Source organism: Zea mays, chromosome 9, assembly GCF_902167145.1.
Source record: "Zea mays cultivar B73 chromosome 9, Zm-B73-REFERENCE-NAM-5.0, whole genome shotgun sequence".
NCBI lineage: Eukaryota > Viridiplantae > Streptophyta > Magnoliopsida > Poales > Poaceae > Zea > Zea mays.
In genome coordinates this window covers 149,046,546-149,116,922 of record NC_050104.1, presented here as the reverse complement: position 1 = coordinate 149,116,922, position 70,377 = coordinate 149,046,546, and the positions used below count along the sequence as shown (strand labels likewise).

The 70,377-nt window shown below is 47.2% G+C and overlaps 5 protein-coding genes and 1 long non-coding RNA gene across 6 annotated transcripts; 2 read left to right on the top strand and 4 right to left on the bottom strand.

The window, feature by feature from the left end:
• The first annotated feature begins 6,476 nt into the window (after nucleotides 1-6,476).
• On the top strand, nucleotides 6,477-7,734 carry LOC103639370 (uncharacterized). Its single transcript, XR_559396.4, has 3 exons — nucleotides 6,477-6,597; nucleotides 7,050-7,590; nucleotides 7,665-7,734. It is a non-coding gene; the product is annotated as an uncharacterized lncRNA (long non-coding RNA).
• Nucleotides 7,735-11,237: 3,503 nt separating this feature from the next.
• LOC100272879 (4-hydroxy-tetrahydrodipicolinate reductase 2 chloroplastic) lies at nucleotides 11,238-21,187 on the top strand. The gene is made up of 8 exons (NM_001147332.2): nucleotides 11,238-11,492; nucleotides 13,224-13,461; nucleotides 13,978-14,111; nucleotides 14,230-14,304; nucleotides 14,571-14,672; nucleotides 20,424-20,533; nucleotides 20,681-20,768; nucleotides 20,853-21,187. The coding sequence occupies exons 1-8, from the start codon at nucleotides 11,328-11,330 to the stop codon at nucleotides 20,928-20,930; spliced, it is 990 nt and encodes a 329-aa protein (NP_001140804.2). The 5' UTR covers nucleotides 11,238-11,327; the 3' UTR covers nucleotides 20,931-21,187.
• Nucleotides 21,188-21,211: 24 nt separating this feature from the next.
• Nucleotides 21,212-22,543, bottom strand: LOC100282232 (uncharacterized). The gene is made up of 2 exons (NM_001155144.2): nucleotides 22,321-22,543; nucleotides 21,212-22,209 (listed from the first exon to the last, which is right to left on the bottom strand). The coding sequence occupies exons 1-2, from the start codon at nucleotides 22,484-22,486 to the stop codon at nucleotides 21,548-21,550; spliced, it is 828 nt and encodes a 275-aa protein (NP_001148616.1). The 5' UTR covers nucleotides 22,487-22,543; the 3' UTR covers nucleotides 21,212-21,547.
• A 2,299-nt stretch (nucleotides 22,544-24,842) lies between these two features.
• LOC100283568 (uncharacterized) lies at nucleotides 24,843-26,126 on the bottom strand. The gene is made up of 2 exons (NM_001371948.1): nucleotides 25,874-26,126; nucleotides 24,843-25,676 (listed from the first exon to the last, which is right to left on the bottom strand). The coding sequence occupies exons 1-2, from the start codon at nucleotides 26,046-26,048 to the stop codon at nucleotides 25,063-25,065; spliced, it is 789 nt and encodes a 262-aa protein (NP_001358877.1). The 5' UTR covers nucleotides 26,049-26,126; the 3' UTR covers nucleotides 24,843-25,062.
• Nucleotides 26,127-34,616: 8,490 nt separating this feature from the next.
• Nucleotides 34,617-35,893, bottom strand: LOC103639369 (uncharacterized). The gene has a single exon (XM_008662124.3). The coding sequence runs from the start codon at nucleotides 35,800-35,802 to the stop codon at nucleotides 34,825-34,827; it is 978 nt and encodes a 325-aa protein (XP_008660346.1). The 5' UTR covers nucleotides 35,803-35,893; the 3' UTR covers nucleotides 34,617-34,824.
• Nucleotides 35,894-41,740: 5,847 nt separating this feature from the next.
• On the bottom strand, nucleotides 41,741-44,533 carry LOC100285592 (uncharacterized). The gene has a single exon (NM_001158483.2). It carries the CDS (start codon nucleotides 43,757-43,759, stop codon nucleotides 42,119-42,121), a length of 1,641 nt encoding a protein of 546 aa, NP_001151955.2. The 5' UTR covers nucleotides 43,760-44,533; the 3' UTR covers nucleotides 41,741-42,118.
• Between the last annotated feature and the right edge of the window lie 25,844 nt (nucleotides 44,534-70,377).

The window sequence follows — 70,377 nt, the reverse complement described above, 5'->3', positions numbered from 1 at the left end:
GGCAAATTTAGGCTTGGGTCTTAGGTACCCAACTCTTGTTGGGTCCTACAAGGTTAGTCAAAATTGTCTTAGGGACCCAAATGCAAGTTTTATCACCCTTGCATTTTGCCCCTAACTTCCTAGCAACTATCTTCCTATCCTTTCTACAAATAGCAAAGGAAACATTTAAAGCATGATAAATTGTAGAGGGTCCATTCATAACTTTCCTAGGAGCATGAACAAAATTCTTTCTAGGCACATGATGAATATTTTTCCTAGGCATATCTCTACAATGCATATAGGAAGAACTTGAAGCATACATAGCATAGGAATCATAGGTATGTGAATCAAAAGCATTACAACTCCTATAAGACTGTCTTCTATCATTGTACATAAAAGCATGGTTCTTTTTATTACTACTTGCCATAGGGGCCTTCCCTTTCTCCTTGGCGGAGATGGGAGCCTTATGGCTTGTTAAGTCCTTGGCTTCCCTCTTGAAGCCAAGTCCATCCTTAATTGAGGGGTGTCTACCAATCGTGTAGCCATCCCTTGCAAATTTTAGCTTATCGAAATCACTTTTGCTAGTCTTAAGTTGGGCATTAAGACTAGCTACTTCATCATTTAATCTCGAAATTGAAACTAGGTGTCCATTACAGGCATCAATATCAAAATCCTTACACCTAGTGCAAATCATAACATGTTCTACACAAGAATTAGATTTATTTGCTACTTCTAATTTAGCATTTAAATCATTGTTAACACTTTGTAAAGTAGAAATGGTTTCATGACACGTAGATAGTTCACAAGAAAGCATTTCATTTCTTTTAACTTCTAAAGCATAGGATTTTTGTGCCTCTACAAATTTGTCATGTTCATCATACAACAAATCCTCTTGCTTTTCTAAAAGCCTATCCTTTTCATTCAAGGCATCAATCAATTCATTGATTTTATCAATTTTATTTCTATCCAATCCCTTGAACAAGCTAGAGTAATCTATTTCCTCATCACTAGATTCGTCTTCACTTGAAGAAGCATAAGTAGAGTCTCGAGTACATACCTTCTTCTCCTTAGCCATAAGGCATGTGTGACGCTCGTTGGGGAAGAGGGATGACTTGTTGAAGGCGGTGGCGGCGAGTCCTTCATTGTTGGAGTCGGACGAGGAGCAGTCCGAATCCCACTCCTTGCCAAGATGAGCCTCGCCCTTTGCCTTCTTATAATTCTTCTTCTTCTCCCTCTTGTTCCCTTGGTCCTGATCACTATCATTGTCGGGACAGTTAGCAATAAAATGACCAATCTTACCGCATTTGAAGCATGAGCGCTTCCCCTTGGCTTTGGTCTTGCTTGGCTGTCCCTTGCGACCCTTAAGCGCCGTCTTGAATCTCTTGATGATGAGGGCCATCTCTTCATTATTAAGTCCGGCTGTCTCAATTTGTGCCACCTTTCTAGGTAGCGCCTCCTTGCTTCTTGTTGCCTTGAGAGCAAGGGGTTGCGGCTCGTTGATCGGACCATTCAAGGCGTCGTCCACTAACGAATTTTCCAAGGACTTCTTCGGGCGACATTTTGGTGTACCTAGGATTCTCACGAATATTATTCACCAAATGAGGATCAAGAATGGTAAAGGACCTTAGCATTAGTCGGACGACGTCGTGGTCCGTCCATCGCGTGCTTCCGTAGCTCCTTATTTTGTTGATAAGGGTCTTGAGCCGGTTGTATGTTTGTGTCGGCTCCTCGCCCCTTATCATCGCGAACCGTCCAAGCTCGCCCTCCACCAACTCCATCTTGGTGAGCAAGGTGACGTCGTTCCCCTCATGAGAAATCTTGAGGGTGTCCCAGATCTGCTTGGCGTTATCCAAGCCGCTCACTTTGTGGTATTCATCCCTGCACAACGAAGCTAGAAGAACAGTAGTAGCTTGTGCATTCTTATGAATTTGTTCATTAATGAACATGGGACTATCCGAACTATCAAAGTGCATTCCACTCTCTACAATCTCCCATATACTAGGATGGAGAGAGAATAGGTGACTACGCATTTTGTGGCTCCAAAATCCGTAGTCCTCCCCATCAAAGTGTGGAGGCTTGCCGAGAGGAATGGAGAGCAAATGTGAATTTGAACTTTACGGAATACGAGAGTAGTCAAAAGAAAAGTTCGAATTAACCGGTTTCCTTCTCTCGTAGTCATTGTGGTCGTCGTCCTTTTGGGAAGAAGTAGACTCATCGCTGTCGTCGTAGTAGACGATCTCCTTGATGCGCCTCGTCTTCTTCTTCTTCCCTTCCTTCCGTCTATGGCCCGAGCCGGAGTCGGTAGGTTTGTCGTCCTTTGGCTCGTTGACGAAGGATTCCTTCTCTTTATCGTTGATCACGATACCCTTCCCCTTAGGATCCATCTCTTCGGGCGGTTAGTCCCTTTGTGAAGAGAACGACTCCGATACCAATTGAGAGCACCTAGAGGGGGGGGTGAATAGGTGATCCTGTGAAACTTGAAAACTTAAGCCACAAAACTTGGTTAATCGTTAGCACAATAATTGCCAAGTGGCTAGAGAGGAATCCTCAACAAAACACAATAACCAACAAGGATCAATCACAGAGATGGCACGGTGGTTATCCCATGGTTCGGTCAAGACCAACGCTTGCCTACTCCACGTTGTGGCGTCCCAACGGACGAGGGTTGCAATCAACCCCTCTCAAGCGGTCCAAAGACCCACTTGAATACCACGGTGTTTTGCTTGCTTTTACTCAATCCCGTTTGCGAGGAATCTCCACAACTTGGAGCCTCTCGCCCTTACACTTTAAGATCACAAAGAAACACAGAGCAAGGGAGGGATTAGCAACGCACTCAAGACAAGAAATCACAGCAACACCACGCACACAAGTCGCAAAGAGAGCTCTCAACACAACTCAAAGAGTTCACCACTCAACTAGAGCTCTAATTGCTATCGCAAAGAATCAAAGGCGCGGAATCGATGTCTTGGTGCTTAGGAATGTTGTAAGAATGCTTCGTGTGCTCCTCCATGCGCCTAGGGGTCCCTTTTATAGCCCCAAGGCAGCTAGGAGCCATTGAGAGCAATCTAGGAAGGCTGATCTTGCCTTCTGTCGACTGGCGCACCGGACAGTCCGGTTCACACCGGACATGTCCGGTGCCCGATTTCTTTCCATAAATGGCGCAGCTGACCGTTGGCTGCCAGAGAGCCGTTGGTGCACCGGACATGTCCGGTGCACACCGGACAGTCCGGTGCCCCCTTCTAGCCGTTGGCTCGGCCACGTGTCCCGCGCAGATCGCGCGGCCGACCGTTGGTCCGGCCGACCGTTGGCTCACCGGACAGTCCGGTGCACACCGGACAGTCCGGTGAATTATAGTCGTACGTCGCCGGTGAATTCCCGAGAGCGGCCAGTTCACTCGAGCCAGCCTGGCGCACCAGACACTGTCCGGTGCACCACCGGACAGTCCGGTGCTCCCAGACTGAGCAGACTTTGGCTGAACAAAGCCATCTCATTTCAAATTCGATTTTTCATGTTTCCAGCACTTAGACACAATACATTAGTCTCTAAAACAATGTACTAAGTCTGAGAAACATACCTTTATCCTTGATTTGTACTTTGTCCACCATTTTACACTTAGGCACTCGTGTTGGGCACTAAATCACCAAAATACTTAGAAATGGCCCAAGGGCACATTTCCCTTTCAGCAGTTAACCTTTCAAGAGCAACTCCAAGAAATTAGTCAAAAAGATTAGCTAAATTTACCGATTTAGCTAGTCTCTAAAAAATAAATTTTACAAAAAAGGATTAGATTAGTCTAACAGGCTCTATAAACTAAGAACCCTATATGTCAAGTGAAGCAGGTTATTCAAAAATATAGATGGAAGGTGTAGAGATCTAGAGATACTAAATTTGAAGAGCAATTTATAAAGTCTGCTGGAGACATTTTTCTTCTAATATTAACCAAATTTAACTTTACAAAACGATCTGACTAGTCTCTTGGGTTGCTAAAATACTAGATGAACACCTCTAATTTTGGTACCGAGTGAGTTGTATATTTTATCGGGCTGTTTGAATCAATAGCATCTGCCAGTACATAGGTACGACTCTTTGTGACCAAGAGCAACATAAACTACTTCAAGTTGAGTTTACCTATCCAGTCAAAAATATATTTTGGGTTTAAACTAACCGCGCCCACCGTGGTTGATATAGCGAGAGTTTTCTCAAACTAGGACTACTTGCTCTAGGTAATCCGGAATCCATTTTTGAGAAACGAAATAAAAAAACAATGACAATCTATTTCTACATTTTTGTTGTCTTGGACTGATTATTCTAGCTTATTAATGCATTTCGGATGAGGAGATGCACCGGACCTGTCGGTCCCTGATTACTATTTATAGGGAACCCCATGGTATATCTTTACTACTATTAAGGCTGTAAGGGGTAGGCTGCCTCCTTGCGTTCTGCCTTTTTTCATTTCCTGTTTTGCCCTCCTACCCGCACACCTCACCTGCCCGCGTCGCCTCCTCTCCTGTCCTCCGCGCGCGTTGGGCGAGCAGCCAACTCCCCCACCAAACCCTAATCACTCCGGCGCCACGCCGCGCCGCGCCGCACGGACCTGCCTCGATCCGCTCCAGCGGTCGCCCGCCGAGGTGGTTGCGCTTGCGCTTTCGCGCGCAGGTCCCCGTGGGTCTCTGCGCGCAGCGGGACCCGTCCACGGCGGCGAGGCGCGAGCTTCAAGGCGGGCGCAGGCGGAGGGGCGGAATTGCTCGGGCGATGACACGGAGGCTCGCGGCCGCGGCTTCGCGTCCGAGGCCGTGAATGGGAGTGGCGGGGCGCTGCGGGCGGCGACTGCGTACATGGAGGCCGGGGCACCGCCCCTGATTTGGATGATTTTGGATCTGGTTCTCACGTGCATATGAGCTTGTGGGAGAACGATCAGAATGTCTTTATGGGGTCAAGTAAAGATAACTTTCATGGAATGTCAAAAACTGGAGAACAGTTCCTTGCTGGAGTGTATCATCACCTTTTGTCAATATTGGCATTTACCGCTCCTCACCCAAACAGGTAATGTTTTCTATTAACGCTTCTAATTATGTCATGTAATTCAACTGAAAATCTTTGTAACTCAATACATTGTTTGTTTCTCACATAAGCTGCAAGATTTTTACAAGATGTCAATTCATATATCCCTATAATCTAGAGAGCTTAATTTGCTACTTCTCTGACAAAATGCCAGGATACTGATGAAACCATTTGAACAGTATGTTATGTGCTCCCTATTTAATGATCAGATTCACTTGATTGTTTTTTTTGTATAGCTACGATCGGATTCAGCCAGATACTTGGAGTGGAGCTTATCTATGCTGGGGGAAAGAGAACAGGGAGGCTCCATTAAGAACCGCATGCCCACCTGGTGTGCCTCTTGATTTAGTCAGCAACTTCGAGATCAAATCCTTCGATGGTTGCGCAAATCCGCACTTGGGTCTTGCTGCTATCGTAGCTGCTGGCATCGATGGGCTAAGAAGACACCTTAAGTTACCTGAGCCAATTGGTATGAATTCCTTTATGCCAGGCCTTTCCTTTTGGTTATTGTTTCCAAAATTTATGCCTTGCTGGTAATATTTGGAAACAATCCTAACAACCAGATAAGTGATAAGCGCTCGGTACTAAATGAATAAACATCATTACCACAATATGCAAGTATCTTATGTGATTCGTGTTCTTTGTAGAATTAAACCCTTCTGATCACTCTTCAAAACTGAAAAGGCTACCGCAGAACTTGCAGGAATCTGTAGAATCGCTTTCTGTAGATAAGGTTTTGCATGAGTTAATTGGTGATAAACTTGTCACAACTGCTATAGCTATACAGAAGGTCAGCATTCTTTAATTTTCTTTTTTTAGCATGTTTAATTTCTTTTTTTATCGTTTTAGTTTTAAATATTCTGTACGAAAATATTTTGTTCCAACGGTTAACTTCGGATTCTCATATCCTGTGACTGAACTTTTGTCTTTTGATACCCAGTGTTTCTCTTATCAAATAATAAAGGTTCTTTAAATTTTTAAAATGAGAAATGTTAGGTGTCTTCACCATGGTATTAAGGTATCAAAGAAAATGATAGAGATAGGAGATAGACGAATCTCTAGGACCGTTGAATGAAGATGTTAATATAACAGTATATACAAAGATACGGAGATACAAGTTGCTTAAGCATGATACTAAGTCTTCTACGTGGTGATTGGTGGTTGATTAAATGCAAGTGTGGGTAAATGCCATTTGAATAAGACATAATTATTGCCGCATGCATGTATGGCTCACACGTACGGAGTAGCTTATGCTGCTTTCACCACTAGAATAAGGCTCAGGCTGTCGCTAAGTACATTTTTTTGGTATTTTAGTGTTATGGGTTTGTAATGCTATTGAGTCTTAAATCTCTGCAGTCATGGACGATTTTCTTGGCTCATCCTGTGGTTATAATTTGCAACCCATTCTGAATGCTTATATGCAGGGTACAGTCGATGGCTCAGTTCTCTGAAAGCAGTGATGTTTACAGCTTTAGAGTTTTTCTTTTGGAGCTAATTACTGGCAGGGAAGCAGCTTCCTTGATACCTACAGAGTCCAGAGAATATTTGGCACACTGGGTAATTTCTACTGACATGTAGCTGTAAGTTATCTAGAAAGGAAAGTTATGGAGTTCTGCTTAATCTCCAGCAAAATATCATTCTTGTGTTTAGTGTACCTAACTGTGAAGTCAGGCCACACGTTTCCAAAACTTGAAAACAACTAGAGCATAAACTGTTTTCATAGTTATTAGGAGTGAGAAGTGTTTGTCATGTTGTAGGATCACATAACTTCTTATTATGATATATTATTGAATACTGAAAGTCCTTGTTGATGTTTGATAATGGATACAACTAATTGTACCTTAGTTGAGACACTTTTTAAGAGGAAAATAACAATTTGAAAAAAGTGCTGCAGTTTCTCGTGCATAAGGATATTTGTTTTACGCGAAAGGGCCACTAGCGTAAAGGATATTTCTTTTACTCACTGCTTACTGAAAACACATTTTCTTGTCACATTGAATGATCGAAAGATGGAAGCGCATTTCAGTTCAAATGAACTGATTGACCCAAGATTAGCCGGCAACTTCACTGCAGAAGGTATGAAGGAGCTTGTTGGTCTGGCCTTCCAATGCTTGAACCCATCATCAAGACGCCGACCAAGGATGAGGCTTCAAGATTATCACGATGTTATCTGTGCGGATCTATTTTGTATTTTTTATGCCTAACAATGTTTGTATGTTGAAATCATCCTTAGTTATTGGTTGTTCTTAGCTTCAAGATTATTTACATGCACCCGTTTAGATTTTTTTGGTCTTGTTGAACTTCTTTCCTCACTGGGTCACTGGGATATCTTATCTATTCTCATGACAGTGAATGAGTTCTTACGGTTGACCTCCCACAGTTCCTGACTTCCTGACATATCAGCCACTGTATTTTTAGTTGATTGACCGACCTGAGGGTGGATACTTGACTGCTGATTTACCAATGCCTCGGGGAGAAATTGTCATTGGAGGTCCAAATATAATTAAAGGTTTTTTCAAGAATTAAGCTAAAACAAATGAAGTCTACAAGGTATGGTGTTATCCTACCAATATATTCATAGATTGTTTCAGGCATTGAACTTTAACTTCTTCACACTTTCGCAGCAAGGAATCAAATACAGCAATTTCTCAGATTTGTGCCAGAAGCAAGAGGCTGTTAAAGAAGTGCTTGGATCTTTAGCAAAGGTTCGTGTTTTCTGTTCACCTGTCAGCATCTGTTTTCTTTATTATGTTGGATCACCACACATTCATACCTGACTCCACATTCCACTGAAAACAGAGATAACCTGTGGCAGTAAACAATTTGACAGAAAATGGCAGTTTTACATATTTTTTCATGTAGCGTTTAGAATGATTCAGCATGTATTCATGCCAAGAACACATGTAAAACTAACACATAGTTTGCATGTGTTTTATTCCCTAATATTCCTGAAGCCTACTTGGATCGCTGGTAAGTAATTTCTGTCCCTGGCATGCTGCTCTACACTACTCATTGTGAAGTGCATGTTCGTAAGGGATGTCATATTATTGAACATATCTTGATGCTGCCACTACCTGAATTTTGTGCAGGTGCGACGTTTACAGCTTTGGTGTCATATTATGGGAGCTGGCAACGCTTAGAATGCCATGGAGTGGGATGAATCCAATGCAGGTTGTGGGGGCAGTTGGTTTCCAGGATAGACGGCTTGATATTCCCAAGGAAGTTGATCCTCTGGTAGCAAGGATCATATTCGAATGCTGGCAGAAGTGAGTTATAAGAACTGAACCTGTTGTCTGATCAAAGTCTACTGTCTCAGCCATGGCACTTCAAATTTGTGCTAACATGTGCTCTGTCAATCGCCAGTGACCAAGTAAGCTACAATTTCTTTTGGTACACATGTACTTATTTTCTATTTCATGTGAGGTCAACATTGATATGAAGGATTATGTATTAATGTATGCTTTACATGTCTAAATAAGGCTTAATCATTAGTTCTGATTTTATTACCTGCAGGGTGGTGAAGATGATAACTTTGCTATTGTGTTTGCTGCTATGGGAGTGAACATGGAAAAAACTCAATTCTTGTAACGTGGTTTTGAAGAGAACAATTCCATGGAACGAGACACCCTTTTTCTAAATCTGGTACCTACAATGTTGGGTTGTGGTGGGAACGATTACAGATCAAAATAAACCCAATCAAGCAGCTCTTTAGTGCTTTTGCATATAAATGTATTTTATCATATTGGTTCCGTAGCAACGCACGGGCATATACCTAGTATGCAATGATGAACGCACGCTTGCTGTTATGATTACAGACAATCTGCAGTACGAGCACCAGATATTCTCTCTCTCAAGCTGGCTGCATGATTGCTAATGTAGGGCTACGTGGCAAGGGCATATGCGGCAGAAAATCCTACGTCTCGAGGATCTGTCCTTCATTCTAGAGAGAGAATTATCGAAGCAACCATGGAAGCAATATTTTCGAGTCTTGGCCGCATATATTATAATAGTGGCGTCTAAACAACAACACCATACCGGAGCGCTAATCTCGGTCCATGCTAATAATCGTCTGCTCGACACAAGTCCCCATCTCATCTCATCTGATGAAAAGGACAATGCTAAGTTGCTAACCAAAACCAAATAATGGCGTGCTCAAAAACAAAGTTCCCTCTCAAGAAGGTACAGCCAACGGAGCTCCAGCAATCAGGTGTGCGTGTGCCCCCGATCTGTTCGCTCAACAACCGTGTCGATGTCGTTGTCGTGTGTCCCCTCTTGCCAGGGGCGAAGCCAGCATTTGAGATTGAGAGGGATAAATTAGATTGAGAGGGGCTGTTAAGAGGTATTTTACATTATTTATATGGTGATTAGCTAAAAAAATTAGTAGCTTCTATAAAATTTGTAGAAGATTAGGGGAGACATTGCCCCCCTGTGCCCCTCCCTAGAATCGCCCCTGCTGGCTCTTGCAATTAAGTCGTCTGACGACTCTTGGGCCAGAGCCTTAAAGTTCACCCGACAAATCAGAGCAAACTACAGCGCCGGTGCACGGTGGTTGACAGTAAACAAGGAGGACGGCAAGAGCAAGATTCACGCGGTGCGCGGGCAACAAATGAACAAACTGAACTTTCTGCTCAGACCACCACGTTGCAATTGCAAAGGACATGACAAATGGCTGCGATATGTTACGAACATACTCGCGAAATACTGCTACTAGCTCGCAACCATAACAAAAACATACGTAAAACCATATTGACCATGTTAGAAACGAGGTTGAATTTAACGAATTAAGAAAAGAAAATATACCCTGCAGAGCGGCTCAAACTTAGGTTCTGTTTGGTTCCTTTAGTTCAGATACTAAAATTTATATGTCTACATGGACCCGAATCACAAGAAACAAGTCGACGGAGAAGGGAGATGATTCTATGTATGTCTCTGTATCGGAGGCTGCTACATATTCAAGGGTGGTAATAACATAAGTTTTGGAAAGGTAAAATAATCTTTTCATAATATACCTCCTCCACACGCTATGTCACACTCACGGCTCGGCATCGGCGACGATGAACCACATGCATGCATACATACTTTAAGCTTCTCTTCAGTTTTTTTAATTGTTTTTTTTTAATATTTTTTAACACGATCGTTAGTGCGATTGCGATTTCTTTGTCCTGTGACAGGCTAAAAGGCTGCGGTCTCACAGCTGTTGAGGTGCTCGTCCAAATGCCAGGGAATTTTCTTGGCCCACTACGACTTTACTGACACGGAGACAGTGAGACACCTGAGTGTCTGACCGACAGAAGCCGCACGCGTGGACGGGCGGCACATGCTGATGCTGATCTGGAATTCTGGATCGCGATCCGTTCCCGTGTTAAAAAGTTTTGCACCCGCCAGTAGGACCTGTAGCCATCACCAGAGTCCAGGCCTCCATGGGAGTTAACGAACGGTAGCGGAACTGCGCAAACCGCAAGGAGACTGAAGAGTGAAGATGAGGCGCCGAGCGGGAAGCCGGACAAAGTGTGAAACGGCCAAGGAAGCAGAAACAGAAACAGAAACAGAGCGACGGTTCATTCATGAGCTTGCTTGCTCCTCGGCTGTCTGGCCGAAGTAAGCACAAAATGGGCTGTAGTTGGGCCACTTGACGCTTCGTCAGGAATATATGGGCTATTATGTTTCCTTATGTTGATCTGGGCTGTAGTTGGGCCACATGACTCTCCGTCAGAAAAAAATGTGCTATACACGTTTCCCATCACATATAAAAATGGTTGTCATTAGACCAAATAAAAATGGTTGAAATAAGACCAGTACCACATTTGAAGGACTCAGCACTGATGTTGAGTACTACTCTCTCTCATCCAAATTACATGTCGTTCTCTTTCTTGAGATACATAGATTTTATAATACATTTAGACATAAGACATACTCCTTCCGACCGAAAAAAATAATGCTATTACAATAGCATATTGAAATATCTCAAGTTTAACTAACTATACAAAAAAATACCAATAGTTAAGTATATTAAATTTATTAATATATTTTTTTATTTTATACCAGTCCTTTATAGGAGCAGAAAAAAGATTTACCTATAATTTGTTTTTAAAAAGTTTTTTAATACAAAAACAATTCATAACAGCTGGTAAAATTGTTAGCGAAGATTTATTGGGCCCGATTTAGGAGATACTCCCCCGGTTCTACTGGAGATAAACCGTTCGTCTAGCTTGGCTCGTCCCTGTCCGGTACCCTTCTCTCAAGCCGCGCAGTTGTCGAAGTCGAAACTATCCGCTGCTGTAGTAGAGATGCTCTCGATGCGGCCACCCAGCACCACCTTGTCGCGCCCCTTGATTTGGCCGAGACGGGGTCGCCTCGGGGGAGCCGCCGCGCCGCAATATGTTAGCGCCGCGGCACCGGCGCCCGCTCTGGAGCCAGCTGCGCCTCCGGAGAGCGTCTCCTTTCCGATTCTGGTACGCATTCCGCTGGTCGCCTCCAATGCACTGAGAACCTGTTCGATGAAACGCTGGCTCATTTTTTAGGGCGAGATTATTGGTCCAGTTGCTCTGCGCAATGGTTTCCACGTATCACCTACTCGTTCGGTGTAATGCCACAGCGGGGTTACCTGTTGTCCTAGGCCTCAGCCGGTGGCTTGGACAGTTGGACTGCCTTTTGGGGATCAAAGGGTTCAAATCATTTTAGGTTTGGATTCAGATTTTACTCTTTCCTGGGACAATTTAAATGGAGAAGCACACCGAGAAAATTGGAATTTTGCCATTATCAAACTTAGGATTCGTTAGAATGCCATTACGAGAACACGGTTCGTTAATACGCCATTCTCAAACACTGGCTTACAGATAAAATGCCATTTAGGGGGTTATTTGACAAAATATCGATTAATCGAACTGTTTTACCCCTAAACCAAAACTGTTGCAATCAATTTTGTTTTGTGCGGCTCGTTCTCTGTCTCATCTCTGCATCCTGACTGACGTTCTCTGTCTCATCTCTGCATCCTGACTGACGTTCTCTGTCTCCTCTTCTTTGCGTCCGTTCTCTGTCTCCTCTCTTGCATCTCGTGCTGCACATGTTGGGCGCTCAGCTGAGCCGATGTCATGGCCAGCATGTCATAGCAGGCGGTGCCCTCTCGTTTTCTGTCTGCAGCTGCAACAGCATCGCCGGTGAGCACCAGGACTGGATCCCGTCGCCACTGCGATCCGTCAGCTTCACCAGTGGCAACCAAGTATTTGTCAGGATCCAGATTGGGCTGACGAAGAGCGATCCTGGGAGCTCGCCGGCATCGCGGCCGGCCTCTCCTCCGATTCCGTCAGGATGCAGAGACGAGACAGTTTTGGTTTAGGGGTAAAACAGTCTGATCAATTGATATTTTGTCAAATAACCCCCTAAATGGCATTTTGTCTGTAAGCCTGTGTTTGAGAATGGCGTATTAACGAAGCGTGTTCTCATAATGGCATTCGAACGAATCCTAAATTTAATAATGGCAGAATTCCAATTTTCTCAAGCACACCACCATATGACCATATACTTAGCCTGGTTCCACAATGCACATACATGTGCTACCCTCTACACAAGCTAGATTTCTGGTTAGATGATGCATATTGGGGTAAAAGTATAGGTTGTTCATCAAATATGAAGCTGGCCCCCCTGGGCGCAAAGGTGTCTTTTTCTGCTATGGTGCATTCATCTATAATTCACATAAAGCAAGCGCAAAGCTGCAAATATTTATGAATTTTGTTTTCCTCAACAAAGATCCTGCTCAACAATATCTTATGCCGATAGAAAATTTTCTGAGTCGTTGGAAATATCAAAAACTGTATAAGAGGTAGACAGCTTGTTTAATATTTTACACTGGAAGTTAGTATCCACCGTTGTAGCTTCATATCGTAACAGTTCTTTTATCACAACTTTTCAAAGATTCCCAGGTCTTGCATTGAATAATGCTATTCTAAATGTCATTGTTTTATTTGAGCAGTTCGGTACATTTTTTTATGTAGAATAGCTGTTCAGTTTTCCTCTGTCTTGTTTTATTGGAGGAAACAGGAGTGGACAGGCCACGACTGTACTGATTATATATATTAAAAAAATAGGAAAACATTTGAAAAAAGAAGGCAAACAGACTATCTTGCTTAATTGAAGAGACCTGATCCTGTTTGTTACTTAGTATTTTCATTTGTTCCATTATTTAGGTGAATGGCTGCACTGGTAACATGGGGTTATCTGTCGCTGAGGCTGCTGCTCTGAGGGGCCTTCACCTAGTCCCTGTTTCATTCAGTAGTAGAGAGAAGGTTGAAAAAACAATACAAGTTGGACAAACAGACATTCAAATATATGGTCCTTCTAAAAGAGAAGATGTTGTTTCATCTATTGCTGATGAATTCCCAGATGTCATTGTTGTGGACTACACAGGACCCAATTCTGTGAACTGTAAACAGTTTAACCTTGTTATTTTCTCAATACACTAGATAAAGTTCTTAGTACATGTTATGATCACTTTACCTTACGCAATCATGATATTCCAGTTTGAGAAATTTGAAGTCTTCTTGCTAGTTTGTCCTAATTACTAAACCTGCTGTTATAAAATCATTTTGCTGCTATATTCACATCAAAATGTATATTCAGGAGTTTTGTTGTAGATTTTTTTGTCATGTTTATGCTAAGGATTACATTTCTGTTCTTACATGGTAGGATAACAATTATAAGACAAATACATTTTTTATGCCTGTCAAATTTCATGTAGAACATCTAGGAAGCTGTCACATTTAGTTCAATATTGCTGAAAGCCTTGAACTATTGATTTTTCTTCTGAAAACAAATTGCAGATTTTTTTATATTTTTCTACCTTTTATGTGTCTCCTTTTTTTTATTGTTTTGAATACTCTATTTGATTCAGCACTATTCTTCTCATTTGAAACAAAAAAATGAGACTCTTGCATTTTGTAGCTAATGCTGAGCTCTATTGCAAGCTTGGCTTGCCATTTGTGATGGGCACAACTGGTGGGAACAAGCATTTGCTCTACAAGTCAGTGCAAGATTCAAAAAATTATGCACTAATATCTCCACAGATGGGCAAACAAGTATGCTAAAAAAGAATGATCTATCTCAAATCAGTTTTAAACTGATAGTTTTCATTATTATACTTCAAATGTTGAAAACATGAACAACCTGTATAGTTTTCTTTCATTCTTCAATCAGGTGGTTGCATTTGTTGCTGCTATGAAAATCATGGCTGAGCAGTTTCCAGGGGCCTTTTCAGGTTATCATTTAGAGGTACAATTCTAACTTGAGTGTTTCCATTTGAATTAAAAAGTTCAGAGTGATGGTTCATTGTGTTTAAGGATTTAAACTTCTGGTCCAGCAATATATCATCTCTCAACCTTGACATATGTCTTGGGGGAGGATGCTCAGTGATTTAAGCTTCTTTGCAGGTCCTTCAATCAATTGTCTGGCCTGAGACTTTAAATGCTAAATTTTGATATGTGGTCATACCATCTGCCAATACCTGCAATTCTGAGTGTCAGGATTCCTTTTCCCAGGTTTTAGAATCCCATCAAGCTGGCAAGCTGGATACATCTGGTACAGCTAAAGACGTGATTGCTTGTTTTGAGAAACTAGGTGTGTCATATGATATGAACCGGGTATGCTTTTATCTTTTATGCTTGAAAACTTTGCTTAATTATTCATGTTATGAGAGAAAAGCTGTTTGTGCTCTGGAAAACACATCAATGCTGTTAAAACTACCACAATGTTTTCATGGATCAAGATCACTTCCTAGTTTTTTTTTGCTGTTCTCGTACTCAGATCAACTATTCATTTTCAATTTGCAGATACTGAAATACTTCCTCAGATCGTAAATATAAGCATCTTGGTTGGTCTTGAGTCAAACTTTTTAAACTCTGGCCATCAAATCTAAAATTTTGTATAAATTGACAAAACAAGATTGACATTACTAGTTTCACCATGAAAATACTTTCATAATATATGCTTTTTTCACATCTTCAATGATAATATACCTTTTGGAGACGAAGTTAGAAAAGTTTGACTTATGATAAACCTATATGGACTTATATTTGTGATTGAAGGTGAAGAAACACACCGCACACCCTTAACAGGTGGGGTGACCTTCATTATATAGCCCGTAGGCTAGGGTTACATTAGGGTTACAGAGTACATGGGCCTAATGGGCCAGGCGGGCTGTCACAGTTACATTCCAACACCCTCCCTCAGTCTAATCGGGAGTGTCACGAACACAGAGACTGGACCTAAAATCAGTAAACAATTGTACAGGTAACCCTTTGGTCATAATGTCAGCGAACTGAAGTGACGATGGAACACGGAGCACCCGGACCTGTCCCAAAGCAACCTTCTCTCGTACGAAGTGGATGTCAATTTCAATATGCTTCGTGCGACGATGATGGACAGGGTTGGCAGTCATATAGACAACATTGACGTCACAGAAGACGACTGTCGCCGAAGAGATGGGTGCATGAAGTTCCTGGAGCAGCTGACGAAGCCAACAAGTCTCGGCCACAGCGTGCGCAACAGCACGATACTCAGCCTTTGCGCTCGAACGAGAAACCGTAGTTTGTCGTTTGGAGGACCATGAGACTAAGTTGTCGCCGAGGAAGACACAGTACCCTGAAGTGGAGCGCCGAGAGTCTGGACAGCCCACCCAATCAGCGTCGGAGTAGGCAGACAAACCCGTAATGCTGTCGGTGCCGATGTCAAGTCCAGTGGAGAGGGTACCCTCGACATACCGCAGGACCCGCTTGAGCAGTGCCAGATGAGGCTCGCGCGGGTCGTGCATGAAGAGGCACACCTGCTGAATGGCATAGGCGAGGTCTGGCCGAGTCAGCGTGAGATACTGTAGAGCTCCGGCGAGGCTGCGGTATTGGGTGGCATCGGCCACCGGGGTGCCATCCGTAGCGGACAGCTTGGCTTGAGTGTCAACAGGAGTCGTCGTAGGGTGACACTCAGCCATGCCGGCGCGTTGGAGCAGGTCCGCAGCATACTGACGTTGGGAGAGGAGGCTGTCCTTGGAACGCGTGACAGAGATCCCAAGGAAGTGGTGAAGGTCCCCAAGATCTGTCATGGCGAACTCGGAGTGAAAGAGCTCGGTGAGGCGACGAAGAAGCCGTGTCGTCGAGGCTGTCAGGATGATGTCGTCGACGTAGAGTAGCAGGTAGGTGGTGTCAGTGCCCTCTTTGTAAACAAAAAGAGACGTGTCCGAAGCTGACGCAGTGAAGCCGGACCGCTGTACGAAGCTGGAGAAGCGCTGGTGCCAAGCCCGAGGCGCCTGCTTGAGTCCGTACAAGGACTTTTGCAGGAGGCACACGTGATCCGGGGCGGCCGAGTCGACGAAGCCGAGCGGCTGCTCACAGTAGACGGTCTCGTTCAGGTGGCCGTGGAGAAAGGCGTTCTTCACGTCCAGCTGATGGATCAGCCAGGAGCGGGAAGCGGCAATGCTGAGGACGACTCGGATGGTGGGCGGCTTGACAACCGGGCTGAACGTTTCGTCGATGTCGTGCCGCTGTGAGAACCCACGAACGACCCACCTGGCTTTATGGCGAGCTAGGGAGCCGTCAGCACGATACTTGTGCTTGAAGACCCACTTGCCGGAGATGACGCTGGCATGAGGCGGGCGAGGAACGAGACGCCAAGTGCCATTGTCAACAAGAGCCTTGTACTCGTCAGTCATCGCCGCGCGCCAATTGGCATCGGCGAGCGCGACGCGGGTGGAGCCTAGCAGCGGTGACGCCAAGCTGGAGGCCACCGCGGTGAATCCATACCGCTGTATGGGGGGCGGCAGGGAGCCCGTCGGGGAACGAGTCTCCCCCGCAGGGGGCTCCGCAGGCTGAGGTGCCACCGCCTGCGGCGCTGGAGCCAGTGCTGGATGCGGACGCCGACTGTAATGGATGCCGAACCGTGACCCAGCGACGGCAGCGGGGGCACCGTTACTGGTGCTGGTAGGTGCCGCCTGCCGGAGCGTCTGGGGTAGCCTGTAGGCAGTGCCGTGCCACAGGATGGCCGGGTCCAGCCCGACAGGATCGCTGGCGTCGTCGGAGGCCCGCATTTGCCGTACGTCTGAGGTAGACGAGGCTGGCGCGGGGAGTAGATCCTGTAGCAGAAAATCAAAAGAGTCCGGTTGAGGCTTTGAAGCCGCAAACGGAAAGTGAGTCTCATCAAATACAACGTGGCGAGAGATGATGATCTTGCGAGTGGATAGATCAAGGCACCAGTAGCCCTTTTGAGAAGGAGGGTAACCGAGAAAGACACACACCGTGGAACGAGGAGACAATTTGTGGGGGGTCGTGGCACTGAGGTTTGGATAGCACAGGCAACCAAAAACTCGAAGGAGTGAGTAATCTGGCATCTTGCGATAAAGGAGATGGTAGGGAATACCGTTATGTATGGACGACGAAGGCCGTCGGTTTGTGAGAAACACGGCGGTGGGGAGAGCCTCGGCCCAATAGGGAGGAGGCATAGCCGCATGGATCAGAAGCGTCCGAACAACATTGTTCAGAGTGCGAAGCATCCGCTCAGCTTTGCCGTTTTGGGCGGATGTGTAGGGGCACGAGGTGCGAAGAAGGATGCCACGGGCAGCCAGGAAGGCGGCGGTGGTACTGTTAATGAACTCAGTCCCATTATCGGTCTGAAAACAGCGCACAAAAGAGCTGAATTGTGTGTTAGCGTAAGCAGTGAACTGAACAATATGTTCATGAGCCTCAGATTTATGGCGTAGGGGGAATGTCCAACAAAAATGAGTAAAATCATCAAGTATGACAAGATAATATTTATAGCCCGAAATACTCAAAACTGGAGAGGTCCAGACATCACAATGAACGAGTTCAAAAGGTGTAGATGTATTAGAAACAGAACTAGTAAAGGGCAGTTTAGCGTGTTTGCCTAGCTGGCAGGCATGGCAAATGCGGCGAGCTGCTTTATTACATTGAATAGCTGAAAGCTTATTTAGGGTTTGAACGGCGGTTGGCGATGGATGTCCGAGGTGAGCATGCCACAACTCTGGAGTAACGACAACAACATGGCAGCAAGGCGGCAGACGATGTGGAATGGTGTAGAGATCCCCGTTGCTATTGCACCGAAGGAGGACCGTTTTGGTTTGGAGATCCTTAACAGAAAAACCAGAAGCGCCAAATTCAATGGAACAGTTATTGTTGCGAGTAAGCTGTCGAACAGATAACAAATTACGAGGAAGCTGAGGAGCGACAAGAACATTATTAAGATGAAAATAGCGATCAGCTATAGGTAAGAGAGATGTGCCACGGCCAGATGAAGGGATGGACTGCCCGTTACCGACCGTAATGGAGCACGGTGGGGAAGGATAACGGGAAAGGAGTATACCGTCGTTGGAGGACATGTGGGATGTCGCTTCGCTGTCCATAACCCAAGAAGGGGAGTCCTGCACCGCCATTTGATTAAGAGCAACAATCAAGTTGGCTGCATTCCAGCCGCCTGAAGGAGCACCTGCGGCGGAAAACTGCGGCGGCGCAAAAGCGGTGTGGGCCTGCTGTGGAGGAGGCGGAGTAGGCGCCCACTGCTGCTGCTGAGGAGGCGCCCACCGCTGCTGCTGGGGAGGCCACAGACCAGTCCAAGGGTTGTAGCAAACCCAAGGACCCGTCGACTGGGGTGGCTGACGGCTGCCACCATGCTGCTGGTTGCGCCGGCCGCCGCCGTGCTGCTGGTTGCGCCGACCACCACCGTCTCTGCCGCCACCGTTGCCACCGCGCCCCTTGCCCTTGCCACTGCCCCCATTGCTGAAGGAGGAGGAGGTGGAGTGGCAGGCTGGCGACGTGCAGGATGGGGCGGTGGAAACAGCAAGAGCCGATGCCGAAGCTTCCTTGTTCTCGGTGCCGAGGCGAAGTTCCTTGACACGGAGCATGTTGGTGGCGGACTTGAAGTCAGGCAGCGGTGACGTGTTGGCGATGATGTCGGCCGTGTTGGCGAAGCGAGGATTGAGACCGAGCAGGAGGTTGAGAACGAGCTGCGCGGGGGAGACAGTGTGGCCGACCTCCCGGAGCGCATCAGCGGTGCTCTTCATCTGCTGAGCGTAGGTGTCGATGGAGAGGTCGCCTTGAGACAGGTTGTGGAACTCCTGCTCGAGGACGACGGCACGAGACTCCTTGTTCGCCTGGAACAGGGCCTCGATGAAGACGTACAGTGCGCGTGCGTCCTGATCGGGCTCCATGGCGAGGTCGAGGACAGCGTCGTCGACGGAGTTGTACATCCACCCGCGAACGCACGCGTCAGGTTGAGACCACATGGGATCAGCCGGGCGCGCGGCCACCGTGCCGTTGATGTGGTCGAGCAGCCCGTACTTGCCGCAGAGGGTGGTAAAGAAGGATTTCCATTTGGAGAAGTTGGGGCGCTCGAGGCTGAGGTCGATCGGCACATGCTGCTTCACGTTGACGGCGGCGTAGGCGGGGAAGAAGACCGGGGGAAGTTCCTCTGCGCCGGTAGTCTCGGTGGCCATGGAAGGCAGTTGGTGAGCCTGGCGCTAGCGCGGCGACCAGGGGCGGCGCGGGGGCGGGATGGCGGCTGCGTGAGTGCAGCGGCCTGGTGGCGGGGCCGCACAAGGGCCTGGCGGTGGGGTCGGGTGGCGGCGGCCTGGTGCGGAGCCGCGCAGGAGCCGGGTGGCGGCTGTGCGAGGGCAGCAGCCTGGTGGCGGAGCCGCGGGGGCCGGGGAACGGCAGTGCAGGCGCGGCGGTCAGGGAAACGACGGCTGGGTGGTGGCGGCCGCGATTCAGGAGCGAGAGCGCGACGGCCAGGTGCGGAGGCAGTGGAAGAAAAGAGAAAAACGTGTTTTGGCTCGAATACCATGAAGAAACACACCGCACACCCTTAACAGGTGGGGTGACCTTCATTATATAGCCCGTAGGCTAGGGTTACATTAGGGTTACAGAGTACATGGGCCTAATGGGCCAGGCGCCCTATATGGGTTGTCACAGTTACATTCCAACAGAAGGAAGTAGCAATTATAGATAATAACTAAACTCATTGTAATATTTTGTTGCTATGAGGATAAATGGTTAAACAATTCTAAGAAAAACACTGTAGAATTTGACCAGAAAAAAGGGTGGTTACTTACAATCAGGATATGGAATTTAAGTAGGATACCTCTAACAATATATCCTATGTACATAACTGATTGAACAATTGTGAACTTCCATGGAAAAATGGTTCATCATTTTACAATATGTGGCCTATGTTTTTCTTTTCCGGAGTTGTTCTATCAGGACGCTGTTTGATTTGGTTTACTGACCCCCCACCCCACCCCACCATGTTCTATTACTTACGTGTTACATGTTATTTATCCTCAAAATAAAACAGAAATCTTATTTTATGATGCTTATTACCTCCTTTGCTGGCAGATGGTTAAGATTAGAGATCCAGAACAGCAGCTTGAGATGGTGGGTGTCCCTGAAGAACACATCCAAGGGCATGCATTCCATCTGTATCATCTCACTTCTCCTGATGACAGGTAATAACTATTCTCCTGAAAATTGATGATACTGCCAATAAAGTAATTATATTCAAGCATGGATATTTTTGTAGTGTTGCTAATACATCAGAGCAATTTCAAGCATGCTATGTTTTCGTTTTTGTTGATTTAAATGTGTTCTTTTAGTGTTTCATTTGAGTTCCAGCACAATGTTTGTGGCCGTTCAATCTATGCCGAAGGAACTATTGACGCGGCAATGTTTCTGCATAGGAAGGTTGGCTGATGTGTTAGTTCGGTATTTTTAAGTGGTCCTGCGTTTCAGATACTGCTGGTATCTTACTCGTATTCTTTAATGCAGGTGCAATCAAAGGATTCTAAGAGAATATATAATATGGATGATGTCCTGCGAGAAGAAACTTGCCATAAAGCCTACTGATTAGCTGCTGATAAATAATACTCCCTCCGTTCTTTTTTATTTTTCGCTGTTTAGTTCAAAAATAAACTAGCGAGCGACAAATATTCAAGGATGGAGGCAATATTAAGCACAGCGCTGTTGTTTTTACCGTTTTTTGTTAGAATAATGCACTGCGCACCTTCACCCATTTTAGACTTTTGTGTAATTGGGTTGAATATGAGAGGTTCAATAGGAAAAAAATGACATGCTTCTAGTGATGGCAATCATAATTTAATATTCTCGACTTCTTGCACAGATTTATACTAGATAAAAAAACAGTTCACAAGAAACTGTTCAACGACCATGTTGATGGCAATCATAATTTAACATTCCCAACTTCTTGACAGAGTTATACTGAATAAAAACAGCTCACAGGAAATTGCATAAGGATCAAACTATCTCCAATAGATAGAACGCACACTCTTAAAACTGATCCAATCTTCATGTGTACTAATCAAGGTCACAGCCTTATTCTGAGGAAACAGCATAACCTGCAAAAGCTAAAAAAACACTGACCAGACATTCTAGTGCCGAGTCTCCATCGCAGCAGGAGGAAAGGAAGGCAACTTCTTGAAGCACGGGAGCAGCTTCTTGAAGAGCTACGGGCCAGTGGCAGCGTCGCGCTGCGCCGGCGGGTGGTAGTAGCTGGGGGTTGGCTTCGGCGGCGAATACACCGGCGTTGACGGCGCTGGGTCCACCGGCGTCGATGGTGGAGTGCCCACCGGCGTCGACGGAGGAGTGTCCACCGGCGTCGACGACGGAGGCTTGTGCTCTGGCACGGGCACCGGCGCCGGTTTGTGCTCAGGGACGTCTACCGGCGGCTTGGTGACAGGTGGCACTGGCACGCCAGAATGGCCGTGACCGTGATCAGGCACAGGCAGGTGAGGAATAACCACATGCTTGTGGGTCCCTACGTGGTGGTGGTGCATAATGCTGTGGAAGAAAGGGTGGCAAAGGAAAGCCGAAGCGCACTCGGGCGACGAGCGGTAGACCTTGCCGCCGAGCGCGACGTACGTCTTCTCCCCGTTGGCGTCGTGGCCGGGTGGCGCCGCGACGATCTTGGAGGGCTCCTGCCCGGGGCACGGCGCGCTCGACGCGCTGTGCAGCTGCGCGAAGCATTCCGACTTGAGCTCCCCGTCCTCGCCAACGACGTCGGCGGCCGCCAGCGGGACGCGGAAGGCGCCGGACCTGCCCACCTGTCCCACGGCCGTGCTCTCGTACTCGCCCTTGCTGTTCTTACACTTGACGGCCACCTGAAGACCTGGGAAAAAAGCAAAACGGCAAACCATTGATCAGCCAGCCAAACCGTTTTTTACTAATACGTACTGCTATATCTCATGACATGTTTGAGCTTGTGTAGACCACGTCGTACCTTTGAAAGCTGCCTCGGCGTCCATGTTCCTCCTGGCGCAGTCGGAGCACTTGGCCAAGCCGACAACAACCGGCGGCGCTGTCTCCCCTTGCACGGCATTGGCGAAACCTATCGCTATTACAATGCCAAAAACAGCCAGCAGTAGCTGTCGTGCTTTGATCTCCATCTCTACCACTTGTTCGGACCGGAGTTGTTGTTGAGGAAGGAGAAGATGTGGATGGGTGAGGACTGAGGAGTGGAAGCGCAGGCGTTTAAATAGGCGCGGCGGTCGATCGGCTGAAGTGAAGTGAAACTATACTGAAGGCAACCATGGCCAGCTAAAATTGGGCGCCGCCTTTGTAGATCGATCGCCAGTTAATATGCATGGCCGCGTGCAGTGTGATCGTCATTTCCTTCAAGTCTACTCCTCCAGCTATCCTCGTACTCGCCGTTAATTGTCCACACGCACCGTACGTAGTTCATCACTGCGCACCATTGTATGGCCTAGCTTGCTCAATAGTTGGTGTGAAAATTTCTTAAAAGCCAGAGAGTGAGGGACCAATCACCATTTTTACACTGAACCTGAACTCGGTGCGATTTATTGACACAGAAGGGGTGTGACCTTTTTACTGGAATTTTGTTAAAATTAAAATTTAAAGTCTCCAAATAGAGTAGAGTGTTCAAGAACAAAAAAAAGTTAAAAAACTAAAAAAGGACTACGCATAAGTTTCTAGCCATAGTTTAATGAGAGAATTATTTTTTGTTTTTTTTCCTCGTAGAATAAGTAGAGCATACTTTTGCCTGAACATAGCCTTGCAACACTGATTCTCGAAAGTTCGTAAAAATGGCATCATCTAATTTCATATTGTCCATAGAACAACAAAGAACTAAAACAACAACACCTTTTAGTCTTAATCAAGTTTAGGAAGGCTAGAGTTAAAAACCCAACATAATCACCATAAGTTAATGTTCGATCACATGTCTAGCAATTTTCCATGCACTTCTATTTAAAACTAAATCTTAGGGTGTACCTTATCCTTTCAAGTTTTCTTTTACTGTCTCTTTTTATGTTAACTTCGGTTTTTTTTTCTGTCTCTCTTCTTATTGCTATCGCGTTTTAGGACCCCACTACGCAAAAGCGCCCCTGAAGGTCTTCGTTGAATATGTCCAAAACTATCTTAAACGGTGCTAGACAATCTTTTTTTTAATTGGTGCTACCATATCCTATCATGTATATCATTATTACGGACTCGATGTCTTATTATATAGCCATAAATCCAACGCAACATGTATACTTATCAGCTAAACATGTCTTGTCGCCAACATTCTGCATCATACATCATAGCATGTCTAATCACCATTATATAAAACTTGTCCTTTGCATTGGCTTTTGTGGTACTCTCTTATCATATAGAGTACTAGATGTTTGACACCATTTCATCCATCATACTTTGATTCTATGGCTAACATCTTCATCAATATTCTCGTCTCTCTATAGCATTGATTCTAAATACTCAAAGGGTGTACTTTGTAGACACTATTTACCTTCCAAACTAACATATTCTTTCTCATGTGTAGTGCAGAAATCACGACATCTCACATAGACCAACACATAGGGATGATAGTTTTCTCTTTTTCCATGAACATGTCTCGGCAACATGCCTTGGCAAGCGTTTCATTAATTGGAATGAAATCACATGACACCGTTACGAGAGCTACCGTAGCGTAGATTATAAATCACCAAACCGAAGACAAGGTCGTAGTTATAGCGATGATAGTTTTCATGATGAAAAAAGGGGTAAAGCAGGAGTTGGTCTTTGAAGCTCATCAAGACCTCAAAGTATGCCAGGAGACTAAAGCGAGAACCCAGTCAATCGTCAAAATTAGTGAAACAAGCTGTCTTCCACGGTCAAGAAACTGAGAATGAACACACTTGTAGCCTTTAAGGTGTTGAAATATAATATAAGTGAATTGCACACATCTTCTCATCAGCTTAAACTTTTGGGTTGAATTAGTTAGTGCATGCAACTTAATATGGTAATCAGAGCTAGAGGTCATGAGTTCGAATCCTGGCTAGCGCAATTAAATAAAATATAATTATTGTTCGCTCCTATTCCACGTCTCGACGTGAGGAGGAGTGTTAGAATATAATATAAGTGAATTGCATATCTCTTTTTATCAACTTGTGCTTTTGGATTGAATTGGTGCATGCAACTTAATATAAGGACCCATCGAACCAGGTGGCAGTGGCACTCTTCTCGGCGGCAGGGACCGCGTGACGGGTGGTGGAGATCGTGCCCATTTTGTACCGACGACCTCTGCACGATCGGACGATCTGCACATAGTTGTTCAACTAACCGTGCGCTGTCGACCCATCACGATTAATCAAAGCTCAAAACGTAATTTCAGAGTGGTTGCTCGTGCAGTAGCCGAATTGACACGGGCCAGGCACACGGCAGTACAAATTTACCGATACCAAAGTACGTAGCAGTAAAATAGACTCCGAAAATAATCCAACACCCACCGATCTTAATGAAAAGGGTGAACGAAAACTTCTATCTTTATTTCTCAAATCACATACAAGCAAGCAAACGGGCTGAAACACCAATGCCGCCGCGCGACACATACGGGCACACGAACCGAACAAAAACAATCACTGACAACACAGCAACATCATCACCGAACCGAAACGAAACGAACGTCACTGACACTGCAACATCTTAGAGCTCTGCTGCTGTCCCCGCACGAGCCAGCTCCGATCCCCTAGTTCAGTTTCATGGGAACCTTCTCCTGCCCCTGCCCGCCTGCTGCCGCAGGCCGCCGGGTCGTGTCGTCGTCGGCGAGCGGCGGGCACGGTTTCTTCTTGCGCATGAACTTGAGCTTCGGCTTCTTCTTGAAGAACGGCTCGGGCTCCTCGGGCGCCGGAGGCCTGGGCTCCGGCACGGGTGTGGGCGTCGGCGTCGGGGGCCCGTACGTCGGCGTCGGGGCTGGCGTGGGCGTCGGCGTCGGCCTCGGCGGCGGCGGCGGCGGGCCGAACATGAAGTGCTTCTTCTTCTTCTTGCCGCAGGCGCACGCGACGGGGGAGAGCGCCGTGTCGGCCGCGGCCGCGGCCGCGAGGTAGGTCGTGTTCGTGCTGCTGCTGCCGTCTACTTGGCTGGCGGGCGCGATCATCCTGGGCGGGGCCTGGCCGACGCACGGCGTGTCGTCGGGCGAGCTGCGGAGCTGGGCGAAGCAGTCGCGGTCCGTGCTCCCGTCGTCGCGCAGGAGCTCGGCGGCGAGTGGGATGCGGAAGACGCCCGTGTCGTCCAGGGGGCCACGCGCCTTCGTCTCGTAGCCCTCGTCGGCGCCGGACTTGCACTTGATCGCTACCTGCAGGTCTGCGGAGCACAGAGGGAACAGGACTTTTGATGAGTGTCGTCTGTCGTGTCGCGTCGTGGCCATATATGCCATAAAGTTTGTCACTTAGAAAGGTAGTAGCTAGCTCGATCTACTCGGGCCAAATTGTCATATATGGTCGCAACAGACCTAAACCAGCAGTGCAAGTGTGCAGGCAGGCGAATTGCATTGCATGTACCTTTGAAGGCATCGACATCGCTGGGGGAGCAGTCCAAGCACTTGACGGAGCCAACCACGACCGCCGGCGGCGCTGCCGCCTCGGCCTTCCAAGCCGTCTTGCCTAATAAGCTGACGGCCAAGACCAAGAGCGCAGCCAAAAGAACCGCAGCTTGCTGGGGAACTAGAGCGCCCATGTCGGAGCCCTGCAGCTGGTTGCTGCACCTTCTTCGTCGGGAGAGATGCGTATATTTGATGAGGAACGGAAGGCGGTGAGTCTGGATGATGAGGAGATGGTGCTTGGGTGCATGCGCTTTATATAGAGGCCGAGGCCCGAGGGGCGGGCCGGGTAGTGATAGATAGTGTGTGTGACACTGTAGCCCGGCCGGCTGGGCCATTAAAGTCCGGGAGGGAGGACAGGTACTGGCCGGCGTCCATGAGACCAGCTCGTGAGGAATGAAAAAGTCTGAGCGATGCGACGGAGGTTTAATTCCGGTGGTGGAGTGTCAGTGCTGGTTTGATCATTCCAGTCCGTGATCCTGCCTCTTTTTTCTAACCCAACGAGCTGTGCTAGCTGCAACTACGCCGAATTCTCCAGCATTGCTTGTTACCGCTGCACAGAGAATTTGTGTCGGGCGGCGAATAGATCCAAGTTCATCGCAAGTATATATACGACTCAGAACTGTTACACTGATCTGCATTGCAGCAGTCTGCAGGCGGTTATCATTGACACAAAATAGCTTCAGAAAATTGATCCAGCATAGTCTCTCTCTCTTTTTTTTTTTTGCCCCCTTCCAAATCTAAGGTCAGGCTTCCATCCTTCTTCGCCAACGGTGCAGTTCCTCACCAATGTGGTGTGCTTCATCTGTCAGGGTGGCTCATAAACCTCGCACGGCGCATGCATGGTATGTACGTGATGCATGGGAGGGGCCGGGCCGGGCCGGGAGAGGGGTGGGTCGGGTTGCACCAACACCAACCATGTGCGTGCCGTGACCGATCGATCGAGCACGTAAATTAACTGTACCCGCGCGCCGCCCGTCGCGCTGTACGGTTAATCGGAAAGCATTGGTGGGCAAGCAAATGAACACGCACGTCATGGCCGTTTTAACATCTCTCTACTAGGATCGTAACCTCAAGGAGCCGCACGGCCAATAGAATAGCTGTGAATTGGTGATTGCTATGAATGGCCGGTGAACGCTTGCAGCGTCCTTTGGCGCGTCGTCCATGTGAGAAACCGAAAAGTTTTGCAGTCCTCCTTTTTCTAAGGACCGGAGAACAAATATATACAACTAAGGTTAGGGATGAAAGTGGTAATCCGAACTATTAGAACAAATTTAATATTTTAAAATAGATATGTATAAAATTTGATGTTGATCTTTTCTTATGTTATCAAGCACATTAGTACAAATATGAATAAAATATTATATAAGTTGTTTTATGTATTATTTGCTCCCTACAACACAAAAAGTTGAAAAAATTACCGAATTTATTTCCGAATCCATACCGAAGTTTATATCTATTATTTGAGAAAATGTAGGATGAATTTGAGGTTTACCTTTTATGATTCTTAACAAGCTGAATGTTAAAAACAAGAATACAAATTTGTATTGTATATTCTATATCCTATTTATTCACAATCAAAGAAAAAACTGATTACCGAATAAATACCGTTTCCGACCGTTTTCATCCCTAACTAAGGTCGGTAATCGCGATCTAAATGTTTCGTCACAATTTGTTAGAGTACTAAATTAATTTTAGTTCAAGAGAGAATAGAGATATAACTCGATTCTAATCAAATTCTTAAATTTTATAGTATAAAATTTATAGCTTATTGTCACGGCCGGGTCGGTGCAGACTGCACACCGTATTTGTTCACTTACGTCGTTGAAGGCAGGCTCGAACAGACACATGACACTCCTTGCAGCGAAGGTCACAAATCTTTAAAGAAACATCAGCTTCTTACTAGTTCTGCTAATAACTTGGCACTGAAAGTCGACAAACTATGGTCAGCAAAATGCTATCTATACCACTAATAATGAACAACGGAAGGTTCTTCCAACTATCATTTTTTCCTTTCCAAAATAATTTGTCAACTTTCGCAGGATGACATATCTCTAAACAGTGATAAAACGTCCTCCAAAACTTTTATCACTAAAAGACAATCCTATAGAGAGCCTACCTCAGCGTCATTCTAGCTCTCCTAGAGCTTATGGCAACTAGCTATAGGACCCTATGAACCGGGGGCCTTATACATGACCTTATGGCATTCTACAAGACACTCTTGTTACCATGTGCACTCTTGTCCATTTCGATCGTACGTGTCGACGACCTATTAGGATAGGGCTTGCGTCTATCATATTTATTACAAGAGATAGTGGTGGCGTCATTATAGTCACATCTTAGGATGCAAGTGTACGCACAAACACTATATAATGTGTGCGTCTTCAATAACTACAACTTTACTCAAGGGTGTAGACACCCATACCTACCATTGTAGCATGCCACACTTCACATTGTAGCATATGGGAGGTGTGCTTCGTATATAGTACAACAACGATAAGCTAAAAGTAGTTCGACCCCTGCTAACATGCAGAGATGCAATTTTCTCCTCCTTTGTGCTACAAAAGAAAGGTGTAGAGCAACATAAAAAGGTTCGTTCATTCTGTCTTCGGTTCACGTTGGGTTAGAATATACCAAGAGCCCTCGCCTTAGTCTAAGCTCTCTAGCTCAGCTCAACAGTACACTTAACAAAAGGCGGCTAGGGCTCTCCTTATTCACCAGCTCAGACATCTTTAAAGCATGTAATCCTTGCAAACACTTTTGCATCTAATCACCAACCATACAAAAGATGTAGGGTATCACACTCATGCAGCTCAAACCAATCTACATTGTGCTTGTGTTTACAACCATATCGATGTCCTAATACAATGGTCCCAGTCCTACATTCCTCTCTCTCCCTCTCATTTTCTCTTGTACCTTTTTGTACTATGGTGTCGCATAACCGTGACATTTGACACACCACGTTGGGTGTTGCGTGCTTTGCTGTGTTGCATCGACAATGGCTTCATCAGCGCAACTAGTCGATGAAACGATGGCCTTTGACACTGGCTCCAACAATACTAACCATGTACTAGGTCATGAGCAGCATACCGGTCTTGCTTGATATATCTCTCCGCTACGTTAGGCGAAGCTAAGGTCGGGTCAGGTTGACCAACCTCTTCCTCCATTACCCAAACAACTTCCTTTGTCGGTCTAGTTCGATATCCCTTATTGGGACCACGTGGCACTACCACCACTAGCCCCACTCCTTTTGTGATCCTTCTGGTGTAAATAATATCAAGGGAGTCTCATGGCAAATGCATCCACGAGCTTTGAGAGACCATAGTCCTTTGATGCATGCCACTCTTCTAGCCTCATTTTGGAACTCTACTAAAGTGGCCTAGAAGCTTGGTGGCCCATCTTAGCACTTGACACCACGATGGACACGACAATGACTCAACTTTAGCACTTTTGTCTCCATTGGACCTCATGATTCTGTGGAGGCGCTCCTCCACGACTCTCTAGCGTCTGACGTTAGGGAGGTAGCTATAGAATAGTGTCGGCAATATGTCACTAAATTCATAGACATGGCCCAGACCGACCTTGGGTCGTCTGAAGCCATACAACCTCCTTCCATGAGGTCTCCAACCAAACATGATGCATCATCCATGTGCTCTCATGCACCATCCATCATCAAATAGGGCTTAATTCCTAAGGACACACCCTACGATCCAAAGCCACAGTGCAAGGCTTCTCTTCCCTCTTAGCCACATCCTCAAGACCTGTGGCACCATATACACCAGTAGCATGTCCTGTAGGATGCACGAGTTGTTCTTGACTCTCGTGCAATCGTTGTCATAGTGAAAGAGCAAGTATTCTGCTACTCCCATGGGAATTGTTCCTGCTTGTAGGCTAGAGCATACAACTAGTTCACCCCAGTGGGGCTATATAGATGATGTAGGTTATTACGTTCATGTAGTTCTGTAACACCCTAAAATCATAGTTTTGGGATTTAGGAGAATTTTCTAAATCTAAAATGTCTTTCCAAAAAAAGTTATGCATTCAGAACATTTTTTAAGATAAATAAATGATAATCCTAAATATTGTTAGTATGAACTTCTAAAACTAGAATTTAGATTGAAGCTAAAAAAATATAAAACTAGTTATGTTTTTCAATTCATTTATTAGGAGAGGATTATTCCCCTCATAAATTATATAAGTGAAAACACTTTAAAATAATAGGTTAAAAATATATCTTGATAGAGATTTTACATAACTTTCTCCTAAATAAAATATGTAATGAATAGTCATAGTTGAATTAACTTTTAATGTTATCACACATGCATAACAATATTTTTTTAAAGTAAATAATGTGTGTGTATTTCGTATTTGCAACATAGCCTAAATAAATGGATAGATTAAATAAATATATAAATATATTTGCATTTATGGTGAGAACTTTGTAATTGTATATTTAATCTGTGCTCGAAACTTATAACAAGATTTTAGTTTGAAATAAGGATTTAAAAACATATAGTAAAACATGAATAAGAAAAAAATAAAAAAAAAGAAAGAAACTTCTCCGGCCTCCTCTCACGTCACCTTCTCATTTGTTTTTATTTTTATTTATTCTCTAGACACAAGCTACGTGACACGGCACATCTTGATGTTAGCCAATTTTTTTTTCTCACCTTGTTTTTTTCTATGATTGTTTGCTCTCGCTGGGACGCTGGCTCATGGGCCGCTCGGCCAGTAAATCACCAAGAACCGTGTCATCGCTAGGTGGGTCCAAGTTGCATACGTCTTCAACCAACCAAGCGATAGACGCTCGCTCGACCATAACAACCGGGGCTGTGCGATCCGCTAGAATCTAGGAAAGGACGTTGAGATTCGATGCTCATCCCTGAGCATAAATAGCGAACGCTCGTGCCCAACAGGCTAGAACCAGTTGTGTCCACAATCGCCAATAGCGTTGAGGTAGCAGGGGAGAGAGAGAAACAGATAGATTATTGCCGGAGTAGCAATCAACGCTCGACATCTTGGAGTCCTTGGAAGCGTCGTAGACCAGTTATGGACACACCGCCGCTGTCGCTGCTGGAAAAGGAGGAACAAAGGTAGAAGATGGCCACACTTAGATCCCATAGATTATGTCAATTTACCACGTAATTCTTTGTGTGAACCCGATCTAATCAATCAGATCACATCATGTTACCTATTTCTGTGTAGCCCTACTAAATTATTAAATATGTAATACATCTGTATTAGACGTCTGATTTATTCCATCCAGGTTGTGTTAGGTTCATACTAATTTTGAGTACGTAGCATTAATATTGTTTTAATTATGTTACCTGTTTGAATTAATTAATTAATGTTAATTAACTAGATAATCTAGTTAAACTAATTTATAGTTCTAACCTATGCATTTTATAAATAATTGTTAATGATTAATACCAACTCAAATATTTTAATTTAATACTTGCTTAGTTTAAATATGATATCTGTTAAACCCCATCTATTAGATTTATTGCGCCTAAAATATCGTTTTATCCATAAATTCTTCATTTTAACTTCGATTTTAATGGTTTTCGAACCCACGACCTCGTAGCGACGCATAGATCATTATTATGCAGTTTGTTCTTATGTTTGGTGTGATGTTAATTTTGCCCATACCATGTTTGTTTGTATTGCTACGACTAGCAGCGAGGTTACGTGTCACCTGAAGAGCAAGTTGGTACCTGTCCCAGGCAAGTTGTGCCCTTGATCACTTCTTTTACCCAGTCATGTTCTTATTAATCATAATGATCTGCATAAGTTAATTTTGATGGGACCCAATAGGTTACCCTAGATTTGACCATCTTTATACCTTGTTTACACTGGATTTTTGGGTAGTACATGCTATTGCTATATGTGGTTTTAGGTATAGAGATATTTATTACTCATGATTACACTTTTTATTATCTGTTTATTACTTATTGTTCATGATAAGACCATTATGTTAATGGGAACATGGAGAACCACCCGGGAAAACAGTGCTACCACAAGGGTTTAATGGGACGCCCTTGGCTGATTAATTAGGAAAGCTAGTGGATGACTACCTTACCCGAAAGGGGCAAGGGCAGTAGGGGAGTGGTCAGTGTAGGGAGGCCCTCGGGATGATTTTGCTGCGATGGCGGTCATGCAAGGGATTCCTGCATTGGAGCTTCCTATAAACTGTAGCGGGTTTTCTGAAGCTAGTGGAACTTTGTAAAGGCCTCGTAGTGTTACCCTGCCTCGCCTCCTCGGTAGAGGTGTATGGGATTGGTCGTCTCTTGGCAGATGGGTAACATGACTTGTGGGTAAAGATGCGCAACCTCTGCAGAGTGTAAAACTGGTATACTAGTCGTGCTCACGGTCATGAGCAGCTCGGACACTCACATGATTAAATTATGGAACTAAATTCAATTTGTCATATGCATTGCATCGCAGGTGATGTTGTTACTTTTGTTCTACTACTTAATTGGGTTTGGTATTTACTTATACTTAGTAATTGCTAATAAAATTTTGACCAACTTTAAAAGCAATGCTCAGCTTCAACCATCCCCTTTGGTAAGCCTTACACTTCACATGAGCTTCCACCTTTGGCGAGTTCATGCACATTATTCCCCACAACTTGTTGAGCTATGAACGTATGTGAGCTCACTCTTGCTGTCTCACACCCCCCCCCACAGGTTAAGAACAAGTACCGCAGGATGATGCACATGGAGGATGCTGCGATGTGTTCGTGAGTGGTCTAGGCCGTCGTCTCCCAGTCAACTTTGGGTTGCTGGACCGTTGTCTCCTTATAATGTAATTATTTATTTTGTATAGAACTCATGTTATATAGTAAAGATGTGACATTCGATCATGTGCCATGATTCATCATATGTGTGAGACTTGGTCCCAGCACACCTGGTGATTATGTTCGCGCCCGGGTCTTGGTGCCCCAAAACCCGGGTGTGACAAGTTCAAACCTCTCTCTATATTGTGTGTGTGTTTACAACCATGTTGACACCTGATCTAGTGGTCTTAGGCATATATCCCTCTCTTTCACTGATTTTCTCTAGTATAGTGGTGTCATATACCGAAGGCATACTCCTATGTCCTTTATGTCCTGCATGTGATTCGGGTTTCATGCTTAAGTTAGAATAACTCGTGTCTAGTGATGAGACAAGATCCAATTCTAAGATGTATTGGGTCTAATTGCTATCTACAAACATGTTCGGTAGTGAAGATAAATAATATATATTAGTTACGCCTCTTAAAATGCTAAGGAGACCTAATACTTCATATCAATCAACAATAATTTATTTATTTACTATACCTTCATAATCCATAATTTGATATTGTTTTTTAACCAGAACAAAAAATATTTGGTCTTCATCAAATTTTATAAATTGATTTTATTTAATAAATATCAATGCAAAGGCATGAACACAATAAAAAACTATATAAGGTTATAAAAATGTCATAAAATCATTTTTTGTTGTCTAAATTGACAACAATTTAACTAAAACTTAAAGGTTTACAAAAATGTTAAATCAGTTACATTGTTAGTGAAAAATTTGTTAATAAAAAATAATTTTTTTTGTTGTGACATTTTTCGAGTAAAAAAGGTGTTAAACATAACCTTTAGATCCTTCTGTACAAGATTATTCTTCGGTGTCAATATATTTGTGGTGAATTTTCTAGGGTTCTTGGACCAAGTCCCCAATAAAACCCCATTCAAATATTAATTTCTAGAATTCAAAATAAACCCTTCAGTCTTCCATATTCCATGGGAACCAATACAACTAAGGTGAATTAACCGTGAAATTTTAGAGCAAGTTCAAATGAAATTCAAGTAAGTTATTTTTAAACAAAATCATATAGAAAAACAAATTTATCATCTATCATCACAATGGGCTGAAACTTACTAGGCCTATTTTGATTTTTTTTTCTTTAAAGGCAAGCTTCGCTTCTAGACCTCTTTGCTTTCTCCACCTCAGCCGATGATGGCCCAGTGCCTCCTTCCCTTTCCCTTTTACTGTAGTCTGCAGCCTGCCCTATTTTTCTCCCTCTCAATCCGATAAAATTAGATAAGTTTTGAGCGTATTTATTCTGATAGTATATTTATCTTAGATTATAGATATTAATATATTTTCCTATAAATAGATTTGAGTTAGGACAAGACAAAAACTATTTACAATATGAAATGGAATGAGTAATAATTTTGTGGTAATTTTTTTTGCCTTTTCGATAAAAAGGTTCCGGCTTTTAGGTGTAAGGGGTGGAAGGGAAAAGCTCATCACCAGGGAGAACAGGAGAAGAAGCCACACGAAGACCACCAGGATCAAAATATGTGGTTCAAAAATCCAATGTTTTCATTCCTCCAAACACTTTTTAGATAATAAAACTGTTGGCACATTTTTCGGGCGTCAAACACTAAGAACCGGCGGCAGTGCTCTTTGTTTAGGCGTGGACGGTACGAAGCCAGGGGCCGGACGGTCCGTGACCTGGCGTAAAGCTAGAGTTCCTTGACTGACGACCGGACGGTCCGTGCCTGCAGGCCGGACTGTCCGTGCATGCGCAGGGGCGGCGGAAGTTGCCGGCGGTGCTTGAATCTTGCTCCGAGAGGGACCCCGTCGGAAAGGAGAGATCCTATAAGATGCCTAGAGCGCGCGGATCGGGCCGGACGGTCCGGCGCTCAGTTTGGTGCTCAACTGAAACACTAGTGTAACATAGATGACTTTGTTTTTTTAGCTGAGCTTTCTAACAAACAATTTGCAGTCTCAAGATTAGACTACAACGACAATACCCCACTGACATCACCAAACAAGAACCACCCCCAAACACAATACATCTACCGGCTTCTTGTGCCGGAGATAATAACAAGAGTTTAGCACACCACAACCGTTTGCACGCTGGCATGTCTCGAACTCAGAGGCCCAGACCCATGGCGACGGCAACGCTGAGACCCAAAGCAACCGAGTTCCCCACCAGGCTGCATCCATGCTTGAGCGCCCCACTGTCGTACGGGCTGTTGTCCACCAGCGGCTGGTTGCCGAATCCGAACGTCTGCCCCACATCCTGCACGGTCTGTCCCTGCCCCGCGGCGGCGGCGGCGGCGCCACCGAACTGATCGGCTTCCTGAGGTAGCGGCGCCAGTGGCAACGACTCGGGCTGCGGCAAAGGCGCCGCAAGCGGTGCCTCGGGTTGCGCCGCGCCGCCAGCACCAACACCGACTCCGACTCCGACGCCGTTGCCGTAAGCGTCTCCCTGTCCAAACGGCAGGTCGCTGCTCCCGTGGCCTATCGGTTCGGCGAACGGGGGCAGAGCGGAGGCGAGGCCGGGCGAGCCGGGCATCCCGCAGCGCTGCGCGGCGCGCGGCTCGTCGCTGGCCTTCCACGCCAGCTCGCCGCCCTTGTCGAGGATGCGCATGTCGCCCTGGTCCACCAGCTGCAGCGTCTGCAGGAAGTTCTGGTCGTCGGACTGCGCGTCGTGGGTGTGCCACACCGAGGTGCTCCCGTCGAACACCTCCAGGCCGTTCCACGAGAACACGAGCGCGCACGTGTTCACGGTGCTCACGGCCATGCACTCCGACTCCCACACGCTCCGGCCCTCGGCGCCCGGCGCCGTCGTGTCGAGCACCTCGACGTAGCAGAAGTCGGCGCCCAGGCCTCCGGCGCCCGGCTCGGTCTGGCTGCGCATGAAGTACGCCGCGTACTTCCCCGACGGCGACGTCAGGAACAGCACGGGGTTCTCGTCCCAGTGCGGCGGGATGCTCGCCAGGATCTGCTGCTTGGTCACGCGCCGTATCGTGCCGGCCGGGGCCGTCGCCGTGGCGTGGCACGGGAGCAGAAAGGCTAACGCGAGACACACGACAACCTGCGGCGGAACGCTGAGCTGCATCTGCATGGCTGCTGGTTTGGGTCTCGCCACTCGCGGCGTGTGCCTGTGCGCTGCTCTCTGCAGGTGGAGCTGGAAGGGCTCTGTGTGTTTTGTGCTTGTGCATGGACTGGCGACCTGGCGTGTCATTTATATAGACATATAGTTAGAGATACCGATGGAGTGGTAGAGCGTGATGATGGTGTAAAGGCAACGTTGAGTGGTTGACGATACCGGCTCCAATGTTCCATTAGGAGATTAGGAAAGAAAGCGAGCACAGGACTTTGCTAGGGGATTTGTTATGCTATTGGGGTTGACCGGCGTGCGACGTGCATCAGCTGGTCGATGAGGATTATGAGCCATACACATTGATTTGAATCGATTGAACACAGGATCAGGCTGAGCATTTCAGTGTTTGCTCTTGATGCAACGCAGAGTATGTCGTGCTGGTCAACTTCACTTGAAGTTGTTTATCCTTCAACTTAGCTAATCCACCGATAGTTCAAATTCGATTTATCATGTCGAAAAGCGCACGTTAAAGTCTGAACAGCCTGCTCATTTTTTTTTATTTCTGTTCGAGGCAACAAAATAAGAACCATCGAGCAACTTTGATTCTCCAAGGCCCATGTAACATTGGTAGTTTTAGTGGTCTTGGGCTGGAGGAATATTGAAACCCTTCCGGTTCTTTGCGATAGCAGTTTCGGCCACTTTAAATGTTTGCGTCCCAGCGATGAGCCCAGGGCCCGGCCTAGACAGGAATAAAATCATTTCTTTCCTGTACAAAATAAGCAGAAGAATTTTTTTACTACACCAATATAGAAATAAAAGCGCACTTCCTGTATATTTCACATACATGAGTTTGTTATTGTTGTTTAGGCAATAAGTAATTTTACCATTGTTTGACTACAGAAATATAAATTATCTCTTATGTTTTTTTTAATTTACTAGTTAGTTATACAATATTCTTGTTAAAATAACATAAAAATTAAGGCAACTAAAATATAGCAAGAGCATCTCCAACAATGCCTCAAACTCGTGCCTCAAATTGAAATATAGGGTTCTATATAGAAAAAACTACTCCAACGGTACGTTATTTTATAAATTTTGGTCCAAAAATTATAGGACACACTCAAGTGTCTCAAATATAATCTAAATTTAGGGCTTTATCATTGGAGTAGAATATTTTGTTGTTATCCTAAATTCAATAAAATTTACTCATTTTTAAATTATAGAGCGTTTTTTAGGCCACGCTATTGGAGATGCTCTAATAACTCTCAAAAAAACGATGTTTACATGGTGCGCCATGCCAAGCATGTGGAGCAAGTGAGGTATGATATAGATATACCGCCACTAATGCCCTGTTTGGGACAACTCTTGCTCCAGAAAAATTGGTGAAGTTGGTGAAACAAATCATTAGATGCTCCAGAAAATCGTGGAGCTAAAGATGTAAGCCTTTAGAAGAAATTTAGATAACTTATTTTACTTATTACTTAAATTAAAAATATTTTTAAATTTATTTAAATTGATATAATAAACTATAGCTCTACTTGAGCTGGAACCTAGGGCCATCCCAAACACTTCCTAAGATGACCTAAGACTAAGAGCATCTCAAAGAATTCTAAAAACCAACTCCAATCTTGATTTTTTGGTAACATGGAATAAAACCTCTGTGCAACTCTCAGTTTTTCAGCAATTAGGAAAATTGGTCCAACTGCACATAAATATACGCATGCTAATACAAATACACAATAGATAGATAAAGTATAAAAAACCTAAGATGATGTGAAAACAGTCCAAAATTCTATTAGAAGTGAGATATGGAAATTAGTTTAACAAATATAGTTTTTAGCGACTTGAAAAACTCATTAACTACCAAGATTAGAGTATCTCCAATAGTTACTAAAAGGCTAAATTTTAGTTACCTCTGTTTGGATCAACGGACTAAAACAGTTACAGAGTATTATACCATCTGATTAGTTAGGTGAGTGAATTTGGCCTGGCTGGTGCTAACTTGGCCCGCTGGGAACGGAACGTGCTCTGCGTATCTACGCATACAACAAGAGAGATGTTTTTGAACTGCACTTGCAGCTGCGGGTGCAGCTTTGGCTGAGCTTACACAGGCAACCAAACAAGAGCTGTGGCATAGTCAACGCACGCGAAGAGTCTGGATGGGCAGGCACAGACAACCAATCATGCTGATAGTAATTTATGCTGACACCAAGACAAAAAAATATCCTCATATAATTAAAGTTGCATGCTCGGCCCCATCCCATGCATGGCTGCATGTATGCCCGGTCGAGGTGGGCTAAGGCTGCCTCCAGCAAGGGCCTGTATACGGTTCTGAACTCTAAATATAGAGATTTAGAGGATCCTTTTTGTGTCCAGCAGCAGCCTGTAAAGCGTACTCTAAAATAGAGGAGCACTGGAGCATCCGCTATCTCTGGAGTTCTTCTGCTAGTCCGCTATCAGGTGCTAGCAGTAGCTTTACCGTCCAAAAGCAGTTGCCAGCAGTACGATCCGTACATCGGCAGGGGTAAAAGCAGTACTGTTTGCTACAAAAATATTCTTTTTATATAGTTGGTATGTTATAGAGGATGAACTTTAGAGTACGCTGTTGGAGATGGTGAAGATATAGAGGACGGAATATTTTAGAGAGAAATGTAAAGGACATAGAATATTCCTTTAGAGGATGAAATTTAGAGAATGTTGCTGGAGATAGCCTAATGGGGTTAAACTGTTTTAGCTCCTTTTTTAGAATTTGTGTTTGGTATTTTAGCCCTTAAACTGACTAAACTTTAGCCTTTTATTTTAGCCCAGATAAATCGAACAGGCTCTAAGGGGTAGTCGTGTGGGTCATGGATCACCCTAAAATTTTGAGTGAAGTACTATAGGTACTAGTTAGTTGCCCATAGATGTAAATGGAATATTTATTTAAATACAATTATATTTCTATTTCGAATTATTAGTATATTTATATTTAAAATTTCTCTTCTTTATGTATCACAAGTGGTCATTGGTTGTGGTGGTAAGAGTTGAAGGCTTTGCTCTAGGTGGCCAAGGATTGAATCTCCTTGCTGCACCCTAATTTTTGAAGAAACTTCTGCTTGGTGTAGTGATGTAGATAGTAGGCTAGTTTAAGTAAATTTTGGAGTATATTGCTCATTAAAAAAAATCTTTGCAATACTTATTACATGATGACATGCTACGTATAGGTGTTCCTGTTTGGTGGGGCTTTGATCGCTTTCGGCATCGACTTCCTATTTGTTCCTTCTCTTAGAAATGAATCAGGAACCAATAAGACCACGTTTTGTTTTGTTTCGCTGGCCAGCGGCTGCGAGGCGTAGCGCTCTCGATGAGCACGCAACCGGCCAATCGTCACACGAAACTGCACGTCCAATCAATGCTGCCGTCCGATCTCTCCAGGCCATCTGGACATCTGTTGCCGCGGCGTCGTCAGGAAATTAATGGGCGCGACGACTTGGCTATATGAGTCCGAGTCGAGTCCAACTTAACGGACGATGAGAAGACGAGGTCAGCCAGCGCTAACCCAAACCTGCCCGCGCTGCGCCTTTTGATTCTGCCACACAGGTTTTGCTTCGTTGTTGGGCGATGGGCGTTGAGAGTTGTTTGGCCAGTTCCCTCACCTTCTCGATCATGCCTTCATCTCTATGTTTCTGTTCCAGGAGGAGCTGTGAAGTGAAGTGGGGCTTCTATCGACACGTTTTTTTTTGTTAGGAATAAATGGAAGGGGATAGTAGGAGTTGGGAGTTGAGGTACTCCTTCTAAATCAAATATTTTGAGCCGTAACTGTTTTTTTAAAAAAAATATTATATAGTTTGAAAATATATGAATTATAAAGCATACAAGTATTTCACATAGTGGTCTATGCAGATTCAAAGTCAATGGAAAGTTAGCTCCAAGATACGCCGGGCCTTTCAAAATCCTGAATAGAAAAGGAGAAGTTGTGTAGATTGAATTGCCATCTCAACCCTTCAACATACATGATGTGTTTCATGTGTCACAACTAAAGAAATGTTTAAGAGTTCTAGATGAGCAGCTACCGATAGAAAAACTAAATTTGGAATTATCTCACCTATACAGAGCATCTTAGTTTATAATTGTGCAAACTGCATCATACTTTACAGAGGCTTTTATCAGTAGGCCGATAAAAGAAGTCGAGGTGACACAGATTTTCAATATCTAAAGAGTCAATCAAGAGGACTGAGCAAAGCCTGAATAGTAAAACCTTCAGTTTATAGACTCGGGGCTGCATGACCGAGTTAAGGACTCGATCTAAAAGCAGAGCAACTCGGTACAACAAAGACATGTCTTATTAAGAAAGATTCAAGATAAGGGGTCCAGTCTGTCCGAGTTAGTACCTGATAACACTCAGAGGGGTCACTGTTAAGCATATATACAAGGGGTATCTGAGATCTACTCAATGCGGAAGACTCTAGCAGTTGGGTCCATGGGCTTGTTCGAGATGTCTAGGAACTTCCCACAAATAACTAAATGTCTGAAATTCCTCACGGTAAAGACAGGTTTACGGCACGGGTGGGCACTGGAGTCATCTGAACCTACAGTTCTTTGATTTGAGTCACCTAATGTGGCTATGCCACATTGACTCATACTGCATAGTAACAGTCTAGTCTCAAGCCAATATACGAGCCAACTTATTTTTACAAAAAAAAAACACACTCGACAAACCTATCTATTTTGTAGCGGAACCAGGCCATGCCGTATGGGGCGAATTGAAGCATGAAACCAAATACTACCTATGTCCCAAAATAGTATTCTTTTTAAACTAAGTGGGTGTTTGGTTTCTAGGGACTAATGTTTAGTCCCTTTATTTTATTCCTTTTTAGTGTATAAATTGCTAAATATAGAAACTAAAATAAAGTTTTAGTTTCTATATTTGGTAATTTTGGAACTAAAATGGAATAAAATCTAGGGACTAAACATTAGTCCCTAGAAACCAAACACCCCCTAAACATACATTCGTTAGTAAATATATGAATGTAGTTTGTATGTATGTCTATATTCAATATCATTGGAATGAATGTAGATGTAAAAAGAGACTTAAAAAGAACTATATTTTAGGATGCAGGGAACACATTATAAGTTTGTAAACTAGCCCTTAATTCACCTTTAATTCAAACACCAGCGCGTGGAGATACATTGCCACCACGTGAAAGCAGGTATCGAAGCACACTTATCACGGCTTAACGCGCGCACATACTGCTTGTTGGAGGAAATAAAAGTAACTTAATTTAACTCAGTCATCGTAAGGCGGGTTAGTAAATGTGGTTATGGTTCAATTGACGACGCATAGTATAATTGCAAAAAAAAACTAAGTACGTAAGCAGGTACTAATCAGCGATCATGCCGCGCGATGGTTCTCCTTTTGGAGACTGAATGAAAGCAATGGCTGATAACCAAAACGTTAGCTGGATTCTGCTAACCAGATCGCATCAGTTGAGACCGAGTAGGTCAAAACAGTAGTGCACCTACTAATAACTGATACGGTTTCGTCTTCGTTTGGACTTGGACAGCGCCGTGATCGTGTGCAGGAAGTCCGATGAGCGGTGGACGGTAGTCATGAATCATGATACCCCAATTAGTCTTGAGAAAGCGACGCAGAACCACAGATGAGGATCTAGTCAAATCCGAAGGCCGATCGAGCTACGACTCACCAGACTTGCTACTTTGCATGCAGCAGCGTGGATAATTTGGACGAGGAGACTACTGCACGTACGTACTGAATGCGAATCTTCGCCGGTGGTTTTTTGTCGCACAAATCATTGGTTAGTACTGTATACGTGTACTCCTTGCTCGGACCAGTCGAACCACAGCAGTTCAAACCCTGTGAAACCTCACAGAAAGCATGTGATTTTAAAACTTGATCGAGCTGAGAGGCCAAGAGTATGTAGTATACTATATTATAATCAGTAATTCACACTTGCATTGGTCGATGATTCTCTAGTCATGTGATCTTGCACACTGTTGGGTTCGTCTGTCCGTTCTACCTCCCCGGACGGGCGTCTAGAACGCCAAGGGAGATAAAAGAACTAGACAACAAATAGGGTAGGCACTGCTACCTTTTGGAATTCATTTTACACCACATACTACATCTCTGAATTCCAAAAGCCAGCATTGTCTACTCACGTACGGCAACCTACTGGGAAAAAGAAAGGAAAACGAAACGACAAAATAAAACTGAAAAAAAAAATACATACAAGTATAACTTTCTCCCTCACACTCACACGCCCTTCTTCATTAATTCGTCGTGAGGAAATCCGAATGGGATTGGGATCATGCAGTTGTTGTGGCCACGTGACGTGGCCCATCAGACGTACGCCTTGGGAGGGTACCTGTCCACGTCGTCCACCCAGGGGTTGCAGCAGGTCCCCTTCCTGGCCCCCGGCCCCGCCGCGGCGCCGGGCGACGACGGCAGCGGCGGCACGTCGCGTAGAGCGCGCCACACGGCGCTGTTGCACTTGAACCCGGAGCCGAAGCCGATCTGCCACACGCGGTGGCCGCGCCTTACCCGGCCCTTGGCCTCGGCGTACGCCAGCTCGTACCACAGCGAGCTGCTGCTGGTGTTGCCGAACCGGTGGAGGGAGCACTTGCTGGGCTCCATGTCCGTGTCCCGCAGGCTCAGGCTGCGCTGCACCTCCTCCAGCACCGCGCGGCCGCCGGCGTGCACGCAGAAGTGCTCGAACGCGCGCCGGAAGTCCGGGATGTAGGGGCGCACGCCCCCTACGCGGAACACGCGGCGCATCATCAGGGACCTGAGGAACTTGAGCTGCTCGCTCAGGGGCAGCACCAGGGGCCCCAGCGTCGTGATGTTGGTCTTGAGCGCGTCGCCGGCCACCGCCATGAGCTCCCGCGCCAGCGAGACGCCCGCCTTGCCGGCCTCGTCCTCGCGCTGGTACACGCAGTTGAAGCACTCGTCGGTGGCGCCCTTGTGGGTGCGCACCGTGTGGAGCAGCCGGTACTTGGCGCGCCCGGCGTCCGCGCGCCTGTTGGACAGCAGCGCCGCGGCCCCGCCCATGCGGAAGATGCAGTTGGAGAGGAGCATGGAGCGGTCGTTGCCGAAGTACCAGTTGAGGGTGATGTTCTCGGTGCTGAGCACCACGGCGTACGATCCGGGGTTCGCCTGGAGCATGTCCTTGGCGAGGTCGACGGCGATGAGGCCGGCGCTGCACCCCATGCCGCCGAGGTTGAACGACTTGACGTCCTCCCTCATCCTGTAGTGGTTGATGACCATGGACGCCAGCGACGGCGTCGGGTTGAAGAGGCTGCAGTTGACGATGAGGATGCGCACGTCGCGGCGCGGGTCGATCCCCGTGGACTCGAACAGCGCGTCCAGGCACCCGAACATGACCGCCTCGGCCTCCTTCCGCGCCTCCGCCATGTTTAGCCTGGGCGGGCGCGCCTGGACGCCCGGGGGCAGGTACGTCTCGTCCCCGAGCGCGGAGCGGCTGGTGATCTTGGTCTGGAAGTCCAGAGCCGCCTCATTGAAGGAGCCGGTGCTCTCGGTCATCTCGAGGAAGGCCGACTTGGAGATCTTGAGCCGCTCCTCCGGCTTGTAGCACGCGAACTCGACGAGGTACACGGGGCGGGGCCGCTTGAGGTAGTAGACGGTGAGCAGCAGCAGCGCGGTGCCGAGCCAGGCGACGCAGGTGAGCAGGTCGACGGAGTAGTAGATGACGTCGAGGCGGACGAACGAGTAGGCGGCGGCGGCGACCGCCGGCACGCAGAGCGCCGGCAGCAGCGACGTGGGGCTGCCGCCGTGGCGGATCCCGAGCTTCACGTACTTGAGCTTGATGTTGCGGGCGAAGTCCGGGAGCCGGCGGCGGATCTTGATGACGATGCTGGGCGCCGGGTCGCCGCCTTCCCGCCGAGCTTCGTCCGCGCCGCGGAAGGCCATCTCGGCCGTGAGGCGCTCCCGCTCCATGACCGCCGCGGGCGCAGCCTCCTCCATATGGATGGAGATCGGAGGCTGGCTGGTTGGCTAATACTACAGCTCCAACTAGCGTGTGAGGCGGCGGAACGCGATGTGATGTCGCCTCTTATGTGTGAGTTGGTCACGCGGGCAACTCCAAATATATATAGGGAGACGGAGGGGAATGGAAGCACCTGCCCGTTGAAACTTGTGGCGTATCCAGCTGCCGGAGCAGTCAAATTTGTAGGCACGCGAGGCAACCACTCTTCTTCGAACCGTATGCCGTACACGAGTGGTTCAAGTACTACGAGCGAGTGGGAAACCCGTATACCACTGCTCCGTAACATCAGCGTAATCCGACCGTGTTACGGCGGCTACTCTTGCCCTGCTGCCGAGGGAGCCAGACACGACATGATTGACGACTGGGAGCTCCATCATCAGAATTCAGAAGACCAAGACATGTCAGGTGGGGCCAAGCAACTGGGAAGGGCGAGAGGTGGGGTGGGGAGGGTGGCCTATTAATGATGGTGGTTACTGGAGGACGCTCAACCACTTGGAATTAAGGAGGCACAGGCACAGGCACAGGTGGACGCGTACAGGATCCGCCTGCTGGCGCGGCATGCCGCGGCCCGCGCAGCAGGGCGAGAGAGACCGCGAGGGAGCCGACGAGCGCGCTGGCCTGCCGGTGCCAGTGGACGGCGGGGCGACTAGCGTGCTGCGTTTTTGCTTCTCGCCCGCAGACCTTTTGATTGACCTGCCTGTTCTTTCATTCCAAACGACGAGAAGACGGCGGCGCTATAGGGTTGGTTGGCGGGCGGCGTTGACAGGTTTCTTCCCGCGCCCCTCTCTCATTTATACTCCATACAAAAAAAATCTTTTTCCCCGTCAGTTCTGATGATTAATGGTTTCGATGTCGCAACGTTTTCTTGGCAGTTGGACCGGCCGATCATGCACAGGCCGGCGGGCGGGGACAACGGTTCTTTCAGTTTCCGCGACCAAAATAGAAGGCAGCGCAATTTCAGTCGGCAGCAATTCTTTTTCATGCTATTACTCGACGGTTCTTCGTGCCGTCAGGCCTTCCGTGTGCGTGCGAGAGATTCTGTTGGTTGGGAGGTGTGACAGCCCTGGCCGGCTAGTTCCTTCCCGCGCTTGCAGGCCACATGAATGCGATCTAACTGGGGAAAAAAAATCATATCCAGACCAACTCAAGCAACACTCCGCATGCGGCTCCGTATCCCTATTTTGCGGAGTCTAGCACACTATTCATCAGTTCAGCAGGCTCCGCATCCGGCTCCGTAAAACGCACGGCCTGTACCCAGACTCCCCATTTCCACGCTTTCTCTCTCCTCTCCGCAGCTCTCTGCGTGCGCGCGCGCCTGCTGGCGGGCCCCAGTTGTCATAGACTGCATACGGAGTGGGATGGGGAGTGTTGCTGGAAACGGAGACGGATACGGAGAGGAGAGAGAATGTGTTGGCCGCGCGTTTTAGGGATACGGAGAGGGAGTCTGCTGGAGTTGGTCTGACACTGGTGTGGTAGCGTATAGGTACGGAAAACACCTGTTTTCTGTTAAGATATTGTAAAGCAATAATAATAATGAGAAGAAAAAAAAAAGCAGACAGTTTTTGGCTTCTTGGAAGCTTCTTTCCGTTGTTGGGCAACCAGACCCCGGTCGGACAAGAAGGACGAGCAAATGAATCGAGCTAGAGCTGGAAAGAATGCATGCGGCACGCAGATCACGTGACAACGTCCAGCTGAGATACGCGCACAGCTAGACTACAGCTAAGGTACAACGCGTCTAAATATTTTATTTAGGAGGGCTGTGATTGGGGCCAGTCTAGTATCTCTAGCGTTGTCCAGTACTCTGAATGTGAATGATAATGTGTTTACTTGACAGTTAAAATAATAAAATAAATATGGTCTTTTTACAATGGTATCAGAAGGCAGGAAAGAACTTATTTTGAAAGGCTAAGTTATCCTTAAAAATAAAGACAATTGTTAAAGAGGGTGTAGAAAGGGGGAAAATACTAATTAAACGGATCTTTTTGTGGCGTGGTGGAAACAACTTAACACCTCTTTTTGAGTGTAACATAGCAAATGGTGTGCGGATACTCCTGTTCGTCACTTCTAATCTTCAAAACCACCTCCATATATAGATCATCTGTGTTAGAATAGGAACACATACCCTAATCAGGGGTTGGGAGTGATATTAAATAGAGAGAGTAACTGGGCCAAGGCCCATTACACAGGGGTATAACGGTCATTACACAGGGAATAACACAAACCCTAGACGAGTAGTCTAACACCTCCCGCAGTCACAACTCTATCCTGTACAGATGTTGAGACTGGATCGGAAGTCTAAAAAGACACTCGACGGTAACCCCTTGGTGAAGATGTCCGCGAACTGAAGCGTGGTGGGGACGCTGAGAACGCGGACGTCACCGGCAGCGACACGCTCGCGGACGAAGTGCAGGTCGATCTCCACATGCTTCGTGCGCTGATGCTGCACGGGGTTGGTGGAGAGGTAGACCGCGCTGACGTTGTCGCAGTAGACGAGGGTGGCGCGCTGGAGGGGACTGTGAAGCTCGTGGAGGAGCTGGCGCAGCCAGGAGGCCTCGGCCACGCCGTTGGCCACGGCACGGTACTCGGCCTCAGCGCTAGAGCGAGAGACGACGGGCTGCCTCTTGGCGGCCCAAGAGACGAGGTTGGCGCCCAGGAAGACGGCGTAGCCGGAGGTGGACCGGCGCGTGTCGGGACAGCCAGCCCAGTCAGCGTCGGTGTAGACCACGAGCTCCGACGTCGGGGATGGGCGGAGTAGGAGGCCGTAGTCGAGGGAGCCGCAGAGGTAGCGTAGAATCCGCTTGAGCGCAGTGAGATGGGGCTCCCGCGGAGTGTGCATGTGCAGGCACACCTGCTGGACGGCGTAAGCGATGTCGGGCCTGGAGAACGTGAGGTACTGGAGCGCGCCGGTGAGGCTCCGGTAGGACGTCGCGTCGGCGACCGGAGGCCCGTCGTCCTCAGAGAGCTTCGCCTGAGTGTCGACAGGCGTGGTGCAGGGCTTGCAGTCAGACATGCCAGCCCGCTCCAGGATGTCGATGGCGTACTGGCGCTGGTGGAGGAAGAGACCCTGAGGCCGACGTTCGGCGGTGACGCCGAGGAAGTGGTGGAGGGGCCCCAGGTCCTTCATCGCGAACTCCCGCTGAAGGGCGACGATCGTGCGGTGAAGGAGGTCGGCGGTGGATGCCGTGAGCACAATGTCGTCGACGTAGAGCAGGAGGTAGACGGTGTCGTCGCCGCGCCGGTAGATGAACAGGGACGTGTCCGACTTGGCCTCGACGAAGCCGACAGAGGCCAGGTAGGAGGCGAAGCGGCTGTACCAAGCCCGTGGCGCCTGCTTGAGGCCGTACAGGGATCGGTTCAGCCGGCAAACCAGGTCCGGACGGTCAGCGTCGACGAAGCCGGTGGGCTGGCTGCAGTAGACAGTCTCCGTCAGAGTGCCATGGAGGAAGGCATTCTTGACATCGAGCTGATGGATCGCCCAGTCGCGGGAGAGGGCGAGGGAGAGGACGGCGCGAACAGTGGCAAACTTGACGACAGGGCTGAAGGTCTCGTCGTAGTCCACTCCGGGGCGCTGGGTGAAGCCCCGAAGGACCCAACGGGCCTTGTAGCGGTCGAGGGAGCCGTCTGAGGTCAGCTTGTGGCGAAATAGCCACTTGCCGGTGACCACGTTGGTGCCTGGTGGACGCGGCACCAGGTCCCAAGTGTGGTTGGCCAAGAGGGCCGCGTACTCCTCCTCCATAGCGCGACGCCAGTGTGGGTCGGCGAGGGCAGTGCGAACGGAGGAGGGTACCGGGGAAGCGTCGGGTGGAGTGCTGGTCGTAGCGGCTGCCAGGATGAGCCGGTCGACGGGGCGGAGAACGCCAGCAGCGCGTCGAGTCACCATCGGGTGGACGTGCCCGGGGTCGCGATGGATGGCGACCGGGTGGTATACGGATGACTCGGAGTGAGCCACCGGAACGTCGGGAGCGGCTGGAGGGGCCGGCTCACGGCGGTGATAGACGACGGCGGGGTCGGCGAAGCGGGCCGCGCTCGTCGATGGGCACGCGTCGGGGGGTGCCGAGGTAGTGGCGTGGCCGCGGCGATGGTAGACGAGGGCGGGGTTGGCGAATCGAGCCGGAGTCGACGGGGCCGCGCGTGGCGCAGGCGGGGTCGACGGGGCCGCGCGTGGCGCAGGCGGGATCGACGGGGCCGTGCGTGGTGCAGGCAGGACCGACGGGGCCGCGCGTGGCGCAGGCGGGGTCGACGGGGCCGCGCGTGGCGCAGGCGGGGTCGACGGGGCCGCGCGTGGCGCGGAAGAGGTCGTGGGGGCCGCACGAGGAGCAGGTAACGGCGCAAGACGGGGAGCCGAAGGTGGGGGAGGAATCGGATCGGACTCGAGGAGGGAGTCAAGATCGGTGGGTGGGGTGGAGCCAGCAAGGGGAAACACATCTTCGTCAAAGACGACATGACGAGAGATGATGATGCGGTGGGAGGTGAGGTCCAGACACCGGTACCCCTTGTGGTCAGGGGAGTAGCCAAGGAATAGACAGCGGGTGGAGCGAGGAGAAAGCTTATGTGGAGCGGTAGCGGAAGTGTTAGGGTAGCAGGCACAGCCGAACACGCGAAGGTGGTCATAGGAAGGGGCTGTGCCGTAAAGGGCGAAGTGGGGGGTAGGGTGGCGTACCGCCTTCGAGGGAAGACGGTTGAGGAGGTGGGTGGCAGTATGCAGGGCCTCTGCCCAGTAGCTGGCAGGGAGAGACGCCTGGAAGAGGAGACAGCGGAGCATATTAGTGGTGGTGCGGATCATGCGTTCGGCTCGGCCGTTCTGGGCAGAAGTGTAGGGGCACGAGAGAAGCAACTGGACGCCATGAGTGAGGAAGAATGAGCGAGAGGCGTTGTTATCGAACTCGCGGCCATTGTCACACTGCAGAGCACGGACCGGGCGACGAAACTGAGTGGATACCCAGGTGAAGAAGTGTGTGAGGGTGGTGAAAGTGTCCGACTTCAACCGAAGCGGGAAGGTCCAGAGAAAATGGGAAAAATCATCCAAAATCACCAGATAATATTTATAACCAGAAAGACTGAGTACAGGGGAGGTCCAAAGGTCACAATGAACCAGATCAAAAGCCTGCTCAGCCCGAGAAGAAGAAGTAGTAAATGAGAGACGAGTATGTCGGCCTAACTGACAAGCATGATAGAGACCCTCAAAATGTCCCCTACTACATGAAAGATCGAGACTACTGGTAATCTTGGTCATGACGTCGGGTCCAGGATGGCCGAGACGTCGATGCCATGTGGTGGAGGAGGTGGTGGAGACCAAGGCAGGAGGTGGAGACACGCCGGCGGTGGAGGGCTGGAGCGTGTAGAGAGGCCCCGAGCTGTCACAGCGGGCGAGAAGGGTCCTGGTGGCCAGATCCTTCACAGAAAAACCAGAGGGGTCAAACTCAATGGAACATGAGTTGTCAGTAGTGAATCGACGAACAGAAAGAAGATTGTGGGTGATGTGGGGAGCTACGAGAACATCGTTGAGGTAAAACGGCCCAGGGAGAACCGAGGCACCTACTGAGGTGACTGGCAGAGTGGAACCGTTTCCAACGACGATCGAGGATGGGTGAGAGGGGAGTGGGGAATGAGAGCGAGAGAGCGTGCCTGCCGTGGGGGTGGTGTGGTACGAGGCACCGGAGTCGATCACCCAGTCGGAGGGGGGTGGGGTCATCGCCATGGTGCTGAAAGCAGCAGCGAGGGAGGTGCTGTCCCAACCACCAGCCGGCGGGGACCAAGGCGTCGAGGTGTGGGTCCCCGGGGGCAGGAGCGCGGGCGGAGCCTGGGGCACGACGGGAACACCATAAGGAGGTGCGCCGTAGTGAGGTGTAGTCAGGAGGGCGGGCGCCGGAGGACGGGGGGTACTCGGTGCCTGGCCCGGCCACATGGCGATGGTCCCGGTCGAGGGGTTGTAGAAGGACGGCCACGCGTGGCCGCCACCCCGGCCGGAGGGACCACCACGAGAGGAGCCGCCGCTCCCACGGCCGCCCTTGCGGGAGCGACGACCCCCGTCGGTCGTGGAAGTCGGACGAGGGGCCGTCGGGACGGCAGGTGGGGGGCGGGTGGGAGCCCCGGTCGACGGAGGACGGGTGGTCTGGCCCCCTGAAGGCGGCTGACCACTGGTAGGAGCGCTGTAGAGGGCCGAGGCAGGAGTGTGTGCCTCATTCGCCATGGTGAGCTCCTCGAGGAGAAGCTCGTTCCGCACGGCGTGGAAGGTGGGGAAGGGCACGCTCCTCTTGATGAGAGCCTTCAGGTGGCCGTAGCGGGGGCTGAGGCCACGCAGGAGGTTCAGCACCAAGGTACGATCGGCAACAGGCTCGCCGAGATCGCGGAGAGAGTCAGCGAGGCCCTTCATCTGGCGGCAGTATTCGCCCACGGAGAGGTCCCCCTGAGAGAACAGGTGGAACTGGGCGTCGAGGTGGAGTGCCCGAGCATCCCGATTCCCGAGGAACTGGTCCTCGAGAGCGAGCCACGCCTGGCGCGCAGTGTCCGCCTGGTCGCGGATGATGTCCTGTAGCTCAACGGTGATGGTGCCGTGGAGCCACGAGAGGACAACGCTGTCCATGAGGCACCAGGAGCGAGGCGGTGGAGCGTCGTGGTCGACGAGGACGTGATCGTCGAGGACGAACCGTCGCAGCGTGAGGAGGACCTGTCCACGCCACCGGGGGTAGTGGGAAGACGCCGGATCCAACACCACGGACACGAGGGCCCGAATGTTGTGCAGACCAGCGGCTTGAGCGTGGAGAGCTGCGATGAGGTCGGCGTCGAGGTCGGAGTCGCGGGGGTCCTCCAGGGGTTCCACCGGGGCGACCGGTGGGCGGCCGAGGAGACGCTGCGTGGTGGCCATCTGGGTGGTCAGAGCGGCACCCAGAGCACGCTCACGCTCCAGGGCGAGGGAGGCGGCGCGCGCACGCTCCTGCGAGGCCAGCACAGCCGCCTGGATCGTGGCGAGGGTGTCGCCGAGGGTGGAGTCGGTACCGGGGGGTGCCGCGAGGGCAGGAAACCCCGGTGGGGAGCCTCGACGGTGGGCCGGGGAAGAGACGTCGCGGATGGGCCGTAGGCCGACGATGTAGGGAGCCTCGGCATCGGCCACGGAGCGGCCGGGGCCCATGGGGTGGGTCTGGCCGGTAGTAGGGAGGCCCAGGGAGGCGACGCCGGCGGCCAGGGAAGTGGGGGCCGTGCCCAGGTCCGCGGTCAGGGACGGTTGCACCAGGCCGACAGTGTGCGGGTCGGGTCGGAGGTCCGCCATGAGCAGAGGGTGAGCAGAGGGCTGCGGCGGTGGAGGCGAAGGGGGAGGAGGGCGCGCTCTGCTGGAGAGGGGAGGCGCGGCTGGCACAGGACAGGGCGCGCAGGCGGAGCGGCGGCTGGGCCGGGCGCAGGGCGGCGTCGGGGTCGGCGCCAGAGCAGCACGGCTCCCAGGCGCGAGTGCGGCAGGGGCGCGTCCTGGCGGCGGCCGTCCAAGGCGCGCCTGGACGAAGGGCAGAGAGCAGCGCCGGGCGCGGTAGCTGCCCCTGGCGGCGCGACGAGCCGCGAGTGCGGGGTCGGGCGGCCCTGTGCAGACGGATGGAGGCCGGCGGCTGGGGACGAGTGGGAAGGGGAGGGAGGGAGGTAGAGGGGAGGCCGACGGCTGGGGGCTGGGGCCGGCGGCGGGAGGGAGGCTGGCGGCGGCTGCAGGGGGAAGACGTCCCCTGGCGGCTGGCGGCTGTAGCAGGAGGAGAGGATGAAACCCTAAGCTGATACCATGTTAGAATAGGAACCCATACCCTAATCAGGGGTTGTGAGTGATATTAAATAGAGAGAGTAACTGGGCCAAGGCCCATTACATAGAGGTATAACGGTCATTACACAGGGAATAACACAAACCCTAAACGAGTAGTCTAACAATCTGTTTGGATCCTGGCAAATGAGCTTTCCTCACTCTCTCAGACCAAGAGTAATGTGGCTGTGTAGAGATGATGCTGTGTTTAGGAAAACAACAGTTCAATCTTTCTAGCAGGTGATTTTGGGAGAGACATACTGCTGGATCAGATCAGACTTTCGGTCTCAGCTATCTAAAGAAGGGAGATTGCAAATGGAGGAGGGCTGTCACCTAACGGAGGTTGTGGTGTTAGAGATCGTCGGAAAACGGTGGTGGATACAGTACACTACAAGAGATTAAAGTTCTGTCTAATGTCTGTGTCAGCTCTTAGTGAAACATTGCACTGCATTGTATCAGTTTTGCTCTAACTTCAAAGCGCGGCATTTCGTTGACACACACACACACACACACATGGCGAGAGCTCCTACGCCCGTTTCGCTGCTGCAATGGTCGGCCACAAGAGTCTTCTTCTCAGAAGCTTTGAGCCATTTAAGTCCAAATAATTGCGAGACCTACGGGAGTGCTGCTGCGCTCTTCTTCGCTGGACGGAAATCGGAATGGCTGCCCCACGACCATGTCCATCACATATCCGGAATTCCGGAGCAGAGATCATCTGGACCGCTGCAATGGCCGTCCGGGCTGGTTGCCTGTCCAGACGAAACGGGATAACGGGACCGTGCCCCACCGTGAGCGCGCTGTCAGAGCGAGGCGGCGCGGCCAACCGACGCTCGCGGAAGCCCGAGGTGCACGAGGACGGCGGCTGCCGGGATCCCAAATAATTTGGCTGGGATGGGGTGAGCAGAGCAGACAACGCCTAGCGAATTAAAGGGAGTACAGCAGAGGCGCTGCGCTGAGCTACTGCGCCATGCTCGCTCCGCGCCGTCCGTGTGCTAATGTCCACGGCGCTTGCTTCATCTGCATAGTCTTGCCGGCAACTTGATGTAACGTGGAATAATATATTGTGCTGCAATTACGGTCCATACGGTGCCGTGCCCGATCTTCTTCGAAATTCCTCTATTCTTGCTTTCAATTCATATTTATATATTTTTTTCATAAGATACTTTCCTCTATTGCATCTCCTCCCCAACAATTCTTTTTTTTTCATACGATTCTTTCATCCATTGCATCTCCTCTCCAACATTTTTTCAAGCGAAGCGTGTATATAGACGTGTAAAATATTGTTGTGTATTGTACACTACATTGTTTACCGAGTGAAATTTAAAATATAGAGTGAGATAAAATGTGGGATAGGAAGGTTGGTGAAGATAGCCTAAATTTTCTATGTTACTTTTTAAAGTTTTTAAAATATTACAATATTTATAGTACTGTATTACGTATTGTTATTAGGTAATTAAACTTAAACATAATTAATTTCATAGTTAAAAGCATCGATTAAAGAAAATAGGATAGATTAGAGCTCTCCCTCTCATAGCGAGTGCAGGGCTACTCACCCTTCTCAGGGGGTGTCAGTTGGAGGCGCGGGCTCCCCTTTGTACACGCTCGGGAGGGGAGGGGCGTGTGAGCGTGTACCGTTGAAGAAGATCTTAGTTCTTACAGTGATGTGTGACACTGTATATTTATATCTACAACGAGCCATGTTAAAAGTGTATGCTAAAAAATGAAATTTTGATCTCCACCTAAAATAAAAACAGTAGTTTGATGTTTTATGTGTTCAGAAGAACACCTAATAAATAGGCTTTTCAGCAGTTCTAGTTCTTGAATAACGCTCTACAAGAACAACAAATGACTGACCACCCCAACAAGTAGACATGTTTGGGGGGCAAATACTACTCCTCACAAAAGGCTTACACGCATATGATGCGCCTATATCAGTCTATCCGACCTTTATATTGATGTGGAACTCAAAATGAGAACCTAAGCAAAAGTTCTTCTTTTGAGTGCTACTACAGGATATACTAAATACAAGGGTCGTGCTTAGGAGAAGAAATATGGAACTAGACTCATACACATGTGAAATTGTATTCTATAAAAAGAAGAAACCTTGTCTAATCTCTTTTTGAAGTGCAGCTTTGTGAGACCACAAGTGTCAGACTTAAAACCCACGAGGAGACCACCTGATTTCCCATTAGGCACAGTGCTTATCTATAGGAAATTTTTATTCCCGCTAACACCCAACCATTGCTAAAATTTATTTTGTTGGTTTCTTGTAAACCAATGAAATCAAGGTTTTCTTCTCTTATCAAAATTTTAAGGAATTCATATTTACCATGCTTCGTTAGCCCTTGACAATTCCAGATTAGACCCTTCATGAGGAAACCCTATAGGGAAGGAAGAACCCATGACGCTATCCCTCACATTATTAGATGTATATCTCACAGTTTGGAGGCTATTTTTTTTTCTTTTTGCCTTAAATTTTATACTTAAGCATCCGTTTTCCTCTGTTGGTTTTGTTCGGTATAAATCTAGGACTGTCCTTATCAGAACAGTTGTCCAGCAGCTCCTTCATATCATCATCCTCTATAAGGACCAGAAGATCCTTGTTGTGTGAGAGTTGTTCATCCTGATTGTTTTTTACATTCACTGTCTGATGCAATAAGCTAGGCCTAGCCTCTTCTAGGGACTTAATCATGCTAACGCTTTCTATTATTTCCTTGTCATGACTACCTAGTTCTACGTTTAAAGTTGTAGCAATTTCAATCAAAGTACAATCATTTGTATTCATAACAAGAAAGGGTTGTATGATTTACCATTGTGAATAAATACATCCTTTGCCTTTGCCCTGGAGATCGCCATGTCAGCTACTTTAACATCTTCATACGCCTCTAGTCTCGAACTCCTCCTCACTCCTCTGCCTGCTACCCGTTTTTTTGCCTTTTGCTACCTGGAAGCCATCATTTAAACCACCCTCATCCTTTTGAACATTCTCACTCCCCTGAGAATCTTACATCAGGCCTCCCACTTTTTTAGCAAAATCATCATCTGCCTCTTGAGAACTAAGCAAATCATCCTCATTATCATCATAGTTAACTCTGTCACCATCCTCCTCATTCTCCAAAGGATCTATCTCCATGTTTTCCTCTAGTATTTTCCCAGTAAATCCACTTAATGTCTTGCAGGATTTTTCTAGAGGTCTTGCTTTCTTCACATTTTTCTGGTATGATTATACCCAATCCCCCCTCACTTTTCTCCCATGTAGCTCTCTTCTCACTAGTCTTTTCTTCAACATGACGCCATACCTTCAATGGCCGTGCAACCCTTGGGGTAGGGGCGAGCTAAATACTTTGGTATTTCTTCCTTGTTTAGTTGAACTAGGAACTCCTTTATCTTCTCTAAAGGCACGGGCCCTAGGGAGCCTCATGACCTGAGTGCAGTAATTATATGAGGCATAGGGCAAAAAATAATAGGGGGGCCATAGGGTCCCTAGAACCCAACCTCGTTAATTATCTCAGCCAGGGGCCTTTAGGGGTCTCCAATTAGTTAGGAGAACTAAGTCGAAGAGCACTCTATGGTTGGAGTGTCTTAGGGCCATGGGGGCCTATATTCTAAGTTGTTCTACTCATGTGAAGTTTAAAAGGCAATTTTTATATTTTTGTGATTTACTATGATTTTTTTTAAAAAAATAGCCAAAGTAAATATAAAATAAACCCTGCCAGGTCTGGTCCTGGAGGGTGGCGAGGGTGTGGTCGTCTCGGGGTTACTCAGGGCCCCACCTCGAGTAGGTCAGGTCGGTAGTGTATTTAGTTCCAACTTTCACGTAGCGCTTGGCTCACAAAGCGCATACAACGATTCAAGTATCTCGTCTCCATTTCGTCTAGTGTTTGTCGCGTGGTACCACCCATTAGCAAATCATTTCAAATGAGTTTGCGGCGTGCGGTCTATGATTGTGCCTATGACTGTTTGATAGTCGCCTAGAGGGGGGGGATGAATAGGGCGAAACTGAAATTTACAAATATAAACACAACTACAAGCCGGGTTAGCGTTAGAAATAGAAATGAGTCCGCGAGAGAGGATGCAAAACAAATCGCAATCAAATAACGAGTGTGACACACGGATTTGTTTTACCGAGGTTCGGTTCTTGCAAACCTACTCCCCGTTGAGGAGGCCACAAAGGCCGGGTCTCTTTCAACCCTTCCCTCTCTCAAACGGTCCTTCGGACCGAGTGAGCTTTCTCTTCTTAATCACTTGGAACACAAAGTTCCTACAAGGATCACCACAAGATTGGTGTCTCTTGCCTCAATTACAAGTGAGTTTGATCGCAATGAAAGAATCAAGAAAGCACGATTGAAAAAGCCAAGCGACAAGAGCGACAAATAACACACGGATCACTTTCTCTCTCAAGTCACTAATCACTAATGATCTCTTTTCTCAATTGTGAAACTTGGAGAGATGGAGGCTTTGAATGTGTCTTGGAATGGATTGCTAGCTCTTGTATTGAATGTTGAAGGTTGGAATGCTTGGTTGATTTGAATGGAGGTGGTTGGGGTTGTATTTATAGCCACCAACCACTTCCTAGCCGTTGCTCCATTCTGCTGAGCGCGGACGGTCCGCCCGCCTGGTCCGGACGGTCCGCCCCTGTAGATCAACGGCTGAAAACGCAACGGTCAGCAGTAACGGCTATATCAACGGCTATATTGCATTTAATGCGACGTCAGATGTCAGATAAAGCCAGTCGCGGACGGTCCGCCCGCCTGGCCCGGACGGTCCGCGAGGCCGCTATAATTCATTTCTCTGAACCCGTCACCTTCGGGTTTTTCGGTTTCTTGCCTACCGGACGGTCCGCGCGAGGTCTCAGACGGTCCGCTCTTTTCCTCCGGACGGTCCATAGTGCAGACTTGGATTTTGCATTGGTTCTGTCCGAGGGGGATCCTGGTGTCGCGGACGGTCCGCCGTAGTGGACCGGACGGTCCGCGCTTGGCCTGTTTTTCCAAAAAAACTTCTCCTGTCCGGAATAATCTACGGTATTCCGGACAGTTGATTTAGTATAGTTATAGATGAACCTTTGGCACCTGTAGAACATATAATCTAGAGCAAACTAGTTAGTCCAATTATTTGTGTTGTGCAATTCAACCACCAAAATCAATTAGGAAATAGGTGTAAGCCTAATTCCCTTTCAATCTCCCCCTTTTTGGTGATTGATGCCAACACAAACCAAAGCAAGTATAGAAGTGCATAATTGAACTAGTTTGCATAATGTCAGTGCAAAGGTTGCTTGGAATTGAGCCAATATAAATACCTATAAAGTATGCATGGATTGTTTCTTTATTTTTAACATTTTGGACCACGCTTGCACCACATGTTTTGCTTTTGCAAATTTTTGTAAATCCTTTTCAAAGTCCTTTTGCAAATAGTCAAAGGTAAATGAATAAGATTTTGAGAAGCATTTTTCAAGATTTGAAATTCTCTCCCCCTGTTTCAAATGCTTTTCCTTTGACTAAACAAAACTCCCCCTAAATGAGATCCTCCTCTTAGTGTTCAAGAGGGTTTTGATATATCATTTTGAAATACTACTTTCTCCCCCTTTTGAACACAATAGGAAAACCAATTGATAATATTCTTGGAAACACGAAGTTTTGGAAATTGGTGGTGGTGCGGTCCTTTTGCTTTGGGCTCATACTTTCTCCCCCTTTGGCATGAATCGCCAAAAACGGAATCATTAGAGCCCTCGAAGTGCTTTCTTCCCCTTTGGTCATAAATAAATGAGTTAAGATTATACCAAAGATGAAGTCCTTTTGCTTTGGTGCTCATGCTTTCTCCCCCAAGAATGGAGAGTTGCTTGGAGTGACGGCGAAGGATGAGTTACGGAGTGGAAGCCTTTGTCTTCGCCGAAAAACTCCAATTCCCTTTCAATATTCCTATGACTTGTTTGAAATTCACTTGAAAAACATATTAGTCATAACATATGAAGGAGACATGATCAAAGGTATACAAATGAGCTATGTGTGCAATCTAGCAAAAGAAATTGCGCGAATCAAGAATATTGAGCTCATGCCTAAGTTTGTTAAAAGATTGTTCATCAAGAGGCTTGGTAAAGATATCGGCTAATTGATCTTTAGTGTTAATGTATGAAATCTCGATATCTCCTTTTTGTTGATGATCCCTAAGAAAATGATACCGAATGGCTATGTGTTTAGTGCGGCTATGCTCGACGGGATTATCCGCCATCTTGATTGCACTCTCATTGTCACATAGCAAAGGGACTTTGGTTAATTTGTAACCGTAGTCCCGCAGGGTTTGCCTCATCCAAAGCAATTGCGCGCAACAATGACCTGCGGCAATGTACTCGGCTTCGGCGGTGGAAAGAGCGACCGAATTTTGCTTCTTTGAAGCCCAAGACACCAAGGATCTTCCCAAGAACTGGCAAGTCCCCGATGTGCTCTTCCTATTGATTTTGCACCCCGCCCAATCGGCATCCGAATAACCAATCAAATCAAATGTGGATCCCCTAGGATACCAAAGCCCAAACTTAGGAGTATAAGCCAAATATCTCAAGATTCGTTTTACGGCCGTAAGGTGAGCTTCCTTAGGGTCGGCTTGGAATCTTGCACACATGCATACGGAAAGCATAATATCCGGTCGAGATGCACATAAATAGAGTAAGGAACCTATCATCGACCGGTATACCTTTTGATCCACGGACTTACCTCCCGTGTCGAGGTCGAGATGCCCATTAGTTCCCATGGGTGTCTTGATGGGCTTGGCATCCTTCATCCCAAACTTGTTTAGAATGTCTTGAGTATACTTCGTTTGGCTAATGAAGGTGCCCTCTTGGAGTTGCTTCACTTGAAATCCCAAGAAGTACTTCAACTCCCCCATCATAGACATCTCGAACTTCTGTGTCATGATCCTACTAAATTCTTCACATGTAGATTCGTTAGTAGACCCAAATATGATATCATCAACATAAATTTGGCATACAAACAAATCATTGTCAAGAGTCTTAGTAAAGAGTGTAGGATCGGCCTTTCCGACTTTGAAGCCATTAGCAATAAGGAAATCTCTAAGGCATTCATACCATGCTCTTGGGGCTTGCTTGAGCCCATAAAGCGCCTTAGAGAGCTTATAGACATGGTTAGGGTACTCACTGTCTTCAAAGCCGGGAGGTTGCTCAACATAGACCTCTTCCTTGATTGGTCCATTGAGGAAGGCACTTTTCACGTCCATTTGATAAAGCTTAAAGCCATGGTAAGTAGCATAGGCCAATAATATACGAATTGACTCAAGCCTAGCTACGGGTGCATAGGTTTCACCGAAATCCAAACCTTCGACTTGAGAGTATCCTTTGGCCACAAGTCGAGCTTTGTTCCTTGTCACCACACCATGCTCATCTTGCTTGTTGCGGAAGACCCATTTGGTTCCTACAACATTTTGATTAGGACGTGGAACTAAATGCCATACCTCATTCCTAGTGAAGTTGTTGAGCTCCTCTTGCATCGCCACCACCCAATCCAAATCTTGGAGTGCTTCCTGAAAGGGAATTAGGCTTACACCTAGTCCCTAATTAATTTTGGTGGTTGAATTGCCCAACACAAACATTTGGACTAACTAAGTTTGCCCAAGTGTATAGATTATACAGGTGCAAAAGGTTCACACTCAGCCAATAAAAAGACCAAGTTTTGGATTCAACAAAGGAGCAAAATGGCAACCGAAGGCCCTCTGGTCTGGAGGCACCGGACTGTCCGGTGTGCCACCGGACAGTGTCCGGTGCACCACCGGACAGTGTCCGGTGCACCAGAGGACTCCAGCTCAAACTCGCCACCTTCGGGAATTTCCAGAGGCACTCGCGCTATAATTCACCGGACTGTCCGGTGTACACCGGACAGTGTCCGGTGCGCCAAGGAGGAGCGGCCTCAGGAACTCGCCAGCTTCGGGAAACGCCAACGGCTTGTCCACTATAATTCATCGGACTGTCCGATGTGCACCGGACTGTCCGGTGCAACTCCGGAGCAACGGCTAACTCCGCGCCAACGGCTACCTGCAGCGCATTAAATGCGCGCGCAGCGCGCGCAGAAGTCAGGCGCGCCCATACTGGCACACCGGACAAGGAACAGTGCATGTCCGGTGTGCACCGGACACCCAGGCGGGCCCACAAGTCAGAAGCTTCAACGGTCAGAATCCAACGGCAGTGATGACGTGGCAGGGGGCACCGGACTGTCCGGTGCGCCATCGAGCAGACAGCCTCCCAACGGCCACTTTTGGTGGTTGGGGCTATAAATACACCAACCATCCCACCATTCATTGCATCCAAGTTGTCCACTTCCCAACTACTACAAGAGCTCAAGCATTCAATTCTAGACACACCAAAGAGATCAAATCCTCTCCAAATTCCACACAACGCCATAGTGACTAGAGAGAGTGATTTGCTTGTGTTCTTTCGAGCTCTTGCGCTTGGATTGCTTTCTTCCTTCTTGATTCTTTCATTGCGATCAAACTCACTTGTAATTGAGGCAAGAGACACCAAACTTGTGGTGGTCCTTGTGGGAACTTTGTGTTCCAAGTGATTGAGAAGAGAAAGCTCACTCGATCCGTGGGATCGTTTGAGAGAGGGAAGGGTTGAAAGAGACCTGGCCTTTGTGGCCTCCTCAACGGGGAGTAGGTTCTCAAGAACCGAACCTCGGTAAAACAAATCCGCGTGTCATACTCTTCATTTGCTTGCGATTTGTTTTCCACCCTCTCTCGCAGACTCGTTTCTTTATTACTAACGCTAACCCGGCTTGTAGTTGTGTTTATATTTGTAAATTTCAGTTTCGCCCTATTCACCCCCCCTCTAGGCGACTTTCAATTGGTATCAGAGCCCGGTGCTTCATTAGAGCCTAACCGCTCGAAGTGATGTCGGGAGATCACGCCAAGAAGGAGATGGAGACCGGCGAAAAGCCCACTACAAGCCACGGGAGCACTTCATCGGAAGAGTCCCGCACCAAGAGGAAGGAGAAGAAGAAGATCTCCTCCAACAAAGGGAAGGAGAAAAAGTCTTCTTCTCACCACAAAGAGAAGAAGGAAAAATCTTCTTCCCACAAGCCGCATCGAAGCGGAGGCAAGCAAAAGAGGATGAGGAAAGTGGTCTACTACGAGACCGACACTTCATCAACATCGACCTCTGGCTCCGATGCGCCCTCCGTAACTTCTAAACGCCAAGAGCGTAAGAAGTTTAGTAAGATCCCCCTACACTACCCTCGCATTTCTAAACATACACCTTTACTTTCCGTCCCATTAGGCAAACCACCAACTTTTGATGGTGAAGATTATGCTAGGTGGAGTGATTTAATGCGATTTCATCTAACCTCACTCCACAAAAGTATATGGGATGTTGTTGAGTTTGGTGCACAGGTACCGTCCGTAGGGGACAAGGATTATGATGAGGATGAGGTGGCCCAAATCGAGCACTTCAACTCTCAAGCGACAACGATACTCCTCGCCTCTTTAAGTAGAGAGGAGTATAACAAAGTTCAAGGGTTGAAGAGCGCCAAAGAGGTTTGGGATGTGCTCAAAACCGCGCACGAGGGAGACGAGCTCACAAAGATCACCAAGCGGGAAACGATCGAGGCGGAGCTCGGTCGGTTCCGGCTTCGCAAAGGGGAGGAGCCACAACACATGTACAACCGGCTCAAGACTTTGGTGAACCAAGTGCGCAACCTCGGGAGCGTAAAGTGGGATGACCATGAAATGGTTAAGGTTATTCTAAGATCTCTTATTTTCCTTAACCCTACTCAAGTTCAATTAATTCGTGGTAATCCTAGATATACTAAAATGACCCCCGAGGAAGTAATCGGGCATTTTGTAAGCTTTGAGTGCATGATCGAAGGCTCGAGGAAGATCAACGAGCTTGATGATCCATCTACATCCGAAGCTCAACCCGTCGCATTCAAGGCGACGGAAGAAAAGAAGGAGGAGTCTACACCAAGTAGACAACCAATTGACGCCTCCAAGCTTGACAATGAGGAGATGGCGCTCATCATCAAAAGCTTCCGCCAAATCCTCAAACAAAGGAAGGGGAAAGATTACAAGTCCCGCTCCAAGAAGGTTTGCTACAAATGTGGTAAGCCCGGTCACTTTATAGCTAAATGTCCATTATCAAGTGACAGTGACAGGGGCGACGACAAGAAGGGGAGAAGAAGAGGTACTACAAGAAGAAGGGCGGCGATGCCCATGTCTGTCGGGAGTGGGATTCCGACGAAAGCTCAAGCGACTCCTCCGACGACGAGGACGCCGCCAACATCGCTGTTGGGGGCCTTCGGCTTCCGAAGGTCCTCAAAAACATGATTTAACAATGTTTCTGGAGTATAATGTGTGAACAGGTATCTTCGGACTTGAATCAGAAAGGGAGAAGCTCAAAAGATACGAAGGTTGACACAGTGCCGAAGCTGTGAAGCAGGAAAGCTTCGGCATGTTCGCAGAAAGGGGAACCGACTTAAAGATGAAAAGGCCATTTAGACCTCGATAGAATGCTATAGAATTATCACCAAATGTAAAGGGCATGTATGTAATTTTGTATGGGTTGTACCCCGTGCCTATAAATAGGTGAACAGTACCCCCGTACTGTTCACGCGGACTTGGCATTTGCTTTTGCGTCACACTTGTATTTTCATTTCCTTCCAAGCCGAAGGTACATTTATAATTCAATATTGTCTCTATTCCTTTATGATGAGTTAATAAAGTTAAATGAATAATGTTATACGATTATTCACGCTATCTTTTATGTTTCATATGCTTCGTCTTTTACTAATGTATATTATAGTGATGAAGGTTAATCCTTCATGACCTTCGTCCGGGGATCGTTATATCCTAAGGGAAATAATGCTTCGAAGGACGAAGGATCTTAATGTTTAACATTTTCTGTGTTGCCTTGTTCTTAACTCATAGCATTTGAGAACAAGTCCCCAACATTGGCGCCCACCTCCGGTGAACTCACTTCCACTTCGAGTCTTCGTGAACACCTTCGGAAGCTATAGACCTTCGCTATGGCGCCGAAGAAAGCTTCAGCGGCTGGGGCTGCAGCACTACAACCGCTGGACCACAACCAGGAGACCGTCTCTCTTCGGGAGGCCAGAAGCCAGAAGAGAAAAGCTGTTAGCCCGACGCTTGAGGAAGAAGAGCTAGACCAAGAAATCAGAGAGATGGAGATGCTACATCAACAAGTGCAGAAGAAGAAGGAGAAGATGGCCCGCCTAGCTGAGTTGCAAAGGCAAATTGACGAAGCTTCTGAGGAAGTTCGCCATCTCACTCACGATGAGCAGAACAGAAGGCCTCATCAGAAAGACCTTCATCAGGAGGGCTTCGTCAACGAAGACGACTGGTATGATAATTTCCATCAGGGAAATTTTGTTTTTGATGATGCTTCTCCTCTGTCTGCTGAGCTGCAGGCTACTCCTTGGCCTCCATCCTATAAGCCACCCCAGCTCCCCATGTTTGACGGCCACTCCGACCCGAAGCAATTCTTGATGAGCTATGAAGCAACAGTGTCTTCGTACGGGGGCAACGCTGCAGTCATGGCGAAGTCTTTCGTCATGGCCGTCAGGAATGTTGCTCAGACCTGGTATTCCTCCCTTCGGCCAGGAACAATCACTTCATGGCAGAAGCTGAAGGATATGTTACTGACCAGCTTTCAAGGATTTCAAACGAAGCCGGTTACAGCTCAAGCCCTCTTCCAGTGTATTCAAGATCACGAAGAATACCTTCAGGCGTATGTCCGAAGGTTCTTACGATTGAGGGCGCAGGCACCAACGGTGCCCAATGAAATCGTTATCGAAGCCATGATCAAGGGGCTTCGTCCTGGACCTGCAGCTCAATACTTTGCTCGGAAGCCTCCTCAGACCTTGGAGAAATTGCTCCAAAAGATGGATGAGTACATTCGTGCCGACAATGACTTTCGCCAAAGAAGGGAGGAGGCCTTCAGATTTTCTGAGATGACCAGGGGCTTCGGAGGAAGATACTACCCGAGGCATGTCCGTTCCATTCACAGCACTCAGAATGATGATAAGGGGAGTCAGCAAAACAGGCCGCAGTGCTCCTCACAGGCTTCGGGGCAACAACAAACTTCCTTTCGGCCACCAGCTCCAAGAGGCAGAGGCGCCAGGGGCTTCGGCGGAAGATTCGGAGATCAGCCAAGGAGACTGTTTTGCCTATTCTGTGGAGAGGGCAAGGGCCACACCACTAGGACGTGCCATGTTACAATCCAGAAGCAAAAGGAACTAGCCGAAGCTGCATCTCAACAAGCTCAGTCGAAGCAGGTTATGCATACTGCTTCGTTTCATCCGCCTTATGTCCCACAATACATAGACAACCACCCTGCGGCTTCTGTAGCTTCGGCAAGTCAACCTCAAGCTTCCTGGCAGCAGCTTCCGCCTCCACCTCCATTGCAGCAAGGTCAACAGCCAGAAGGGAGTCAATACGCTCCACAGCAGAGGGACTTCAGAGAACAGTCCGAAGCTCGCACAGTCAACAGCACTGTGCCAGAGTCGAAGCACATTTATTGACATATCCTACCTTTGATAGCAGTCTTTTCTATTCAGTTTTATTTTCTGTGAAGCAAAAAACATTGATAGTTTCCATGTAATAATTTCGTTGTTTCCACGAGAAAAATTTATTTGATTCACAGGCCTAAGTTGCCGAAGCCTAAAATTTCTTCCGTTACCAAGAAGGACCTTCGGACTAAAAATCCTTCGGAGTAACAAAAAGTCGTTCTAAGGAACGCAGAGTAAGTTTATAAAGTCACAAAAAGTCGTTCCAAAGGGAGCGCAGCGTAAGTTTTCTGCTCAGAAGTCGTTCCTAAAGGAATGCAGAGCCTACAGCGAAAAATCAACGCTGATACCGTCTAAGTAAAAGACGAAGAAGCTCCTAAGGGAGGCTTACAGCGAAAAGTCAACGCTGATACCGTCTAAGTAAAAGACGAAGAAGCTCCTAAGGGAGGCTTACAGCGAAAAGTCAACGCTGATGCCGTCTAAGTAAAAGACGAAGAAGCTCCAAAGACGTTCCTAAGGGAATGCAGAGCTTACGAATATATTTTATGTGTATCTTCGGAACAAATGTCACATGCATAACATAACATCATCACATCATTTTGCATAGCATAAGCATCATACATCATATCGCATTTGGCAAGAGAAGGGGACACTCTCAACCTTCGAAGGGTGCTTTGAAAAAGTGACATTGAAATTGTATAGCTTCGGAATACAGTTTCGGGGAATATTTTCACGAAACATGGGCGAACTTTATCAGATCAATATCAAAGTTGCATAGCTTCGGAAAATAGCTTCGGAAAATGTTTTCACGAGGCATCGACGTCATTCATCAGAATAATTTTGACGAAGGCTATCTTCTTCACGACGCATGAAAAGAAGGGAAGGTGTTTTTTCGCCAAAGGCTCAAAAGTGGTATGTATTTAAAGTTTCATGCATCGTAAAGAATTCAATAATGAAAAGAGACTTGTATATTACATTCAAATGTACAAAGTGTTGCATAGATTACACTTTAAATGTTTTTTCCAAATAGCACCTAATCTTCCCTCAATACTGCTTCGGCGGCTTCATTCAGAAGTTGGTCAACAACCTTGTCCATGATAGTTTCGGCCATTTGATTAATTTCTTCATCCCCTTTTGTGTGGGGGTCGGCAGATTGTCCAACAGTTTCTGAGCGAAGAGAACACTTCTTCAGTACTTTTACAAATCGTGAGCAAAGTTTAAAATGAAAATTACAACGCAACAAGAGCGACTAGTTGGTACCTAACTGTCCTTCGGGCTCCCTACTCCTTTCGGCAGCGTCTGCTACTCTTCTAGCATCGTGAATGCCTTTTTCGCTTCTTTCAATGATCTCTCGCGCCATTCCTCGGCCGCCGTCGTTCCAGATATCAGTAAAAAATTTGCCACCAACCACGCTCGCTTCGGCCGAGGGGTCCTTGATGTCTTCGGTAAATAAGGTAGCTTCGGATTGAGCTAAAAATTTTACATGTTCGCAACCTTTCTTCTCTAAGACGGAAGCAATTCCTCTGGCGCCCGAAAAAGCACATATGTCGCCACGACTGTTCAGAATCTCTTCGAAGGCCTCTGCTTCGTGGCTAATCCATTCCAGCGGACCTTCGGGATTGCCTCGAGAGAAATTCTCTTCGCTGGAAAAGGCGCCTACGCTGGCGAAGCTGGATTTAATTTTATTCACACATTCTACAGATTTGACATAGCATTTCCCCTGAGATGTGCGAAGCTCCTTAACTTTTGATTCCAATTTGTTGACCATAAAATCACTAAGTTCTCGTTTCGTTTCCTCAAGCGCGCGCTCCTCTTTAGCTCTAGCCAGCTGTTTCTGAAGATCTTTAATCTCGCGTTTTTGAGCTTCGGCCTGGGCCTTTGAAGCAGCTTCGTCTTTTTTCACTTTATCTACCAGTGTAAGTAGAATTTTATCTTTTTCCAAAGCTTCGTTTCTCAGTTTGATAACTTCGGAGCGTAAATTATTAAACGCAATTTCATAACTTTCATCTTCGGCGCTCTTTTGCGCTCTTAACGCGTTGCTTAGGATCAGGCCCTATATGAAAAAGAATTCATATAAGAAAAAAGGAATGAGTTGCGTAAAAAAATATATAGGGGGTTTTTTCTTAAGTGTTTAATTCCCGTACCTTCAGGCTGTTGTACGCAAGGCTGTCTGCGAGATCCTCTTTCGTCATGGCACTTAACCCAGCTTCAAGCTTCGGAAAGCCTATGCTTCTCGCCATCTCTCGGCAGACGGATAGCTCTTTGTTATCAGGCAGGCAGTATAAGAAGTCATCTTCATTTGTTCCATTGAATATTACTGCCCCCTTCGGATATTTCAGCTCCTTTGCATAATGGTTGGCCTCATGAGTTTCTTCCTCAGATAGCTTTTTCCCCGAAGCATGTCGTATGATGTAATCATGCATGCCGGCAGGTGCTTCGGGGATGACGGTGTCCGTTTCTTCAACTAATATTGGTTCCGGAATTTTTACTGCTTCGGCTTCAAAAGGATGTTCTTTGAAGGGCTCTGAAGGCCCAGCTTCAGCTTCAGCTTGTTGAGCCGAAGCTTCAGTAGAAGCTTCAGCAACTTCAACACTCTTTTTTGGAATTGTGCTTGAAGACTTAATTGTCTCCAAGACGTCTAGTACATTTACCATTCTTTTCCTTTTTGGGGTCACTGATGGCCCCTTTTGGTTTTTTGCTGTCCCAATGATTGCTGTAGGACTCAAAACTTCTGATGTTTTGGAGCCCTCAGTTGCTTCTCTTACCTCCTCAATTTTTTCTGTGAGCGGCGCTTCGGTTTTCTCTTTTGTTTCTGACAACAAAATGTTTGATTGTTCTGATTCTATCTTTGGTGGCACTTCGGCCGTTTCTGCGATCTCTGGCAACAAGGCTGGCTCGATTAGTTTTCAGCTTCGGTGGCTGAAGAAGTTTTCCCGGTAAACTCCGACACCGAAGCTGGTTCAATATAACGCGGCCGTTGCGTAAGAACCTTTATCTTTTTCCTTTTCGGTTCTGGCTCGCTAGGAGCAGCTGCAGCTTCTTCTTTTGCAGAGATTGTGTTTTTTCTCTTCTGCCTTCGAATGGGATAGCAGTAATCAGGGTAGACAAACCCAATGGCATCAAATACCCGATTCAGTCTCTTCTTTTTTCGGCCTCCGAAGGCTGCTGACATTGCGTTATCTTCAGCCTTCGAGTAGGTCCCGAGTAGCTCATCACTTAAATTGTCAATGCTTTTCAACCACTCATCATCTGGCTCAATAAATTTATCTCCAAATTTGAAGGTGTACTTCAGTCTCACAAGCTCACCTTCGTCGGCCTCTTTTATGGTTTCTTGTGGCATTTCCCATTTCTCAGCAAGCGGCCACACCCTGAAGGCGATATGTTCTTGTACTAAGTCCCTTGTTCCTATAAAAGAGCAGACAACGCCGAAGGCTCTTTGGCACTCTTCGGCGGCTTCGTTCATTTCAACCTTCGGCCTCCGAAGGCCGAAGCTTTGCCAAATAGGACGCATAATTATACCTTTGATGTCTTCTCGTGCTGATAAGTCATTCTTCACATAAAACCATTCTGTCATCCAATCCCCGGGCCATCTCTTCCGAAAGGTTGGTACGGGACAGCTTGCCCCGGACCGAGAAACGAAGCTGTAGCAGCCAAAGTTGTTATGGTACTGTTCTTTGCCCCAAGGCTTTGTTTCATATAATAATTCATGAACATTACAAAAGCTTCTTGCGTCAGGCTTCAGACCTTGACTCCTCGCGGCCCACACGAAGATATTTAGCCTTATAATTGCCTCGGGAGTAAGTTGATGAAGATAGACTTCGAAGATTTTCAACACCTCCACGACGAAGCTGCTCAAGGGGAATCGCAATCCAGCTTTCAAAAAGCTTCGGTACACCACAACTTCATTTTCTTCAGGGTGTGGACAAGTTTTTTCCCCTTCGTCCGCCCTCACAATGGACAGATCCCGGAAATACCTTCCTCTCATATTAACAAGATGATTCTCTTTGATAGTTGATTTACCATAAACTGAATGGCTTGGTCGCCAGGGGCGATCTTCGGAGTCTTCGCCACCGCTGTCCATATCATAACTTTCACTGTCACCAGTATCTTCAGACAGCCCCTCCAGAATTTCCTTGGTAATCTTTTCTGTGTTGGACTTCGACATCGCTATAAGAAACCCTAGGTTCTTCTCTTCATCAAGACTCAGCTTCATCTCAGCAGCAGCCTTCTTAGCAGCTTCAGACATCTTCGGAAGCGCTAAAAAACTGTTTCTAAAAGCCGAAGCTTCAAAGCTAAAAACTTAGCAGATCGCAGTGCACAAGAGCTAAAAAATGAGTGAGCAGGAGTGGTTGGCCAGAAAGCGTGCAAAATAAGTTTGCGGTATGGCCGTATTTATACGCTTGATGCGTTGAAAGTTGAAAGACCCCACTTGTCATTGAATGTTGCTATTCTAGCAAAGGGAAGGTGTTTTTTCGGACCTTCGGCATAAAGCCTTCGTTCATATCGCAATCTGAATTTATTATTTCAAACAAATTAATATTGCGAGGGGCTACTGTTGGGGGCCTTCGGCTTCCGAAGGTCCTCAAAAACATGATTTAACAATGTTTCTGGAGTATAATGTGTGAACAGGTATCTTCGGACTTGAATCAGAAAGGGAGAAGCTCAAAAGATACGAAGGTTGACACAGTGCCGAAGCTGTGAAGCAGGAAAGCTTCGGCATGTTCGCAGAAAGGGGAACCGACTTAAAGATGAAAAGGCCATTTAGACCTCGATAGAATGCTATAGAATTATCACCAAATGTAAAGGGCATGTATGTAATTTTGTATGGGTTGTACCCCGTGCCTATAAATAGGTGAACAGTACCCCCGTACTGTTCACGCGGACTTGGCATTTGCTTTTGCGTCACACTTGTATTTTCATTTCCTTCCAAGCCGAAGGTACATTTATAATTCAATATTGTCTCTATTCCTTTATGATGAGTTAATAAAGTTAAATGAATAATGTTATACGATTATTCACGCTATCTTTTATGTTTCATATGCTTCGTCTTTTACTAATGTATATTATAGTGATGAAGGTTAATCCTTCATGACCTTCGTCCGGGGATCGTTATATCCTAAGGGAAATAATGCTTCGAAGGACGAAGGATCTTAATGTTTAACATTTTCTGTGTTGCCTTGTTCTTAACTCATAGCATTTGAGAACAAGTCCCCAACAATCGCCGTCACCAAAGGGCTTCTCTTCCCCAACGTCGGCCACAAGTGCCTCATGGCAAAGGACGGCAAAAAGAAGGTTAAATCTAAATCATCCACTAAATATGAATCCTCTAGTGATGATAATGCTAGTGATGAGGAAGATAACTTGCGTACTCTTTTTGCCAACCTTAACATAGCACAAAAGAAAAAATTAAATGAATTGGTTAGTGCTATTCATGAAAAGGATGACCTTTTGGATTCCCAAGAGGACCTCCTTATTAAGGAAAACAAGAAACATGTTAAGGTTAAAAATGCTTATGCTCTAGAAGTAGAAAAATGTGAAAGATTATCTAGTGAGCTAAGCACTTGCCGTGAGATGATTGACAACCTTAGGAATGAAAATGCTAGTTTAAATACTAAGGTTGATTCACATGTTTGCAATGTTTCAACTTCTAATCCTAGAGATAATAATGATGATTTGCTTGCTAGGATTGAAGAATTGAACATTTCTCTTGCTAGCCTTAGAGTAGAAAATGAAAATTTAATTGCTAAGGCTAAAGATTTTGATATTTGCAAAGTTACAATTTCCGATCTTAGAGATAAAAATGATATTCTTCATGCTAATATTGTTGAACTTAATTCTTGCAAACCATCTACATCTACCACTGAGCATGTCACTATTTGTACTAGATGTAGAGATGTTGATGTTAATGCTATTCATGATCATATGGCTTTAATTAAACAACAAAATGATCATATAGCAAAACTAGATGCTAAAATTGCCGAGCACAACTTAGAAAATGAGAAATTTAAATTTGCTCGTAGCATGCTCTATAATGGGAGACGCCCGGGCATCAAGGATGGCATTGGCTTCCAAAGGGGAGACAATGTCAAAATTAGTGCCCCTCCTAAAAGATTGTCCAATTTTGTTAAGGGCAAGGCTCCCATGCCTCAGGATAACGAGGGTTACATTTTGTACCCTGCCGGTTATCCTGAGAGCAAAATTAGGAGAATTCATTCTAGGAAGTCTCACTCTGGCCCTAATCATGCATTTATGTATAAGGGTGAGACATCTAGCTCCAGGCAACCAACCCATGCTAAGTTGCCTA

Bases quoted from the DNA above. Each gene is read 5' to 3' on its own strand.
- LOC100285592 (NM_001158483.2), bottom strand. From the start codon at position 43,759: ATGGAGGAGGCTGCGCCCGCGGCGGTCATGGAGCGGGAGCGCCTCACG.
- LOC100272879 (NM_001147332.2), top strand. From the start codon at position 11,328: ATGCTCTCGATGCGGCCACCCAGCACCACCTTGTCGCGCCCCTTGATT. The intron at 13,462-13,977 runs GTAAACAGTTTA...TGCATTTTGTAG, and splicing joins AGGACCCAATTCTGTGAACT to CTAATGCTGAGCTCTATTGC. The intron at 14,673-20,423 runs GTATGCTTTTAT...CTTTGCTGGCAG, and splicing joins TGTCATATGATATGAACCGG to ATGGTTAAGATTAGAGATCC.
- LOC100282232 (NM_001155144.2), bottom strand. From the start codon at position 22,486: ATGGAGATCAAAGCACGACAGCTACTGCTGGCTGTTTTTGGCATTGTA. The intron at 22,210-22,320 runs GTACGACGTGGT...CTTTTTTCCCAG, and splicing joins CGCCGAGGCAGCTTTCAAAG to GTCTTCAGGTGGCCGTCAAG.
- LOC103639369 (XM_008662124.3), bottom strand. From the start codon at position 35,802: ATGCAGATGCAGCTCAGCGTTCCGCCGCAGGTTGTCGTGTGTCTCGCG.
- LOC100283568 (NM_001371948.1), bottom strand. From the start codon at position 26,048: ATGGGCGCTCTAGTTCCCCAGCAAGCTGCGGTTCTTTTGGCTGCGCTC. The intron at 25,677-25,873 runs GTACATGCAATG...TGTGCTCCGCAG, and splicing joins CGATGTCGATGCCTTCAAAG to ACCTGCAGGTAGCGATCAAG.